At 36.8% G+C, this 72089-nt stretch overlaps 3 protein-coding genes across 3 annotated transcripts in view; 2 read left to right on the top strand and 1 right to left on the bottom strand.

Moving 5' to 3' along the window:
- Positions 1-509, top strand: part of LOC140140741 (galectin-3-binding protein-like) — a 4121-nt gene extending 3612 nt beyond the window's left edge. Inside the window, exon 5 of the mRNA XM_072162487.1 lies at positions 262-509. Coding sequence (XP_072018588.1) covers positions 262-281 — 20 coding nt within the window. The 3' untranslated portion in view covers positions 282-509. The remainder of the gene's footprint in view (positions 1-261) is intronic.
- A 20922-nt stretch (positions 510-21431) lies between these two features.
- LOC140140617 (uncharacterized) lies at positions 21432-58883 on the bottom strand. The gene is made up of 7 exons (XM_072162375.1): positions 58848-58883; positions 57568-57601; positions 54740-54800; positions 47600-47673; positions 32375-32461; positions 26810-26872; positions 21432-21944 (listed from the first exon to the last, which is right to left on the bottom strand). Exons 1-7 carry the CDS (start codon positions 58881-58883, stop codon positions 21784-21786), a joined length of 516 nt encoding a protein of 171 aa, XP_072018476.1. The 3' UTR covers positions 21432-21783.
- An 11551-nt stretch (positions 58884-70434) lies between these two features.
- Positions 70435-71670, top strand: LOC140140616 (uncharacterized). Its single transcript, XM_072162374.1, has one exon. It carries the CDS (start codon positions 70435-70437, stop codon positions 71668-71670), a length of 1236 nt encoding a protein of 411 aa, XP_072018475.1.
- The last annotated feature ends 419 nt before the right edge of the window (positions 71671-72089 follow it).

Genomic DNA, 72089 nt, shown 5'->3' with positions numbered 1-72089 from the left:
CAACTCATTCGTCAACATCGGCGCACTTGCTCGTTTTGTGACTCCATTTGAACAGAGGTTTTGACATTTGACCTATATGGTTCTAACTCAAGAAGTTTTCTGCATCAATTTATCTAAAGCAAGTTTAAAGTTAGAGGATCTTACATGCATGCGGATTAGCCTCAGCCAATAGGTTCATGTGTGGCAACATTATTTTGTTTTAGACGGGTGTTTTCTTGGTGTCTTTCACATCTGAACTCTTTATTCCGTTGCAAATCATAGGCTGTCCTGCATTTGCTTAACTTACCGATGGTATAGTGAGTCCAGAAAAAGATGTATACGATAGCGGGGATGTAGCCACGGTTTATTGTGGTCAAGGATTTGATGTGATTGGAGACCGAACGTTAGTATGTGAAAATACTGGTTCTTGGCGTGGGCAAATCCCTAGATGCTCACCTCGCGCACAAGGAGGTATGTTTTCCCCGTTTTTTATATCGTTAAGGGCTCGGTGCCCACCTTTACATAGTATTTTTGTGACACCTGAGAGCACATCAGACACGCCAAATTTAAGTACATATCGTCGGGTGCATCACATACTGGTCTATCTTGAATTTTTGACATTTTTGAGAAAATTGGTATATAGTTCTTTTTTACGGAGCTCTTCCAATACAACAAATTACAGACCTCAATTTGTCCTAGATAATTAGTTATAAAATGTTAAATATAAACTATCTATGATTGTTTCAAAATACGTATTTTCACATACTGATCTATCTCGAAAAAACACGCATTTCTAGAGAATCGCAATTGAAAATCTTCGTATTAAGTTTATTTTTCTATAATTTTATTAGACTATGGACTTTCATGAAAGTGGTTTTAAATTAAAGCATATACTTAACAGATTTATTTAAGTGGAATCTTTACTTATATTTACATATGTAATATTGCTTAAAACTATACTTAAGTTGTAGTTCTGTATGTGAAATCGTTAATTTCCCGATATCGTATTAAAAGTGCATTACATACTGGTCTATCTCGAGATAGACCAGTATGTGATGCGTCTAAAGTCACGTCTTTGTCATGATTGTTCGCGAAATCGAGATAGCCCCCAAGATAGACCAGTATGAAACGCACTTTAAATACGATATCGGGAAATTAACTATTTCACATACTGAACTACAACTTTAGTGAAGTTTTAAGCAATATTGCGAACGTAAATATAATTAAAGATTCCACTTAAATAAATCTGTTAAGTATATGCTTTAATTTAAAACCACTTTCATGAAAATCCATAGTCTAATTAAATTATAGAAATAATTGTGTTGACCTTTGACCTTGAATATGGCCGGAGTGCCGGGAATAATTTTTGTTAACATCTTGAATGTGTTATAGGACCTTAAAAGGAAGCTAAAAAGTTGGTATGGCAGAGTCCTGGGGGAATACATATTAAATCCTGGTGTATCCTGGACTAAAGGGCCAAACCACAAATTGTACACTCTTATTGAACCCAGCGTACAAACTAAGTACACCTCGTTAACCCGTTTGCTTATTGCATATGACACAATAATTGCACATTTACTTCTGTCACCTGTAAATCCAAGATGGCGTCCATAAAGTGCCTGTTTGGCATGTTTTGATCATAACTTTTATACGAAAGTTCAGTAATTATTGCAACATGGGTTGTGTTATTTTAAAGTTAACACTACCCTTACCAAACATGAATGCCTATTTGGCATTCTGTAGGTATTCGCCAAGCCCTCGAGTGCCAAGGATAGCGGTACTAGGTGGTCACCAGCACTCAACAGCTAATGAATGCCTATAGAGCTGGTTCACAAGCATTCTGAATGCCTCACTAGAATGCTACCGAATGCCTATTTACTCATTAAGCCCTCATGGTTCTAGGATTAGGTGGTTTGCTATAGGCGGTCGAATCCAACCAAAAGTGTCCACGGGCCAAAAATAAAAATCCGAAATAAAAATGTCTCCACAATGTTTTCTTTTTGCCCATTGATTGATGACATATTGGCCTTATAGGAACCAAAAGTGCCATTACTAATCTTGAAAAATAAATCCAGGACGTGTGATAGTAAATGTGATATCAAAACCCAATGTTACCTACGAATATCACTAGGATGCTTTCATTATCGCAATACTAATCAACCTAAAACAAATGGAATATTCCCATTAACGCCTTTTTCGTGTAATGTAGACCACAGGGTGTCAGGAAAATGCTAGCTCAACCAGAAAATATTTGTTTTTATTTTTATAACGCGATCAATATGATTTTAGTCAATTTATGCTAGTTTATTTTTGAAAACGAAGTTTAGGTCAGTTTCTGTATTTTATTTATCAAATGAGTATGAATTAATTTACACATTGTATAAGAACGAGTAGGATATATGTTTTCAAGAATACTAGGAATTATACGCATACACCTAACTCTTTATACAATGAAAAGGTGAAGAAACCCGGGTATTCGTAGGTAACATGAGCGATTTAACAATATCTATATTGAGTTTAGAGGCTTAAATGTTGCTATTATGGTAATGAATTAATAAAATGGTAGTTTTAGATCTCTTTCAGATGGTACGTCCAAATGAATAAATGCTATTACCTTAGATCAAAAAAATTTTGATGCTTTTAGCAAGATTTTGACCACTTCATTTTGATATACAAGTAGTTAATCAGCAATTTTACATAATAAATAATTGTTGAATGAATCCGTATATAGGTAATAATAGTGTCCTGGGGTACCGCTTTAAGTTTTTGACAATTAATTTCCATTGGTAGGGACACTTCATTACACATGTCATGTATTATGCTGTATTCGTAAGTAACATTTCAGTATTTGTAGGTAAGAATTAGACTTTTGGTGGATATCGCAATCAAATCTTCATTTTATAAAGCACTTTGAATGTATTATTTTCTTTATGTGCGTTTATTGATACTTGGGACCTTATCATGTATATTTAATGTCGGTTCACAGTGGTTGAAAGAGGATTGAAGTAAGAAACAAAGGCACTAAAGTGACTTTAATTTGCTTAATTGCACACAAATCGCTTAAAACCGTTATTGCAGACTTGTGAAGTCCATCTTGGTGTCAGTTACGTCTTGTGGCCTTTCGTTTGAGGGCAACTATAATTAGCTTTGTACTAGGGTCCACCACTGTGCTGTCTAGATCATGAGACAATGAGAAAAGTCGTTTTTGTCCATGAAATTCGTAGGTAAACTTAGCGAAAACGTCAAAAGTTACCTTCGAATAAACCAATTTGGACACGAATTACTCAAACCAGAAGGTCGGTAAACGTTTAAAATGAAACACACATGACAGCTGACAAATCCAAGTACTTATCCCCTTCTAATCTTCTTCGAATCTGATTTTTCTTTCAAATGAGCAGACCTTCGTCTATTTCAGTACATATTTTTTAACAATTAAGCCGTATTCAGTTTTGCATGGTGGGCATGTATGTGAATTCGCAACTTTCATTGACACCTGATTTGATAGCAAACATACAGGCCTTCGTTATGTACCAATATGGGCATTGTCATGAATGGCGGTGTTTCACAATACTGTGATGATGTCAAATTGTATTCGTAGGTAACATTCGGTTACCGAAATTTACCTACGAATACTTGCTTTTATTGTTGACATCTCAGAAATATTTAAACGCAGGCTATTGAAACTTGATAGAAATAAAGAGTGTATTACTCTGCACCTATTGCTTAACCATTGTTTACTATTCTCTCAGTTTGTGGAAATGACACAGCTTTTAACATGTATTCGGAGGTAATGCATATTTTTTACCAAACCTACCTTTGTGTCATTTAGAATTTCTGGCAGCTAAACACAATAATAAAGATGTCCGAATGCATGCATTTCAGTATTGGACATATCAAAGCTTGTATCAATTGCGCATTTATTAGTGATTTCCATTTTTAAAGATATAGTTAGTGCTATGAAAAATTGTATTCGTAGGTAATGAAAAAAAATACCACTCAAAAAATTATCACAAAAAATTCATAATTATGCACAAATATGTGAAAAATTGAACAGGTAATCTTTGAATATACACCTTTCAGGAAATCAATTTAGATTCAATCCAATGACTTATTTTCATAACTGATTTAGATGTTTTTAAAAATACTTTAAGAAATATTTTGAAAAAATGGGTAAAAATAGCATGTTTTGGGGTCTCTGTGTCTAAGTTTTTCACAGAAGGGGTCTTATTATATATGGCGCGAAGCGTATGATCAAGGCGAATAAACACAATACAAAAACAAATGCCAATTGATTAATACTTTTAAGTTATGGCCCTGAACATGCCGTGTACACTTTTCATTGGATTCGACCAGGCACTCAGTGGCATTCGGATAAGTCATAGGCATTCGGTTAAAAAAATCCTTAAGTAATAGGCATTCCACTGAAAAATTCTAAGTATTAGGCATTCGGTTAAAACAATTCTTAAGTAATAGGCATTCCACTGAAAAATATCTAAGTATTAGGCATTCGGTTAAAAAATTTCTAAGTAATAGGCATTCCATTCAATTAGGCATTCTGCTAATAGCCTTGACTAGCATTCCTTAGTGGTTGACCCAAGGGTCAAACAGGTGCATGATGGGAATATATTTCTAACTGCCATTTTGAACTGGTGTGAATGCAGAGATGATTGAATCTTAATCCTTTCATGTTTCCAGCTTTATTATAGGCTTTATTTTTCACTCTTTACATTTGGGATGTTACATGACAATGCATATTATGTGGACAACATCATACATGTATGGGATCCATGTAGTTATCTTTGTGTGCAATAATATGCCACAATATGGATGGTGTAAGTATAGGTAAGCTTAAATATGACTAGATGTAACTTTGAATATAGGTTTTTATGCAGGCAGTTTCTTGAAATATGGAATGGTCTAGTGTTAGGAAGGAGGAGCTAGTTAGCATATTGGGGCATTATTATTAACATTAATAATAATAGTGTATATTAATTTTATACCACGCACAAATCCACTAAAAAAGCACTCATATGGCGCAAAATTAGGGGAAATTGTCTTTTTTTTTTCACTTTTGACTTCATTTTATTATGAAGGGAATAGTTTGGACCTCCACAGTTGTTGATAAGAATTATTTAATTTGTTTCCAGGAGTCAATTTGGAGAATTACATCAAAGAATAAAAAAGATCAAATAACAACCATACCAGCTTTCATGGTGTTTGCATATGGTTTGTGTGTTAATTGAGACAATAATAATGGTATCCTTTGACAGTCGGAGGGCCATCGTGCGCGTTTTCCGTTAAAGGTCAAATTATTAACGTACGCGACCTTTGCAAAAATGACCGTCGCACTCTTGGGTATGCTTTTTTACCTTTCCCGCGGAAAGTTTCGATTTTAAATGTATCGTATTATGTGTAGCCAATCATCTTGGGCAATTTACAAATAAGCTTGTATTGAAAATATCTTCACAATTCTCTACTTGATTCCCATTTTGTCTACTTTTGTTGTTAGAATTCGTGATTTTTGCGTTTGCTTTATCTTCATATTTATTTTCGTTGCTAAGGACTTCTAACCCGGATATTTTCTGTCTTAACGCTTTAATCATTCTAATTTTTAGCCAGACAAGTAATTTCAACCTTTATCTATCGATTAGTCTTTGTCCCAAATATGGAACTTAAAAATTTAAGTTGTTATAATGGTTTAAATTGGTTACCCAGATTCGGCCCATGCAGGAAAATTAAGTAAACAACTTCATAACAATACCGCGTGACTTGACACCATGAACGAGTACACGCGCGCGACTTTGTTGCGCCCAAGCGCGCCATTCATCTGCGTTCAGTGAAATACGCGCGCGCAGTTTAACACTGCTCGCATGAACTTTCTCAATGTTGTTGTCGCATGGCCTACTGAATACTGGTATTTTTCCGTCTTGTAAAATACCCTTTTCATCCCGGCAGGTTTTTGTCTTAACCAACCAAAAATCTTGATTTTTTAATATGAGGATAATAAGCCATGTTTCTAATCATATGCAAATTCCTGATTTATGAACTCACACCAGTTTTAAAATATAGTAGTTTTTGTTACTCTTTTATCTCAATTCATGACAAAAATGTGTGTTTATGTGCCCATATCATATTCCTTGCAAAGCTACGGTATTTTTTGTGAACATATATGGAATGTTGAAAGCCTTTCTTATAGTTATTTATAAAATATATAGCTATTAGGAGTTGTAGAGAGAATTTTGGAAGCTTTTAAAACTGCAACCCAAACCAAGCAAATTTGAATTTTCGTTGTGTGCGTATTCATAGCGTACAGTTTAATAATAGCGCGTCAAAGTTGAATGGCCCTCCAACTGTTGATTCTGATATATTCGTTCAAGGGCTCATACAACCGTGTGATTAGAGGGCTAAAGCAACTACCTTTATGTGATGGAAATTCATTGAAGCATAGTTTGCATTTGAACTAGGCCCAAGCCTCAAATTTACTCACTTTTTTTCCATAGACAAAATACGCAGTGATTTATCCATCAGATGTGATTTAGCCACCAGATGTTACATCTTTACGTTCACTCAATTGAAGTCAATACTGAATTCTAAGCTGATTTTAAAATTACATTGTTCAACCAGAAGAACTTGGAGTCACATCTCCGCTAGTGTCTACACTAAAAATATCATAGACTCGACAAAGACAGACGCTGTACTGAACTAAAATGCCTCCGTGTCTGTCACAATGGATAAAAATGGAGTATATTCTGGGCTTACCATGTGCGATTTTCTGCAGTGCATTATATTCCTATTCGTCACTCTCGTATAATTGCTTAGCTAGCATAGCTATATAATTATATAGTGGTTCAAGTGCTTCACCTGTAAGTGGTTGGAATACCTATAAGCGGTTGGAATGCCTATAGGCGGTTGGAATGCTTCTGAGGCGATTGGAAATTTCATTGGCGGTTGGAGTGCTTCATAGGCGGTTGGAATGCCACTAAGTGGTTCGAGGGCCTAGCTCATTTACATATTTCGCCTCTGAGGAGGGCTTATGAACCACTTACGAACCACTTATAGCGGTTGAGGGCTAAATAAGTGGTTCGAGTGCTAACCTGTAGGCGGTTGGAATGCTTCCTAGCGGTTGGAATGCTTCCTAGCGGTTGGAATGCTTCCTAGGTGGTTGGAATGCTTCCCAGGCGGTTCGAATGCTTCCTAGGTGGTTTAAATGCTAGGCGGTTTGAATGCCTCCTTGGTGGTTCGAATGCCTCCTTAGTGGTTCGAGTGCTTAGCTCATTTACATATTTCGCCTCTGAGGAGGGCTTATGAACCACTTATGAACCGCTATAAGCGGTTGAGGGCTAGCAAATAGGCGGTTGAGTGCTAACAACCGCCTATTAACTCAATGTTATAGTATTGGAGGCATTCACCATTTAGGCATTCATTACCGGTTCTTTACCATTCAATGGAATGCCTAGTGAGTGCTAGCTGAATGCTAGTTTTTTAGGTAAGGGTAAGCATAACATAATGATGTTAAATTTTAGTGGAGCGTGTCTGGAGGATGATTTGAACTTAGGCCGAATAAAATAAAAACATGTTTCCGGTCCGGGTTTTAAAAAAAAAGAGGAAGAGGAGCTTGAGGCCCTTTTTATTTTATTGTTTTGGTAGGTACGCCCCCCTCTAGTGATCACAGAACCATCCAGAAGTATTTCTTTCATATTAGCAAGGCTATAGAAAACATCTCAACTTCCAAGACATCACCAAGCGGGAGGGGAAGAGAAACATGTTTTATTTTTATTCGGCCTTATGATCTTCCGTGCAAGCATCCTATACACGTTTGGCGAATAGAGGAGTAGTCACGAACACAAAAATGTTCATATCATCAAGCAAGAAAAAGCGCCTAAATCAAAAATGGGTGGTGTGGTGATATCTGATTTAGGCGATTACGTTTGGCAACTGACTCACGTCGTTCGGGCTGGCAACCCGTTCCAAGATGGCAGCGCCCTGTGTGAATAAAATGTTGATTATTGCTACGTAGATTGCAAGTGTTATGAATCACTTATTTGCCTCCGAGCCCCAGCATAAGAACCCAGCAAACACAAAAACGTTTTTAAAACGTTTTAAATAAGTTATATTTTGGCTTTTGATTTGGGTAAAAACGTTTTAATAACATTAAAATATCGGGTTATATAAAGGTCATGATAACGTTTTAAAACATTTTGTATGAAAACACACTACAACAATATTTTTAAATGTTTTCAAAAATGTTATTGTAAACTATTTTTGCAAACATTTTTGCCAAATATTGTGTCAATACTTAAATAACATTATGTTAAAATATTTGAACCCAGCAAACACAAAATGCTCTTAAAATGTTTTTTTAAAACCTTTTAATAACATTTAAATGTCGGGTTATATAAAGGTCATGAAAACGTTTTTAAAACGTTATTGAAAATATTTTGGGCAAAATTTTTCGCAAGATATTTTTTCAACCCCAAAATAACATTCTGTTTAGAATGTTTTGTATCAAGTTTTCAAGAATGTTTTTGGAATGTTATTAAAACGTTTTTATACCCTTTATATAACCCGACATTTAAACGTTTTCTGTAAAACATTTTTGTTTGCTGAGCAGTACATTATCAAAAAATGTTTTTTAAGGTTATGAAAATGTTTTATACTCTTAATATACCCTTTATATAACCCGACATTTAAACGTTTTCTGACAACCTTTTATAACCTTTTGCGAATGATGTCGAAAACGTTTAGTGTTTGCTGGGAATAAGACATGGTGTCAGCAAGTGGTGTAGCAATTACATGGAAAGCCACAGCCTTATCGGGAGCCGTGTTTTGCAGAAAACAGCCGATTCCTGTTAGCCTGTGTGGCAGCGAATGACTGCAGAATTTGGCACACGAGTGTCGGTAAACAGTGTATACATACATGTACAGGTACAGTAACAATAAAACAAAAGTAAAAACAGATTCAATGTATACTGAACTTAGTTTTATGGTGCATGATAAGCACGAATTGTAAGCTTTACAACTTACTTACTTCAGCAAGTGAAGTGGCAGTTACAGTCTAGCTAGTCACAGTCCCCAGATCTAGTAGTAGTATACTATGCGTACGAACATGAGCAACAGCATGACATGTTCAGTCTTAATTTAAAGTGATATCATGGTGGCAGCATATTACCTCCATGGTGAAATCAAGAATTTCGGCAAATCAAGTGTGTATTATATTGCAAGGTTATTTAAATATCTGCATAGCACGACGCCAATCTGCGCGTAAAAAGGCATACATACATGCAGTTACATACAATTTCTTTGCCAACATATATACATGCATAACAGGCGCTTTCTTGATTTAGAGCATAAATCAAGGCTTTTTTGACACTAAAATGTGCTTCGCGATAATAATAGCATATCCGTCAATTAATCTTGAGGTTCAACGAACTCAAGGCGCTACAGCGATACTAACACTTAACAGCGTATTCGGCAATTAATCTTGAGGTTCAACGAACTCAAGGCGCTACAGCGATACTAACACTTAACAGCGTATTCGGCAATTAATCTTGAGGTTCAACGAACTCAAGGCGCTTCGGCGATACTAATTACTAATAGCGTATTCGGCAATTAATCTTGAGGTTCAACGAACTCAAGGCGATTCGGCGATACTAATTACTAATAGCGTATACGGCGATTATCTTGAGGTTCAACGAACTCAAGGCGCTTCGGCGACAAGTGCAAATAAATCATGGCTGAGTTCCAGTTGCCATGTCCGCCGCATATGATATGCAAAGGCAACACGGAGGAAAACTGGAAAACATTTAAAGATGCCTATAATGATTATGCTATTGCTACAGAATTAGACAAAAAGAATACAACCGTACAAGCAGCCACACTAAAAACGCTGATGGGACCGGCTTGTAAGAGAATCCTTCTTGGGCTGAAATTGTCCGATGACAAGATGGCAAATGCCAAAGAAATCTTGAAAGCTTTGGAAGATAATTTTGTTGTCAAACACAATGTACTTCATGATAGATACTGTTTTTATAGAGCAGTACAGCAACAGCATGAAAATACAGAGCAATTTGTGGATCGGCTACGACATCTGGCCATTAACTGTAAGTTTAAAGATGAAGAGGATAATCAGAGACATGCTAATACTGGGATGTAAAAATGATTCAGCCAGAGCTAGACTATTCCGAAAAGAAGAAGAGTGCTCACTTAAGATAGCCATAGATGCACTTAAGATAAGTGAGGCAACAACCCAGCAGTTAAAAAGCATGGCGAGCAGTATTAAACAGCAAATACATTATGCAAGAAGGCCAAATATACAAAACAGGACCAGCAGAATCCTAGATACAACAAAGACAAAAGGCAAGAGCATCAGAATTGCATGTACTGTGGAAAAGAGCACAAAGCAAGCATAGAAGCATGTCCAGCGTATGCAAAAACCTGTACCAAATGCAAGAAGAAGCACCATTTCAGTAATGTCTATTTATCACAGAAAACAGTTAACAGGATCGACCAAGGTGAAGACACAGATGAGTCTACCACAAGTTATGACGAAGTTAACAAGATAACAGTTGTGGAAGTAAATAAGTTGGAAAAGAGCATCATAGCAACAATGATGATAGAGAAGCAGAAAGAAATTCAGTTTGAAATAGACACTGGAGCTTCATGCAATATTCTCAGCAAGGGTCATTTGAAGAACATTAAATACAAATTGGAGAAGACAGAAACCATCCTGAGGATGTACGATGGAAATCTTGTACGCCCGATTGGCAAAGCAAAACTGAAGGTGATAAACACGAAGAACCAGAGAAAATGTCTGGTAGTGTTTGAAATTGTGAGCTCTGACAAATATGTACCGATTTGGGGACGCAAAACTTCAGAAGCCATGGGCCTGATAGAAATTTTATATGACAACATTGCACAAGTGCAGACTGCAGCAGCACAAATACGGCCTCTGACAATACAGCAACTAGAAGCAGAATATCCAGATGTATTTGATGGTACTGGCAAGTATCATATAGAGATTGATAAAACAGTCAAACCAGTAGTCCATGCAGCACGGCGGGTACCAGTTGCAGTCAAAGAACAACTCAAGACAGATCTTGATGACATGGTACAGCGCAAGATAATCATTCAAGAAACTGAGCCTACAGATTGGGTTTCAAGCATGGTAGCAGTCAGGAAACCATCAGGAAAATTGCGCATCTGCATAGACCCAAAAGACTTGAATCGGGCCATAAAGAGAGGCCATCATCATATGACTACAATAGAAGAAATTCTTCCTGAACTCGATCAAGCAAAAGTATTCAGCGTACTTGAAACAAGAAATGGGTTTTGGCATGTTGAACTAGATGAAGCTAGTTCAAAGTTAACATGTTTCAATACTCCTTATGGCAGATATCGCTGGCTGCGCATGCCATTTGGGCTGAAAAGCGCACCAGAAGAGTACACAAGACGCCAACAGCAAGCACTTGCAGGGCTGAAAGGAGTAGAGTCCATAGCAGATGATATGTTGATATTTGGAGTTGGAGAGACAAAAGAAGAAGCAGTACAAAATCACAATGATCATCTCAGGGAACTCATGAAGCGATGCCAAGAAGTTGGCTTGAAGATCAACAAAGATAAGGCCAAGCTTGGAATGGAAGAAGTGCCATTCATTGGCCATATAATATCCAAAGATGGATTGAAACCTGATCCTGAGAAGATTAGAGCAGTTGGAGAGATGCCTCTACCAACTGATGTTAAAGGAATACAGCGTCTACTGGGATTTGTAAGGTAATAGAAACAAATTAGTTCGATCTTTCTATCGACCATCGATGCTTGGTCGATCCTCATTATTTATAAAATCAATTAATTTACTATTGTTAATTGTGATGAAATAGTAATTTGTGCATGTAGGGATATTTATCAACATAAATTTAGCGTTAATTCTTATCAATTAGTTGATAGTTCATTAATAACAAGCATCGAAGCAGCATCGACGGTCGATCCAAAGATCTTTGTTTCTGGTGCCTAAACTATCTCAGTAAGTTCCTGCCACACTTGAGTGATCTATGTGAGCCATTAAGAAAACACACTGTGAAGAATGTACTATGGGAGAGGACAAATCACCACACCAAAGCTGTAGACCAGATCAAGAAAGCTGTGACAGCCCATCCAGTTCTACGCTACTTTGACAGTAAGAAAGACGTCACTTTGCAAGTTGACGCCTCGGAGACAGGTCTAGGTGCAGCCTTGCTTCAAGAAGGCCAGCCAATAGCATATGCTAGCAGAGCTCTGACGGACACTGAGACAAGATACGCTCAAATTGAAAAGGAGCTCCTAGCAGCATGGTATGGATTGAAAAGATGTCATGCTTACACCTATGGCAGAAAGGTATGGATCCAGAGTGACCACAAACCTCTCGAGATCATACAGAAGAAACTGCTTCACAAAGCACCTAAACGTCAACAGTGTATGTTTTTGAAGATGTTAACCTATGACTATGAAATTCAATACACACCTGGAAGCAAACTAGTATTAGCAGACACCTTAACCAGAGCATACCTTCCAGAGTATGATACCAATATACAGCAAGAACTAGAATTGGAAGCAGTTAATCTTCTTGAAGAGGCAGACCTTGAAGAGAGTCTGATAGATGTTGTCCGAAGAGAGACAATAGCAGACCAAATCATGCAGCAGTTACACAACATGATAGTTCGTGGGTGGCCTGAAGACACGCAACATGTTCCACAGCAATTAAAGACTTACTGGGCCATCCGAGAAGAACTAACTGTGCAGAAAGATCTAATCTACAAGGGAGAAAGACGTGTAGTACCTCCAGCAGCACGCAGGAGAATGGTTGAGAATATTCATGCTTCCCATCAAGGCATACAAGCATGCCTGTCAAGAGCACTCGAAAGCATGTATTGGCCAGGGATGACAGCACAGATCAAAGACTATGTTGAAAAATGTGATGTGTGTAGAAGATACTCTGATCAGCAACAGAAGGAAACACTACATCCACATGATGTCCCAGGCAGACCATGGGCAAAAGTCGGAATGGACATTTTCCACCTTGATGATCGCAACTATTTGGTCACAGTAAGCTATTTTTCCAACTACTGGGAGATTATATATACCTGACATGAGATCAGAGACAGTAATTTCCAAAGTCAAATTTTATGCAACACTCTAGCATTGTGATTTGGATTAAGTGCATGGTGTGACATGATTTGCATTTGTTTTCAACACCAGTGTTGCCAGTAGCTTTGCCTTTTCATGTGCTGTTATAAAGTAATTTTCATACGTGGGAGCAGTGTTGCCAGAAAAATTGCATGATTTTCAGTTTTTTAATTTAAAATATTATAAAAAAGGGCTTTTATCCACCTAGAGATGATGATGCATTTGTATGATATTAGTATGAAGACATTACCAACTGTAGTGCATGATTATCAAGTATTTCTGCCTAAATGTTGCCAGAAACCTCACTTTTTTGACGTTTGAGATTTTATTTACAATGCCGGGAAAATTCTGATTTTAACAGACAACTAACTCTCTTGTTAATTTTATGCAACACTCTAGTATTGTGATTTGGACTACTTGCATGGTGTGACATGATTTGCATTGGTTTCAACACCAGTGTTGCCAGTAGCTTTGTCTTTTCAGGCGCTGTTATAAAGAAACAGCGAAACCAGTTTTGCTAGTAACATTGTCTATTCTATGAAGTATAGCGTGAAGTATAGCGAGTCCTGGACTGCTATTATTCACATGTCAACAACAGTATTGCTAGAAAACCCACTTTTGTGTTATTGAGGTTAAATTTACTGTTTAAATTAAGTGTAGTATACTTTACTTTGCTCGCTGTGATTTCAACACCAGTGTTGCTAGTAACCTTTTCAGTTTATTTGGGACGGCGAACCTGATGAGTTCGAATTTCAACCAGCCTAATCATGAAGCTCCCGTGGCCAAGCGGTTAAGGCGTAGGTTTCGTAACCCTGAAGTCCTGGATTCAATTCCCAGGCGGGATCATTTTTTTCTTCTTGTCTCCTTTATTATTTGAGAAGGCGAACCTGGTGAATAACCATATTTATTTATATAATTCCTGCCACTGTTTTTTCCGTGTAATATTTGTAAACTTGTAAAAACAAAGAGTCTGATCAAGCAAACTGTTTCAAAACTTAAGGACATATGCATATACCTCAACATCGACACCTAAATGTCCGCATATCAAGAAAATTTAAAGCTTTGTTGAAGGTTGTTCCTGTTTAGTTACAAACAATGTTTTGAACAATTTCAAAACATGTAATGTTTTTAAGCACTATGTCTGTAAATGTCGGTTTGCAATCTTGTATCTTCCGTAATGTGAGTCATCAAATGAGATGAAAAAGGGTACTCTGCTGCATCATATCTAGTGTATGAACTGCAACAGACATAGCTAACCATGTCACCTCTTTAGATTCTTCTGTAGCTTTCTCGATTGTTTCAAAATAGCTGGAAATGTTACTAGCAACACAGGTGTTGAAATTACAGTGAGCAAAGTAAGGTATACTACACTTAATTTAAACAACAAATTTAACCTCAATAATACAAAAGTGAGTTTTCTGGCAATACTGATGTTGACATGTTAATAATAGCAGACCAGGACCCGCTATACTTTACGATTTGAAAAAAATTGGGTATACTATGTATACCAGTGCTGTTAACCTCCTTTTCTGTAAGTTTGTCAGTAAGGCTGCGATCACATAGAAGTATACGGTATATGGTATTCGCTATACGAAATGCACTCACTCGATCAGGCTGAGTTCATGTAGGAGTTTACTATGTGAACTCAGCCTGATCAAATAAGCGTATTTTGTATAGCGATTAGCGAGTATAGGCATGATAGGTCAGTTTACCAATTTTCTTCGTCTATAATCAAATGCTTGTAACTGTACTTCTGGAGGTCACATTGCATTCAATGAGGTGTCATAATGTGTAGAATTAGATAGTGCATCTATTGAAAAAAATGAATTTACCCACATATGGTTTAGTTTTTAAAATTAGGACGCTGCACTAAAATCGAACACGCACGATTCCCACTATACTACTATACGGCCTTTTCGAATAGTCTGAATAGTGCCCTCATATGTGACCCGGTACTATGAAATTACCTTGCTCGATTTAAGCTATACGCGTGCACCTGCAAAACGTGCACCGTATACCCGAATAGTATACTTCTATGTGATCGTAGCCGTATGTAGCCCGGTACTCTGAAATTGCCTTGCTCGATTTAAGCTATACGCGTGCACCTGCAAATCGTGCACCGTATACCCGAATAGTATACTTCTATGTGAACGCAGCCTAAGAGTGTCATTGTCCTGTAAACTGACTTGAATAGACAATGTTACTAGCAACACTGGTTTCGCTGTTTCTTTATAACAGCACCTGAAAAGGCAAAGCTACTGGCAACACTGGTGTTGAAACCAATGCAAGTCATGTCACACTGTGCACTTAATCCAAATCGCAATACTGGAGTGTTGCATAAAATTAACAAGAGAGTTGTCTGTTAAAAATCAGTATTTTCCATCATCAATAAAATCTCAAACGTCAAAAAAGTGAGGTTTCTGGCAACACTTAGGCAGAAATACTTGATACTCATGCAATACAGTTGGTAATGTCTTCATACTAATATCATAAAAATGCATCATTATCCCCAACACTGCTCCCACGTATGAAAATTACTTTATAAAAGCACCCGAAAAGGCAACGCTACTGGCAACACTGGTGTTGAAACCAATGCAAATCATGTCACACCATGCACTTAATCCAAATAACAATACTAGAGTGTTGCATAAAATTAACAAGATAGTTGTCTGTTAAAATCAGCACTTTCCATTGTAAATAAAATCTCAAACGTCAAAAAAGTGAGGTTTCTGGCAACAATTAGGCAGAAATACTTGATACTCATGCACTACAGTTGGTAATGTCTTCATACTAATATCATAAAAATGCATCGTTATCCCCTAGGTGGATAAAAGCCCTTATTTTTCATAATATGTTAAATTAAAAAACTGAAAATTGTGGCATTTTCCTGGCAACACTGCTCCCACGTTTGAAATTTACCAAAACTTTTTTTTCATGATATTACTAGACCAACATCTTATCTACCTACCCTGAACAGATAATTGTGAAAAAAGTGTTACTTTGGGGGTTACATCAATTTTCCCGACACAAGTTTTCGCATTGCCGAAAATAATGAAAAACACCCCTATTTTACATAATAGTTTCACCCATTTCTGAAAATGATTTGTTTGTACTTACATGATTTTTATAGAGAGGAAGGATGTCTTATTCACTATATAAAAAGAAGGGTACTGAACGTTATTTCCTTCATCCTGAAATCTGACCTGATACTTCTACATTTTGCTACATGGGAAAATGCTGAAAATTGGGCAAATTTACATTTTGGCGGTTGCTATGGCAACCAAAGGTGCAGAGGCGACATGAATGTCATTCCAAGGTGCATCCATGCACAAGGTTTGAAGAAGTCTGCCAATATTTTTTTGACAATATCTGATTTTTACTGCATCGTGTTCTTAAAATGTCAGTCTGTAAGACTACTACGCCGAAAAGTAGACCCACGTTAAGAAGGATATAATTGATCTGCTTGGTCTATATTTTGCGTGTTAAAGAAATTAGACAAAGTTTAGGACTTCCAAATAAAAAAATATGTAATGGCGCGAGAGGTTGCGGGTTCGAACCCTGGTGGTGCCTAGTACGATCTCGTGGACAATATGAGTTTTCCCCTGGACAAGGAACTTACTGATAATTTGTCTCGTTGTAACCCGTACGAAACTCAGGGAGCTGGTCCTGGTTGCGAAGGTTATTTGTGGAATGTCTAGGGTGTGCGCTCTTGAAGCAGCAAGTCCCTGACTTGTTGTTTAATGGTTTGTGGAATGATGTGGGGCGGTATAGTGGTCAGCGATAACATGTAAAGTGTTCCGAGGCTTGTGTATCAGCGTATGGGCGTTGTGCCTGTGCGTTGCGCACTATAAATCATTGCGGGTTTTTTAATACTTCTGGTGAGATGTCACAAGAAAATTCTCCAAATAAAATATATTGATATCAATCTGCGATGTTATAAGGCCCGCCGATTACGAGCTGATCAAACTATAGTAATGTTAATGAATAGGAATAAAGAAGTTCAAGGTAATCATGAGTCGGTCTGTTGCTGTCTACTTTAGGTAAATCGATATTAAAATCGCCCATATGAATTTTTTGTCCGAAGTTAATTTTTTGTGTCAGTTCCTGCAGAACTGACACCTTCTAGTACAGGTTTGACGATCACGTGACAATTCGAATTATCATATCGAAATATCACGTGCTCTGTAAAAATATCAATATCGATATCGATATTATTCGTCAATTCAGCCCCAAACCAATTCGCTAACATGCCAATTTGAACCCTGTATATTGATGTACAAAAAAGTTGGCCAAATTTAACTATTTCGTGATTTTCTCCATAACCGTTGTTTTTACACCAAATATGTATATTTAGATGAATTGATGTCTTGCATTCGGTCACAAACCAATTCGTTGTACTTTGTGCAATAACCCTCTATCTTTTAAACCAAATATCCTAAAGAGTCGTGTGATATGTCGAACTTTTCCTCTGGTCATAAAGAACAAAACAAGTCATCGTTCGCGTATCTGTACGTAGCCGCAGTTTGTGGCCCTCACAACACGGGCTTCCGGTGAGCTGCTGGTCCTAGGAAATGGAATATTACTGATAAATATACAGGGTGTCCCAAAAAGGGGCCCCTCATTGCGCCCTCTTTTTCTCCTATTTCTGAAAAATTGATCAAGTATATTTTGGTATATAAAGAAACCTTAAATCGATAGCTTCAATAAACCAAAACAATCATTTCAATCGGCTCACAACTTTTGAATATATGCCCTTTTGAATAAAAGTACCCGTTTTTCACTCTGTCCACGGATAGCAAACAGAGTGGTTGGGATGGCTCATGCTGTAGAAGTGCCTGCACGATAACCAGACCTCACATCACCTTTTTTTTTCCTTTGTGGCAAAATCTAAGATCTTCGCAAACGTATTATTGACGACGCAAAAGGATGGTATGCAATGCAATTAATGCAATGAGGACCGGGGCTGAAACCTGTATTCGCCAAGGAGGCAACCAGGTAGAGGGCAGAGCAGCACAGTAAACTCAGTTCAGAAGAACCAAAGACAAACCAAACAGCCTTTTAGGGCTACCTTTTATCCTAAAAAGAGAAATGACTTATGTTGTAAATAAAAAAAGAAATCAAGAAAGAACAAAGTAAGAAAGTCAAAAACATAATAAAACAAAAAGGCATAAATAACCAAGAAAAAATAAGTAATTGCAAGTAAAGCAAAAGAAGTCCCATTCGGCATCTATTTTACCCACAAATTAATGACACTATTAACAAAATCCATTGTCCATAAACCCACCGGTAAAGCCCATTCCACAAATTAAATTATTTTATAAAGTTATCATTGAGGAATGTTTGATATTCATGCATGGTATGTGCACTCCTTTTCAATCTTTGAAGTAGCCAAACCTTCTCCGTGGACAGAGTGAAAAACGGGTACATTTCTTTAAAAGAGCATATCTTCAAAAGTTGTGAACCGATTGATAAAATTGTTTTGGTTTATTAAAGCTAACAACTCCCTGTATAAAGATGGCAAAATCAGTAAACCAGTTTAAGTTACAAATAAAGAAAAGTCTAATAAAAAAATTACATATAATATTTAGGCATTATTTAATGACCTCAAACACCCCCCCCCCCCATCTCCACTCCAACTATCAATTTCTTGTGTTAACTGTGGAATGTCTATATGAAATGTTATAAATATTTATATTGGTTCTTTCTTTGCATGTTCTTCTCCTCTTTCTTTTTTCTTTAATTTGTTAATTTTGTGTAAATGTTGTAACTTAAGGCAGTGTAAGGGGGTGCTCACTTCAGGCCTTTGGGCCAATGATTTTTCAGTTTAAAGCTTATGATATATTTTCTAAACACGAAATAAAACAAAATTGACCGCGAGCCGACTTTACAGCTGTTTCGCGATGGCCGGTCACATATATTCATTAACATATCAAATCGTTTATCCCTTGTGGTCAATATCGAATTGGTTTGTGGCTGACTTAGCTCGGGGCCAAATGCATGAATTGGCATATGGCCAAGTCAACTGTGGACGAATTGGTTTGGCCGAATCGACCTGCTTCCATGCTGATAGCAGGAAGTAGCGAAAAATTACGTACTTTTACAAGGCAAAAAGCAACTTTTCTAGGCATTGTTGACATGGTGCCTTCGCCCAAGAAAGTTTCCTACTATAAAGACCTAACTTTTGAGATGGTTTATATGTTTGAAGGTGCAAAATTAACAATAAGCTTAAAATAAGGCGCCGGGTTTAGCAAGTCTTGATCAACCACTTTGACAGATGACGTCAGACACAATCTCTGTCTTGATAATATTGACATGGACTATATTATGTGTCTTTTTATCTTTTCAGTTTCCGTAAGTCTATTGTTCAGATACGAAAACGCAAGTAATTCAGTAAGTTTACTGTAATCTAACTTCATTGTTAACTTTGAAGTACCAATCAGCTTATTTCAATAGAAGCAGATGCCTATGTCAATAAAAGCGGGAGAGACAAGACCGATGTTTTTAATGGTCTAGCGCCCTCTCGTCTTTGCATTGCTAAATTGATCTATATTAATTTGACAAAATGTATGCCAATCCGAATGATAATGTCCACTTTTTTTCTGTAAAAACGTTGAAAATAAGCCCTTAAATCACAAAAGGTCCGCTTATGAGCCTGTCGCGTCCCAATGCACTTGTGCAGGGCTACAGTGTCGCACTTCCCTCGTATCAATGTTTATCTCCCTATTTTGCTTCCTAACCAAAGGCTAGAATAAAAGATTGGTCACACCTGGGAGACTACCACTTCAGAATAACAATGACTTACAAAAACTATTACGGATACGGAAACAGAAACTGAAAAGATAAAACGACGGCATATATAGAGCACGTAGTGTGATGGACTGGAAACTTGACGCATCGATCTGAGGATAGCTTTCAAACATAAATCTTGATAGTAATACGCTGTTTTACTTAGCCTATATCTGGTGGCAGCAGCATTTTTCTACAGTCACGTCAGGCGGTGATGGAAGCGATATCGCCAATTTTGAGGTCGCCATTGGATTAACACATAATCATGAAATCGTCAAGAACAATTCTACATTTGTTTTGTGGTGTCAAAGCAAAATTATCTTACTCTAAAACCGTCGGGGTACGACAAAGTACCCCACTGCAAGTATGTTAATTTTCCATTTGTAATTGCTAGCCGTGTATTTTGAATGGGGCTGTCTATCTTCGCCAATCTCGAACGTCACGTGTTGCGCTTCCTACGCCGCCTGGTCACGTGATAATGGCACCGGCGGATAATACACGGGGGGAACCGACGGTGTCCACATTTTTTTTCTTCAGTTTTTTTGTATTTTATCAGTACTTGGAGAGCTGGTGGGGGAGAGAAAGCATTAAAATACATTCAGGAAAAAATACAACTCGAACCAAAGATGAAGGCTCCATTTCAAAATCAAAATTACAAAAAAAAAAAAATAATAAAAAAAAGCACCAGACACTGAGCCGGTTCAAAGACTGTGGGTCTTGGATGAAGGAAGATGACGAAACAAGAGTCCTGACCCAATCCGAATCCTATTTTGACCTTTACACAAATAAACCACCACCCAGCAAACACAAAACGTTTTCGACATCATTCGCAAAAGGTTATAAAAGGTTGTCAGAAAACGTTTAAATGTCGGGTTATATAAAGGGTATATTAAGAGTATAAAACGTTTTCATAACCTTAAAAACATTTTTGATAATCTACTGCTCAGCAAACAAAAATGTTTTACAGAAAACGTTTAAATGTCGGGTTATATAAAGGGTATAATAACGTTTTAATAACATTCTAAACACATTCTTGAAAACTTGATACAAAACATTTTAAACAGAATGTTATTTTGGGGTTGAAAAAATATTTTGCGAAACATGTTTGCCCAAAATATTTTCAATAACGTTTTAAAAACGTTTTCATGAACTTTATATAACCCGACATTTAAATGTTATTAAAAGGTTTTGAAAAAAAAAACATTTTAAGAACATTTCTGTGTTTGCTGGGTTCAAATATTTTAACATAATGTTATTTAAGTATTGACACAATATTTGGCAAAAATGTTTGCAAAAAATAGTTTACAATAACATTTTTGAAAACATTTAAAAATATTGTTGTAGTGTGTTTTCATACAAAACGTTTTAAAATGTTATCATGACCTTTATATAACCCGACATTTTAATGTTATTAAAACGTTTTTACCTAAACCAAAAGCCAAAATAGAACTTTTAAAACGTTTTTGTGTTTGCTGGGGCAGCCCCCTTCTTCGTCACATACAATATTTTTATAAAAACATCCAGTGTTAATTAAACAAAAATCTTTTTGTATTGCGCTGGTATAGGAGTTGCAAGGGCCTGATACTTTGCTGATATCGAATGATGAAATTCGCCATCTTCCTCCTGTGAAAAAAATTGAAGAATAGAAGGCTGACGTTGCGCAAAAACACGCAGTCCTATGTAAGTGTATAATTAGGCCTATTTAATGATAAAATGAACAACCACTAAATATTCTTGTCAGTGCTGCAGTGCAAAACTTCTCTTTAACATTACATTAAAATAATAGTTACATTGTAAATTGGAACTGACACCAATTTTTTTCAGGAATTCTTGTTTAAATGGTCAATGGCTGTTATGAAATCATTGATTGTCGTGTGGGATCTGCAGGACACTCTGATAACATTCTTCAACCACAAGAGTAACCAACTCAGCAAGCGCTCCTGTCAATCTGACATATGCACTAGTATCGTATTTATGGAAACACACAGCGTCATCGGGAAGGGCTGTATCACAATCTGGAACTGAAAATAAATATTAAGGGAAATATTAAATTTAAGCATGAAGCCAATCAACAAACCAATCAATCAATTTAATAAATTATCAATCAAACCAATAGTCGGGCTCTCATTCACGCGCGGATGGGAAATAGTGTTCACTTTATGTTTGATACGGTTTCTAGACTGAAATTTTGCGTAGAACACGCTCCCGTAGTCCACTTTAATTAAAAATGTGCTCAAAGTGCCTTTTCCGGGGGGTGCCCCTACAATGGGGGTCAAAATTACTAAAAATGTATTCTAAGGCCAATGGTGGTGATTTTGGTGTCTAAATATATGTTTATGGACATGAGAAGGTCATTTAGACAATTTACGAAATCCAAAATGGCTTCCTTATGTTCTAAAATTCAAAATGGCGGCCAAAATGGTGAATTTTAGCCAAACTTATTTGAACGGCTTTTTCAGGCCGATGGTGGTGATTTGAGTGTCTATGAATATGCCTGTGGACATGAAAACGTTATTTACATAGTTTATCAAAATCCAAAATGACTGCCTTATACAAAAAAATTCAAAATGGCCGCCAAAATGCCGAAAATTATTCTAACTTATTTGAACGGCGCTCTCGGGGGCCGATGGTCATGATTTGGGTGTAGGTATATGTTTGAGGACATAAAACATTAATTTATATTGTTTAAAAAATCCAAAATGGCTGCCCTATGCCCCAAAATTCAAAATGGCGGTCAAAATATCGAATATTAGTCTATATCATTTGAACGGCATTCTCAGGCCGATGGTGGCGATTTTGGTGTCCAGTTATATGTTTGGGGACATGACAAAGTCATTCAGCTAGTTTACAGAATTTTAAAAAAATTGCTCTATGGTCCAAAATTCAAAATGGGGGCTAAAATAGTGAATTTTAGTAAAAATTACTTCTTAGGCTGCTGGTAGCGATATTGGTGTCTAGGTATATGTTTGTGACATATTGGCCCCTATAGTGTACATGACAAAGTCATTTAGATAGTTGATGAAATCTAGAATGGCTGCCCTATGCTAAAAAAAAAAATCAAGTGGTGGCCAAAATTGCAAATTTTATATTGATTTTATCTAATTATCATATAGACACCCGAGCCCTTGGGACATAATTTTTGTTTTAAATCTAAAGTCACCGTGTCACAATATAATCACTTATAAATGGAACATAGATGCCCAAAATATTCAACATTAACCAAATGTTAATACTAATACACACTATAAGGATCACATTTGATGTCCATTGATCTATTATGATTTAAAAAGGTAGTCCAGAGACGATTGAAAATGTTGTATATCCCGTAAAATGTAAACTATTTCTATCTCTAAACCTGGGCACTTGAAGACCTTTGGGGCCATAATATGAAACATCATATAATAACCATTACAACGTAGAACTGAGCAGGGGGTTGTACCACCCCAAAGGTTTTTCATCCGCCATAAAAAAAAACACGCGTATTTACGTCCAAACGACTTAAGCTAATCGTAGATCCATCCATCCATTGCGCTCATTTTAGTGATAACATTTTTGCCCAAGCACCTTACCCGGGAGTAGGACCGACCATCACAGATGGCCATGGGGTGGGGGAGACGATGCCCATCATGATTTTCATTTCACTCTTGTAAAATTATTCCAAGATATATTGACTTTTTACTTGTTAGTTAGGTTGAAATAGCCATTTCCATTTATATTTATGGGAAAATTCGGTGAAAATCGCACTTAAGATTTAAAATAAATTATTGTAGATTTTTTTGGCCGAATCTATTTTGCCTATACTTCTGTAGATAGCCAAAATTTCCCAATTTTACAAGGGTGTGCTCACATTATTACGTCATAGCGATATTATGTGATGAATGTGGACTTTTTTTGGATTCACTGGAGAGAGTGGATATATAGTTATATTTTGGTACCAAATATAACGGCATATGACGTTTGTAATTGAAAATGGGGGGTTGCAACAGACCCCTTTGTAGTCCGTGTATATGGCTCAGTAGTTCTAGGGTTCTAGGGGGGTGTTGCCCCTAATTTTCAATTGTATTTGGTACCAATGTATAGCTATGGGTCTTGTCTATCCAGTGATACCAAAAGAAGTACAAACATTCCCCACATAATATCTTTATGACGTCATAATGTGAGCACATCCTTGCAAAGTTGAATATATGAATGCACAACCCACCGAAGTCCATACTTTGGCCAAACTGAGTTAAGCATGGAAAATTGTTGCTTATACATAGGCCTATCCTATGTATAAAAGTTTAACCCAAATCAACCCTCTACGTGGGTCTAGTATTAGCAGGTGAAATCCAAAATGGCCTATACCCGGCATGTATAATATATATATGATACACATTTGTTTTTTAGTTTTCTCAAAATCACTTTCGATGGACTTGGGTGGGTTTTGTATTCGTGTATTCAATTCTGGGTATGTACTAAAGTATAGGCAAAATTGACCTTCTTTCAAAAATTCTACGAACATGCGATTTTCACCGAATTGTCTCCTAAATATAAAAGAAAATGACTATTTCAACTAAACTAACAAGTAAAAAGCCAATATATCTTGGAATAATTTTGCAAGAGTGAAATGAAACTGTATATACTGTAGAGACCTATGGTGGGCCTCACCCCCCTCTATGGTTAATCATCTTTGGTGATCGGTCATACCACGGGTAAGGTGCTGGGGTAAAAATTGTATCACTTAAGATAGCGCACAGGATGGATCTACAATTAATTTAAGTCTTTTGGGCGTAAAGACGCGTGTTTTTTTTATGAAAAACCTTAGGGGTGGTACAACCCCCTACGTAGTTCTAGGGTTAATTACTTTCCTTAATTGCGTTATAATGATTATTATATTTCATATTATGGCCGATTTTCAAATACCCCGGTTTAAAGAAATCGTTTACCTTTTACGGGATATACAACAGTTGGCCACCTTTTTAAATCATAATAGATCAATGGACATCAAATGTGATTATTTGGTTAATGAATTTGAACTTGAATTTTTTTTAGCATAGGGCAGCCATTTAAGATTTCATCATCTAAATGACTTGGTCATGTACACTATAGGGCCTATATGTCAGAAACATATACCTAGACACCAATATCGCTACCATCGGCCTAAGAATGATCTTTCAAGTAATTTTTACTAAAATTCACTATTTTAGCCGCCATTTTGAATTTTGGACCATAGGGCAACTTTTTTGGATTTTGTAAACTAGCTGAATGACTTTGTCTTGTCCCCAAACATATAACTGGACACCAAAATCACCACCATCGGCCTGAGAATGCCGTTCAAATGATATAGACTAATATTCGACATTTTGACCGCCATTTTGAATTTTGGGGCATAGGGCAGCCATTTTGGATTTTTATAAGCAATATAAATGACTGTTTTATGTCCGCAAACATATACCTACACCCAAATCACGACCATCGGTCAGAGCGCCGTTCAAATAAGTTAGAATAATTTTCGGCATTTTGGCAGCCATTTTGATTTATTTTGTATAAGGCAGCCATTTTGGATTTTGACAAACTATGTAAATAACTTTTTCATGTCCAAAGACATATTCATAGACACTCAAATCACCACCATCGGCCTGGAAAAGCCGTTCAAATAAGTTTGGCTAAAATTCACCATTTTGGCCGCCATTTTGAATTTGGGACCATAAGGAAACCATTTTGGATTTCGTAAACTGTCTAAATGACTTTCTCATGTCCATAAACATATACGGTATTTAGACACCAAAATCACCACCATTGGCCTTAGAATACATTTTTAGTATTTTTGACCCCCATTGTAGGGGCACCCCCCGGAAAAAGCACTGTGGGCACATTTTTAATTAAAGTGGACTACGGGAGCGTGTTCTACGCAGTCTAAAAACCGTATCAAACATAAAGTGAACACTATTTCCCATCCGCGCGTGAATGAGAGCCCGACTACAAGAGCTGTAGGCATTCTTATATTGTTTGTAAAATGTTTGTGAAATATAATAAAGAATTAAAATTAAAGAAATATTATGTGTGAATATATCTTAGTTTTGACTATTTCTACTATTGACAACTATAAATCAGAAAATTCAGCAATAGATGTCTTCATAATCACTAGGTCTATACATGACATGACATTGACAGCGATTTGACCAAGTAAAATACTATCAAACCTCATTAGTCACCTTTGTTTCATAACCATGAAGGTATAGGACATTTTTTGTTTTTGATATAGCCCCCGAATGAAATTTATTTAATTATGTTTGTACTCACTCAGGTAGCATTGTGTGTGAATTTTACATCCGGACTAGAGGCTATTCTTTTTTTATGGGCATTTTAGTGTCTAAAATGGCCCAAAACGAGGGTTTTTCAATATTGCCGTCCATTTCTAATCGTCACCCCCATAGGCTTTACATGTAAAATAAAAAGGCTCGTAAAAATTTAATAGCCTCTAGTTCGGATGTAAAATTCACACAAAATGCTTTTTGAGTGATTACAAAGATAATTAAATACTTTTCATTTGGGGGCTATGTGGAATTTTTTTTTTATGTATTCCTTGTACAGTGACATTTCACAATAAAATGTCCATTGGAAACAAAGGTGATAGTATACATGTTATCTAGTAATAATATTACTATTCACATTGTTAGATTGTCAGACATTGACGACCAATCAGTCTTGGGAGGGATGTGTGTGTGCGTGTTTTTCCATCTAAAAGCTTTTTCTTTTTTGATCTAAACATAACGAAACATGCACGTTTAAAAGAATATAAAAAGAAAAAAAAAATCGGTCAAGAACTGGTTTCGTTCAAAACATGGAAAAATACCTTTTTGACCGTTTTTAAGAGCTAATGAGTGCTCATATCAGTGCAGCTTACTTGTTAAGTTTTCGTTCTCATACCATTTAAGAATCATCGTGAATATGTGTGGTCTACCATGGCCTGAAAAACAAGTAACAAATAAGAGCCAATAATGTATTAAATTAAATGCAGGAGTGATTTACATTTTAACCAAAATCATTTCAATCTTTGCGCATTTAAAACGGTCTCTTTCTTACATAATGAACCATTGTGACTGAACGCAATGACGTGTGACGCTATAATTTGGTCCATATGGGTAAAACAAATACGGCTACACATAGCTTTTGCATTTTTTCAAATATTTTTCGGTTTATTTTAAAAGTATTTAGGTGGAACTTATAAGTTGTGGACCCTATATTTCCAATAGTGTGACCTGCAATCGCTAGCCGCGTCATTGATGACCGCCTGAAAGTTTATGGGGCCAAGTGCCCCCCTTATTTTGCCAGGGGGGAATGGTCCATACAATCCCCCCAGGTTGACGCTTGTATGTGGTTTTCTGACAAAATTAATCTTATATTTGACCATTTTAGCCCCAAAAGTGCAAATTTTAGCGCGCTACGTGCAAATTTATTCCACTTTTGCACCATATTTCATCAGTTAAGCTTCAACTGAATTTTGTTCAATATGAATTGAACAAATCGTGATAATGTCTTGGTTAACATGACCCAGGTGGTCTAAATTATTTCTTCAGTTTACATGTATAAACAAATATGAATTGCATAAATCGTGATAATGTCTTGGTTAACATGACCCAGGTGGTCTGAATTATTCTTCAGTTTACATGTATAAACAAATATGAATTGCATAAAGCGTGATAATGTCTTGGTTAACATGACCCAGGTGGTCAAAATCATTCTTCAGTTTACATGTATAAACTAATATGAATTGCCAAATCGTGATAATGTCTTGGTTAACATGACCCAGGTGGTCTAAATTATTTCTTCAGTTTACATGTATAAACAAATATGAATTGCATAAAGCGTGATAATGTCTTGGTTAACATGACCCAGGTGGTCTAAATTATTTCTTCAGTTTACATGTATAAACAAATATGAATTGCATAAACCCTGATAATGTCTTGGTTAACATGACCCAGGTGGTCAAAATCATTCTTCAGTTTACATGTATAAACTAATATGAATTGCCAAATCGTGATAATGTCTTGGTTAACATGACCCAGGTGGTCTAAATTATTTCTTCAGTTTACATGTATAAACAAATATGAATTGCATAAACCGTGATAATGTCTTGGTTAACATGACCCAGGTGGTCAAAATCATTCTTCAGTTTACATGTATAAACTAATATGAATTGCCAAATCGTGATAATGTCTTGGTTAACATGACCCAGGTGATCTAAACTATTTCTTCAGTTTACATGTATAAACCAATATGAATTGCCTAAATTGAGATAATGTCTTGGTTAACATGACCCAGATGGTCAAAATTATTCTTCAGTTTACATGTATATACCAATATGAATTGACAAGTCGTGACAAATCTGTTGAAACCGGCCTAGGAGGTCACTATTAAATTTGTGTATTTGATGTCTCTGGAGAAAATGTTCTGCACTGGACTTTTCCATTACATTTTTTCTTCATCTGATATATATTTTTATTTTGTTGGTGTATTGAGTTGTGTGTTGGTGTGTGTGGGGTATGTCGTGTGTTTGCTCAACTTGTCATAGACATGTAAAAAGTAATCAAAGGAAATTAAAATGTACTGTATGTAATAAGTATAACCACAAAAAGTGTAGTAATCTTACAAATAAGGAATTCAAAGGAAACTTGAATACCAAATATTGGCATTGTAAATCATGCAATGAAGAGGTAAACCTACCTTTTAATCATATATGTATTGAGAATGAATATCTTTTAGAATTATATCGTTTCTTTGAAAATAGAACTGTTTTAGATACTAATTTCAAAAATAAATATGAAAATTGTTCTTTTGATCCAACTGTATTTCTAACTGATGTAAATGATATGAGTGATTCTTCTTATTTCACTGAGATTGATATTAACAATTTACAGAAAAAAACAAAGACTGGTATGTCAATTCTGAATTTAAATATAAGAAGTTCAAACAAAAATTTTGATTCATTTAGAGATTTTCTTCACTGCTCCAACATGGAGTTTGATTTAATTGGACTTGATGAAACTTGGATGAAAGATATACCCCATGATTATTTTAAACTACAAGGCTATGATTTGGAATTCAAAAACAGAATACAAAAAAGGGTGGCGGTGTGTGTCTATATATCAGAAATGACATAAAATATCGTGTGCGAGATGATCTGGCTCAAATTCACCATCCTGAAAACGTCGAAAGTCTGTTTATTGAAATTGAGAAAACTGGTTCCAAAAATATTATAATTGGTGTAATGTATCGACCGCCGGATCAAGATCTGAAAGTTTTTAACAAGTTTATAGACACATTAATGACTCATGCTACAAAGAATCAAAAGCTTGTTTATCTCATGGGCGATTTCAATATCAATCTGTTGAATGAGGATATTCATTCACACACTAATGATTTTGTCGATATTTTAACTTCTCATTCATTGTATCCGAGTATAAATAAACCGACTAGAATCACATCAAAATCAGCAACGCTTATTGATAACATTTTTACGAATTCAAAATTTGATCAAACTTCTGGTATTATTATTACTGACATAAGTGATCATTTACCCATTTTTATTACCACTGATCTTAATGTATACAGACCTAAGAAAGAAAATGATGAAATCGAAATACGTGATCATACACATGAGAATATGGATTATTTTAAAAGGGAATTAGATAAGGTCAATTGGACTTCTGTTTGTAATTCTGATGATGTAAATGAGACATACTCAAAATTCATATCTAAATATAATGAAATTTATGATATATGCATTCCAAAGAAAAGGAAAAGAGTACACACAAAAGTGAAGAAACCAGAATCGCCCTGGATTTCATTTGCCTTGTTAAAAAGTATTAGAAGAAAAAATGTTTTATACAAAAAATCTTTAAAAAAGCCCACAGAAAACAATATTGAAAAATATAAAAAGTATAGAAATAAGTTAAAGTCTCTTTTGCGGTTGGCTAAACAAAACTATTATTGTGAAATTCTTGATCGTGAGAGAAATAATACTAAAATACATGGAAAGTCCTAAATTCAATTATTCGTAATAAAACCAATAAATGTTCTGAAAAGTTTGTATCAAAAAGTAGTTCCTATACATGCCCATCAGCGATTGCTACTGAATTTAATAAATATTTTGCGAATATAGGTCCTTCTTTAGCATCTACAATTAAGCAATCAGGAAATGACTATTCATCATATCTCAAGGAGGCAAATGATAAGACTTGTTTTTTTAAACCTACTAATGAAGATGAAATTGTAAAAATTATCACCAAACTTGGAAGTGGTAAAAGTCCTGGTTATGATGGTATGAAATCTGATATAGTAAAGCAAGTTGCAAATGAAATAGCTTATCCACTCATGCTTATTTTTAACCAATCAATTTACTCAGGTGTTGTACCCGACGAATTAAAGATCGCAAAAGTTGTGCCAATATATAAAAAAGATAATCCCGAAGTTTTTGGTAACTATAGACCTGTATCGGTTCTACCATGCCTGTCAAAAATTCTTGAACGTATAATATACAATAGGTCATATGATTTCTTAGAAAAATATAATATTCTGTATAAAAAACAATATGGTTTCAGAACTAATCATTCAACATATATGGCGGTGTTAGATTTTTTAAATGATGTTACTAAGGCCAGTGATGAAGGCATGAAGACCTTAGGTATCTTCATGGATTTATCAAAAGCATTCGACACGATTGATCATGATATTTTATTGCATAAATTGTATCACTATGGTTTTAGGGGAGTATCTAATGACTGGTTTCGAAATTATCTTTCTAATAGAAAACAATATGTTCTATATAACTACAGCAAATCTCCTCATGAAATCGTTTCTTGCGGTGTTCCGCAAGGGTCAATACTAGGTCCTCTTTTATTCATTTTGTATATGAATGACATCAGCAACACATCACAGATCTTAAATACAATTTTGTTTGCTGATGATACCACGGTATTTTATTCTCATAAAGATGTATCTGTATTATGTAAACGTGTAAACACAGAAATTCAAGAGGTTTCAAATTGGTTCAAAGCAAATAAATTGTCATTAAATGCAAAGAAAACAAATTTAATGTATCTTGGTACCCGTGCACAGACTAGTAGTGTAATAAATAACAAAGAATTTGATATCATCTTGGATGGGTGTAAATTAAGTAGAGTTAGTGAAGCAAAATTTCTAGGAATTATTATAGATGAACATTTGACTTGGAAAAAACATGTTCAAAATATTGGTAAAATTTGTACCAGAAATATTGGTGTACTAAACAAAGTTAAATTATTCCTGCCAAGAGACGCCATGTATAAATTATATTGTACTCTAATATTACCTTATCTCAATTACGGTTTATTACTGTGGGGAAATGCAAATAAAGAACACATGAATAAAATGTACCGCCTCCAAAAACGTGCCATGAGAGTAATCTCCAATAGTGATTATCTTAGTCACACTGAACCAATTTTCAAAATGTTTAAGGTATTAAATATTTTCGATATGTTCAATAAGGAAGTTGCTATATTTATGTTTAAGTATAATAACAAAATGTTACCTAGATCTTTTGAAAATTTCTTCCAGACTCACAAAGAAAATCATAACTATAATACAAGGAATAGGAATGATTATAAAATACCTATCCACAAAATCAACAGTATCTTAACGGTTGGACCAAAAATATGGAATGCATTGCCAAAAAATGTTAAAATGTCAGCAACCTTAGGCCATTTTAAGTCAAACTTGAAATCTGTTTTTTGATATTTACAAGTAAAATTCATTGATATGGTAACATTTGGTTAATACTACTGAATTTTATATAAATAAATGTTTTACACATATAAATTTATTTTTATGTGCATACCTTTTATTACATGCCTATGACATTTTTGTGGTGGAGTGTGCCTGGTGTGAGTGTGAGGTGAGAAATCAAGTGTATTATCTTTTTTCCTTTCAGGCTTGGTATATTGTATTTTTTCATTTTGTGTATCTGTGTTTATATATTTAGGCTCTTTAAGTGTTTCAGGGGGCACAACATTTTACAGGCTTTTGCTTCTAGTTGTGTCTCCTCCATCATTTTATCATGTTTGTTATTTGTATGTTTTAATTTTTGATGGAAATAAATTTGATTGATTGATTGATTTAAAAAAAATGATTGATTGAAAATGGCAAGATCTTTCGCCCGCTTCGCTCGCATTTGACCAATAAACTTATTCTGTCGCCAAAAAGTGCTGTTGACTACACTTCAAGATGTTTTTTCCAACCCCAACACCCCCAAAAAAAAACCATCAATCGCAACATCAAAATTTAGGATATCTTGGCATGGCTGTGTTCTTTATTTGGCCAACATGGAGGCTCTGCACAGATAAACGTGTATGCTTCATATCCCACTATGGTACATTAAAGTTTGTCCCAGTAAATATTAAATAAATTCCCTTTAATATTATATGTTAATTACCTAGTTTATACGTGTCATCTGTTTGTGGTACTGGAAAGTGAACGGTAATTACACCAATGTAGAAAGGGTCGGCTACGCATGAAAAATCTTAAGAGAAAATTAATAATTTCCATTAGTTGCGAAAATATTATAAATAGATTAAAATAACAATGAAAATGTTACAGTAGTGAAAATATTTCAACATAATATATATGAATGATCCAATATTGTTTTCTTATATTTATGAACCACATACATTCACGAAAAAAGCAGAATATAATGTATCATGTCACTATATATGTGGCCTACATTTTCCATGTTCTTAAAAACTTTTTATTTTGATACAGTAAGCAAAATAGTAAGGTACCAGTTATGATCACCCCATGTATATCCTTAACAAAGACAAATATGTGATAATTGGAACAAGCAGCCAATATCTGAATCTTTTAGCTCGAATCTAATACCTCATTTGTTGAAATCGTACAAGAAATAAAGACACGACGATCCAAAAAAATCCAAGAAAGATGTAAATTCAAAAGTTGCAGTGATTAGTACTTTAAAACTAGCGTCGTGTTTTCATTGATTAGAACAAAATGCAACTTTTGATTTCGTTTCTTCCTTAGATTTTAGATCACCGTTTCTTTAATTATCAACCAATTTCAACAAATAAGGTCTTAGAGAGCTAAAATGTACAGGTACTGGCTGCTTGTTTTAATTTTGGCATATTTGTCTTTGTTTAGGATAATACAGGTGTGAACATAACTGGTACCATAAGTCTTTTGCTTACTGTATGCTATATATATAAATTGCATATGTGTTATAAAAAAAGGCACAAAGTGAAGAGATATATTCAATATATTCAATATATTCAACCATGTTATGCACTCAGTACGCCACTGACCAGCTTCTTTTGTTATGCATAGTCGCGCTAAAAGTCGATCGATACATGTTGAAATCACCACAATTCAGAGATACACCTTTTTACTATGAAGTTCATTTTCTCGGCCAATTAATATCAAGCAATTTTTTTTTCTTCAGTAATTTCAATTAAAAACATAGTCCTTGGATATACCTTTATAAAATTTTGTTGTTAAAATTAGGCATGAAATTGTCGTCCGTGAGCTTTTTTCGGAATTGATGTTTTTTGCGTTTCAAACTAATATAGTTCTGCCAAAATGTCCTTATTTCTAATATAACCAGCAGAAATAATCGATATTTCTATTGTGGCTTTGAAACTCATCCATCCATGGGTACATTCGCGAGTTGAGAAATTCTAACAAAACTATGGCATATAGCCCTATATGATGTGCTTAAGAAAGTTGGGAAATATCTTTCGAATTATCCCCTGAAATGACGAAATCTTAGTGTTGAGGCCTCTTCACCACGGAGTACCTTTAAACACAATGTATTATTTGAACATGTAGAAGGAATATTAACTCTATCATATCGTCATGAATTCGGCAGAGTGACGAATCGAGTATTGTTTTTGAGCAACTTGAGTTACTGTATGCTTGTGATCATGTTTCAGGCGATCTTTCATTTCCACCAAAAATTAATGATAAATCTTACTTCCCGACGTAGATATTGAAATTGTGATTTGGACGAATCGCGCTTAAGTGCGATTAATGAATTTGACCAAAAGACGAATCGTATACTTAGCTGTACAAATCAGGTTGATCTATTGTATAGTGTAGCTGTAAATTCCGAATTTTCTATATTACATGTCGTATACTGAAATTTTTGATACCAATAGGTAGCTATAGGTATCTGCTATCCAGTGATGCCAAAATAGGTACAAACATTCCCCACACGATATCGCTATGGCGTAATTATGTCAGAGCGCCGTCGCAAAATTGGGAAATCACAGAAAATTATACACAAAATATAGGCCAATATTGTTATATCTACTCTAAAATCCTTGATTTCAACCGGAGTTTTCACTAAATATTACGGGGATGACTAATTATAACTTATATACCAAGTTTAGAATCTATAGCCTTAGGACAACCAGCAATTTTTACATAAAATCCCTAAATCAAGGATGAGTGCTATAGTTTACACGTAGTTGAATGCGGATTCGTCCCCGTATGTAACTCTTTGCGCAGCGATTGACACTTTTTGGATTTAGCATAAAGCCGAATAGCTGTAAATACCTGTTTTGAGGAATATATCGATTGTTTCAGAACATGCAAGTATTGCAAATAATTAGTGCACATTCACTTCTGTAATATACATTTCAAATGAGTGCTCATGAATGTTCTCATATTTTAGAAGGGCCGATGGAATGGTCCATGCAATATTTTCAAACGCCGTTTACTCAGAACAGCGATTTTTGCGGATTCGTCACTCTGTCGTATTCATAACGATATTATCATATGACCTGCTTGGTAACATGTTATTTGAGATCTTCTAAAGTCGTGTTTACACAGTCGGACTTAAATCACTTATTACCGGACTTAAATTATGTCGGTAATAGTATCGGATATAAGTGGCAGTGTGAATAAGCGTCGGATATAACTATATCCGACGTAATGTGCTTTAAGTCCGACAATTTAAAGCCGAAGATGGGCAGGGTTAAGAGCTGTTAAGACCGATCGAAACGTTACGTCCGGTAATAGTAATTACGTGTGGACAGCACTTTTTGGCTGTCGAATATAACTGTGAGTATATCACTCGCGCAAAATTTTAAGGAGAGCAATTTTCTGCGTGATATCATCATGGCTGCAGCTGCAAATGTTAATATAAATAAACACAACAGAGGGGTCAATTGGAATGACAAGGAAACATTGGCCCTCCTCAAAATCTAGAGAGACCCGGAAATTATTCCTGGGATAAAATGAAGCTTTGGAAGGAGATAGCCACGCTATAGCATGACAAGGGATTCCCCGTACGGTCGGGGGAGCAGACACATGTTAAGATTAAGGCACTGAAAACTCTCCATTGCACCCACCATGATCAGATGAAAATGAAAAGTTCAGGCGCAGGAGCAATTGACCATCCTTATTTGGATGACCTACACGAGTTTCTAGGGGGGAGTGGAAATGTAAACCCTCCAGAGGGTTCAGTGGGGCAGTATAATGGCCCTGGATGAAGATGGAGATGAAATTTATTAAGCTATAAGCATGATAACAGAAAGGCATGCAATTGAATTTTATAAGATGATTAAGGGGGTCCCAAATATACGGGGTGTCAAAAAAAATTTCATGACCAAAATGTAGGGAGTCACACGATGATTACAGATAGTGTGTTTATTGTATTCAAAAAGACTGATGCCTGTTTGGTGTAAACGGTGGGGTGGGGGTGGGGTCATAAAATTTTTGCTTCCGAAATAGGGGAGGTCGCAATTTTTAGAGAAGCCGACTTTTTGTAAATTTGGGATCCTCCTCCGACAAAAATGATAGCATGATAAGGGCAGTCATTATTATTTTTCATTATTTTTGTCATTGTTTCATGGATGTCCACCATGTAGGGCCTACATGTTTAAAAATGCGATATAGAGCTAAGTCTACTGTAACATGGGACTACTTTGTCAAACTAACATAATAATAATAATAATAATAATACTATTGGTCTCAATTTTGGAACTTTAGAATTTGCATTTTTCTTACATGACATACTTACCGTATTGTCTATACGTACTTTTTCCTAAAGAGGGGTGTTTATTGGAATTGAATTTTCAGTGAAAAAAAACTTTATAATCGGGTTAAATTTTCTCATGGTGCTCCTGTAGGATGGATTTATGACCAGTAATAGGCTTATCGGATATAAACACATCGGACACTGCGATATTGCCGACTAATGTAGACGCGCTAAGGGATTAGCGGAAAATATTTAATTCGATCGGACATAAGCCCAGATAAAATATTACCGGTAATAAGTGCATGCGTGAACACAACTTAAAATCTTTGTTATATCTTTGTGACTATAATTCATTTCTGCATATGGAGACCCATTGTATTTTTTTTTTTTTGCGTGTTGTTTGCATTTTGTGAAGAAATGAGAATAAAAATGGTCAAAGTAGTATGCAAAATGACTGGGCAAATCTTCTATTGGTGGCATCGGTATCAATGCAGCTTACATACTTATAACTTTAGGTAGAAGCCAAAAGGTGGTACATCGCTGCTGTTTTAAATTCACTTCATTTTGGAAAGCTTACCATCAACGGATTTCGTTAAAATTTTGGATAAGTGTTGCTAACGCATTAGAGAGATAAGGTTGATATGTAAAATTGGAATAAGTGGTTCTCGATGACTTCATATGAACTTGGTGATTTTTAGTGCTCCACACCTAAAAAGTTTTCACAACCAAACTACAGTTATGTTGAAAAAATTATATTTCTCTTCACCTATACCACCAGATTAGTTTTTCATAAGCTTCAGTTTTGTGATTTTGGTACCAATTTTACCTTCGTTTGTCCAATCCATTTCAACTAGACAATCTAAAATTTTACTCACCATTTACATCCATTCCCAAGAAATGTTATTCTATCCATTATAGCATTATATATCCAGTAGAAGACAAACTAGACAAAATATCAAACTTGATGCCTCATTATGCTATGTTGATATATCACATGTTGTTTAAAAATGGATGCCTTAATTTGACCTCAACCAGGTGACATATATCCTGACCTACAATGACCTATAACCTTATAGAAACTTCTTTTCCAAGCATCACATGATAGAGGCTACATAGTATTAAATTTGCTATACCATTCATTGTGGAAGAGATATTTTAGCATGCCTGGTTGAGCACAGTCTGAAGATGGGATAACAATAGATATAATTTATTCTATTCAAGTGCTCTCCTTGAATAGAATAAATTATGTTTTGTTATGAGGCACACATCTGAGTTACTATAATCTCATAGTAACAGGTAAACAAAAAAGTATACAGGGCAAAAATTATATACTAAAATGGTTTAAAAGTACTTTGTAGGTAGAGATATTTCATAAGTTCAGGACATGAGGTGATGAACATATTTATGTACTTCGTAAATTTGCAGAAAAAAAAAAGAACAGGGGCGTCATGTCAAGGGTTCGTTATATCCCGTATGTTTGATTGGCCCTCCTGACACCAAACGAGGCACCCAATTGGCTCCCCCATGAAAACATCGTGTGACATCACGAGGGCGAACCCATTTCAGCAGCAGGGATAATTTTGTGTTTCATTTGACGAGCAAATTAAACTGTATTATGTTATTTTGTAAAGTAAAAACGTTGACCTCAGAAAAAGCTAAGAAAAAATATACAGTACCAAGCATTATAGTTTTCGTCTGTCATTTACCAAAAAAAATGAAAACTATTGCTTTTTATTTGACCGAGAAAATTAATTATGAAGTGAAAATGTGTAACTAACATTTTTGAATATTTAAACACCGAAGTTTATCGTTTCAAGCGCCTAATTTAGTGATAATAACAACAGCCACCGATTGACTACCGTTCTGCGTGTTATGTCTATTATTCAAATTTGCAGAACATTTGGACGCCACTATTGTAATCTACGGTGTACCATGAGGGACATGAAAACTTCAATCAGGTTTTTGCAAACTTCAATCAGTTTTTGCAAACTTCAATCAGTTTTTGCAAACTTCAATCAGTTTTTGCAAACTTCAATCAGTTTTTGCAAACTTCAATCAGTTTTTGCAAACTTCAATCAGTTTCTGCAAACTTCAATCAGTTTCTGCAAGCTTCAATCAGTTTCTGCAAGTTTCAATCAGTTTTTGCAAACTTCAAACACTTTTCGCTAACTTCGATTGTTTTTGGTAACTTCAACTAGTTTGTGCAAACTTCAACCAGATAACCATATAGATTTTATGATAACTTTTGGTAGCAGATTATGAGGAACATTAGTAGTGAGTCACTGTTTCAGTTTGCCTGATTTACATAATTCTAAATATAGGTACTAAGAGTAGTATATGCACAACTTGCTCTCTCTCTCTCTCTCTCTCTCTCTTTCTCTGGTGCCCTGAATATGAATTGTAAACTGTGATGTAAGACTGTGAGGAGTCTGCCTCAAGCAGCCTTGACCTAGCTGCTATCATTGCTGTGTATGTATAGGCTGCAGAGTCTATGCTGAGACATTGAATAATGTCGGTGGCCACCAAGCATGTCTCATGGGTCCTATCAGTTTTTGTAAACTTCAATCAGTTTTTGCAAACTTCAGTCAGTTTTTGCAAACTTCAATCACTTTTTGCAAACTTCAAACCCTTTTTTCGTTAACTTCAAACCCTGTTTATGCTAACTTCAAGCCCTGTTTTTGCTAACTTTAAACCCTGTTTTTGTTAACTTCAAACCCTGTTTTTGTTAACTTCAAACCCTTTAGAAGACAAACAGTACGGTGCACCATGAGGGACATGCAAAATTCTGTAATTATAAAACCCTAGTACACTTTTTGGCGGGAATTTTCGTTGACATGATACTATATAGGTACGTGGTGCCAGAGCAGAGTGCCAGAGTGGCGGCGTCATGAATTTTTTTCGGGGGGGGGTTGGCGTGGCGAAATCAACAAATATTGCGCAAAATTGCAGCAAAAAGTGCAAATTTTAGTAATTTCGGTTTTTTACTGGGGAACAGGGGGCAAGAGTTTTGTCTGGGGGAATTCCCCCCATGGCACCGCAACTGAGTAGCGCGCATAGGGGAATGGGTCAGGGCGTATTTGGTATAGCCATGCCCCCACACCCCAAATGAAAGCAGGCAGAGTTTCTGTCCTGACGGTGCTCCCTAGACCCCGGCCCCAGACCCGTAACCGTCGCATTTTGAAAAAGTGGATTTTCCCCAACAATTTTGACCTTTTTTTGAACAAAACGTGCATAAAAAAAAACTCCGATCGGAGACTGTTTGGGTAAAACGGGAGGCCTTTTGGGGGCATTTGGGGTGCGTCCGCCCAGCTCCCTGGTTATGGGCCTTCCCCCACATCACCCTTCCCCCTTCCAACACCACTGGACCCTAGATCCGGCCACAGTGGCAAGAACCAGAAAGGGGCATTTACACTCAGAAGCCATGTCCCCTGATGCCCCCACCAAATTAAGTAACTTCAATGTAGCTTATGTAGTTTCCACCCCATCCATGTCAGTACTCGTGCTCCTGCATACCCCCCATGAAAATGTCTGGTTACGCCATTGAGACCCCCCCACGGCACTCACATACCATTATGTGTTGTCATCCTCAAGCATCCCCTTAGCCTAAACACCGCCCTTAATTGTGTGAAAAAAAATGAACCCTTACTGACCTTCACTGATCAACTCAAAATATGTACACCCTTTTCACTGATACAATAAAGTAGACTTAAATACTCGGGCTCCCGTACAGGCTTTATACCAGTTGGAAAACGGCTTCTGACAAAACATGAAAATCACTACCCTTAAATGCCGACTTGTAGGCGTAAGTGGCTAAAAAGGGTACCATTTTTTTGCAAAAAGCTTGAAATTGATACCCTTATCACGGCCCGCGCGGGTTAGCAAAAACAATCGAAGTTAGCAAAAACTGATTGAAGTTACCAAAAACAATTGAAGTTAGCGAAAAGTGTTTGAAGTTAGCGAAAACAATTGAAGTTAGCAAAAACTGATTGAAGTTAGCAAAAACAATTGAAGTTTGCGAAAAGTGTTTGAAGTTTGCAAAAACTGATTGAAGTTTGCAAAAACTGGTTGAAGTTTGCAAAAACTGGTTGAAGTTTGCAAAAACTGATTGAAGTTTGCAAAAAGTGATTGAAGTTTGCAAAAAGTGATTGAAGTTTGCAAAAACTGATTGAAGTTTGCAAAAACCTGATTGAAGTTTTCATGTCCCTCATGGTACACCGTAGTAATCCATGTGAACATGGATCTTTCATAATGAGCATTTACTGATCTAGTCAAGAATTTGTACAAGATTAGCGAATATTTGTTTGTTTTGAAAGTGGGTATCCATTGAACATTTCCTGGCAGGTATATCAATAGAAAACACGCTAATTTGGCCTTCTTCCATGAAAATAGCACATGAAAGGTGGGTGACATAATGATTAACAACCATGAGTAAGAGTCATACCTGGACAGTCACGCTCTTTAAACGCACCAGTGGCTTACTAAAGGGAATTAATTACATTCGGTCATTTCAAATGTTTAGTTTTAGTTTTGCTTTTGCTTTTGGTCACGTGGTTTCCTATTATCCTGCCTAACCTCTTGACTCACAAGATATCGAATTCTTTGTTTCTACCTTTTGTTAAAACTGAACATTTGTATCAGGCAGATTCGGTTTTCGTTTCAGTTTCTTATAAGTGGTGTCAAGAAGAAAATTATTTGGTTTGAAGTTACCTGATCTAAATATATACGTCTAGCCCTTTTCTATTCATAGATTATCCATTGTATTTCTTTTGTTCAACGTTCTTCGCCCCGAGAGTAACGGAGGTGGCTAGCTGCCTAGAGACCATTATCAACACAATAGCTCAAGATAACTGTCTCGAGCAGAAGGAATACCAAGACATTCTAGAAAGACTATAGCAAGGATCACAACATACATGTAGAATCTGAGTTAGTTACTAGTGTTATGGAGCCCCGTTCCCGATTTCATTATAATCGGATTGAGACACCATGACCTCGTTAACCTAACCTTTTAAACTATTTATGAGTCGGCGCATTGACGACTAAGCCAGCTTGGCAAAGACTGCCCCGCCCTTGTTGGGTTAGTTGGCTGGTTGACAACACGTCTTTAATTAGTGAGTACATTTTATACATAATCAATTTGATTTGTAGTAACTTGAAATAGAATTAAATATATTGCAAAGAAATTAATGTATTGGTTTCAGCTAGTTATTTTGTGTTTGATCTCGGTTTCCTCTTTTGGCGTTTAACGTCATAATACTAGTCTCGGGTAGAATTACGACTGGAACAAATGCATTTCCAGCTCGATTCATATGCAAATGTTATACGGCAAGAGAATATTATAGAGGGGTACTGCAGCCCTAATAACAGTAATATTTTATTTTATTCCAAATTTCAAATAATATTTTATATAACACCTCTGGTGCTCAATTAATAAACATTGTTACATTTATGCAAATTAGAATTTAATTAGCATAACGAAGTAATACTCATAAATAAAAAGTAACTGTTTCGTTGTAAACTCAGTACATGTATATAAACTTGCCATTAGTTTTTAGAAGGAAATCTGTCTTTATCCTTGCCCAACCCAAAAACGCTCAACGGTCCATGCAAATTAGCTACTAGGCAAGAACCCTCGGGGTACTACCCAACCAGGGGAGCTTGGCAACTAACCCGCGGTACTCATTACAAGCAGAGAGTTGATATTCTTGAGAGGGCACTCTTTTCACGTGGTTTCTTTTCCAACGCTAAAAGATCACGAATTTTGGTGGCTTGCAAGTGAAAAGGGTAAGCACTATCGATTGATTACGTAACTGCTATGAATAATTTATTAGGTTTTTCAATGCAATCGCCTCGACCCATTAATACATACTATCTGTATTATCAAAGTACTTAGAATAGCAAACCGATGAATTCACTGAACTACGCCGTACTGATGGAGTTTTAATGGCGTTTAATGGCGTTTCTCCTCTCCATACAGAGATTAACAAATACAATAGATGAAGGTCAACACGTAGGACCTCCTATGTGACATGTTATATGTGATGTACACAAACCTGAATAGCATAAAGATCAGTATTTATTTTTACGTTGCTAAATATTACTAATTATATATTATGAGAAATATTGATATTATGACAATACGGTATATACATTGTATACAAAACGACTAATAGATCCTACTATCATGGCGTCAGGTCAATGTTCATCATATCCCGTATGTTTCTTAAAATTCATTCATATTTGAGACAAATTGCTGTGCCCACTTTACAGGTGCACAGGTGGATCCGTGTTTTTTTTTTTAATTTTCATTTCTTTTTAATGAAAGAATTAAGGTTTTTCCACTTCACGGGGTCCACAAGGGTGATACTAATTTTAATGCTATATTTTCAAAATGAATACGTGTTCCCGGTTGGCTCTATAGCGAATTTACAGAAAAAGTTATTTCTATTACAATGCATCGTCGGACTCTAGCTGAGAGCGTAGCCTAAGTCATTATAGACTCCAAGAATGGCTCTCCATACATAAATGAACAAACACGAAGGAGGGTAGTCTCCTCCGTGGCCAGTTTGATTTCGATGGAGCGAAACCAAATTGGCTGCGGAGGAGACGGGCCATTTTGCTATACAAATGAGTCAGTGTCGTAGCCCTGATTACAAGTCAAGAGGCTGGGGTTGCAACTCACTTTTCCTGATGTGACCTACCCATAACGGGGAGTACCAATGAACACTGCGTTACTATATTTGTCAAATATCTGGTTAATCATATTTTTTTAAGATATAAATTTCATGGTGTTGAAACAGATCGTAGTCCAAACGTTGACAACTCTTTGCCATTTGTAATATTCATGAAACGTACAGGGTGAATACACTCCAGCGGATTAACTATGCAAGTGAATAACCTACCAATCCACTTGAAATACAGATGATGTCAATTGAGATCAATTCTGTATTGATTTGATAATTCTGGCGTTTGATGAGGTGTTTGTGTTTTTAATTCAAGAAACTAAATGGTGCCATTTAATTTCTTTTTAAGCTATTATATCTACATATTTTGGTGCAAACAATTTAATTTTGCTCAACGTATATGTAAGATAAACGGTTCAAAACAAACCATTACCAGAAATAATGGGCGTGTTGTTCATGAATGGTTCAATGTTAGTTGGTTTGAGGTTTCGACCCCTATCGGGGTCTCAACCTCAAACCAACTAACATCTCACCAGTCATGAACAAATCGCCCATTATTTCTGATAATGGTCTGTTTCTCACCCTTTATCTAATATAGTATAGTATATTTTATTCACGCACAAATCGTGGCCATCAGGCCAAATTACAAGTGGTTTACAATATTAAAAACAATTAAACATTAAAAAATAGAGTATCAATATTAACAAGGAAAAATACAGCAACTGCTGTTGATAGAAAATAAAATATTGCACTTATTCAAGACATCATTCAAAAACATAATAAATACACACCATTAAAAGGCTAAAATTGCCTCAATATTTCCATATTTAAAAAGTCAGAATATGCAAGACATTTCAGGGCATTTAGTTATTCAATAAATTGATCAAGTATGGAATAGCGCTGTTTTTGAAGCGATCGGTCCTTGCATAAAGTTGAGAGATTTGATCTGCATTGCGAAGGACCCTGCCATGACTCTCCAGTCTGGTAGGAGGGATGAGATCTTTTGTTCGAATAGAAGCAGAAAGCCCTTCGGCCAACTTACGACAATGGTCCTCCCTCCTATCAGCTAGAGAGTCTAGCTGGCACAGATTAAGAGCGTTATCATAACTATCATACAATTTGCCCAGAACTATTTTGCAAGCTCTTTTTTGCAGCTGCTCCAAAGTATGATCTTGAGATGTGGTGAGTGAGGAATGCCATACTACATCCGCGTATTCAAGTAATGGTCGTACATATCCTTTGTAAACTGAACACCATTCCTGGGTATTAAAACCAAACCTTTTTAAAATCCTAAGCATATACAACCGACGATTGATTTTGGACACAATTTCAGCAATGTTTCTATCCCATTTGAGGTTGTCCTGCATCCAAATACCCAAATTTTTTTTGCCTCAGAAACAAGGTTGAGAGGAATGTCATTGATTTTGATAACATTATTGGGTGGACTCCTCTTAAAGCAGACCTGCAGGGCTTGACATTTCAAAGGGTTAAGTTTCAGATTATTATTGGCAGACCATTCACTGAATTCATCCAAAACATCTTGAATTTGGCTGAATTGGGGATGGATACAGTTCTCAACAATTGTTAAATCGTCAACATATTTCCAACATTTTGTTTTGGGCACATTACTTGATACAGCATCATTGATTATAATCTGAAAGCCTATTGGGCCTAGTTTTGCACCTTGTGGGAGACCTCCATTTACAGTTTTGTAATCAGAAAGAACATGTTTATAACGAACACACTGTTGTCTGTTGCTGACAAAGTCAGACAACCATGGCACAATAGACTCACGGACCCCCATATGGATAAATTTCTCCATAAGCAGAGTATGGTCGATCAAGTCAATTGCTTTTGAGAAATCCGTGAGTACCACTGTGCCAACGTTGCTGGCCTTGTCAGCGCCTTGATGAAGAAAGTGAAGCATGCTAATTAAATAATGTGAGGTTGACACACCTTTGACATTACCAATTGTTGGTGGTCAATTTTATGACTTACATCTTCTAAAACCCTACCCAATTTTTGCAAAGCAGTCAGTAAGTGAGCCAGGACGTAGCTTCTCAATGCTTGGTGGGTTTGTTTTTGGTATTGGAACTACAATGGCCTTCTTCCATTGAGAATGGACTACTCCCTCAATGTGGGAGGTGTTCAAAACCTCTGTTAAGAGAACACTTAGCTCATAGGGAAATTCTTTAACCAACCTTGGAGGGAAGCCATCCGGCCCACATGCTTTACTCCGATTTACCTTGCTGAGCTCAGCATACACGTCCCAAGGATATAATTGAGGTGGTGAGTTGTAAGCAGGTAAATAAGAAGAAGCTTTGTGTTATCCAGAGGATTGATGTTGGAAGACACATTCACAAACAATTCATTGATGCTGTTAGCAATACTGACATGATCAGAATTCTGAATACCGGGGGACATGTATGTTGTGCTCAGACTTTGTATCATTAGTCATGACTTTAATTTGTTGGTGCCATTTACGTGGGTCCTTATGTTGTAAATTCCTGACAGAGTTAGCGTGATAGTTGATTTTAGCTTTAGCAATTTCACATTGAACTTTATTGCGAAGTTGACACCATTGAGTTTTGACTTCAGCCAGAAAGGCTGCTTGGCGTTCCCGAATCATTTTTTTTTTAATTCGGGGGGTAATCCACATTTTATCATTATCATGGTTCTTTACTGCGACATGTGGGAAGAATGACTCCATTGCACTGTTAAGATGTTCATAAAAGGCATCCACCTTTTCCTGCGTATTATTGGCTTCAAACACATTAGACCAGTTTTGATCTTGAATCCAGGTGCCAAACTCCCTGATTTGGGAATCTTTAAATGTGCGAACAACTCTGACAGCATTTTTATGCTTGCGAGTGATGGAAGGATTGGATTTCCAAGCAATGCATATGTGGTCACTCTTACCCACAGGTGACATAGGTAATGGATCTGAATAAAATTTACTAAAGTCAGTCATAATCAAGTCCAGTATAGCTTGTTCACGAGTAGGAAAATTTATAATTTGTTTTCGATTGTACGATCTTGTTATCAGATTAATGTTCATTCTATTGAAATCACCTAAGATGGCAAAACTAATGTCCGGATATTTAACATGTAACAAGTCCATTGATTCAAGTAGGTGTTGCCAAAGAAGATGTTGATTGGGGGAGTCGGTGGTGATGTACACTGCACTAATACATACAAAAGAAATGTTTAAATTTCACAGTGCAATATTCACGAGGAGAGAAATCGAGCATGGCAATCTATATTGAAAGACGTGGTTTACAAAATTGAATAAGCCAGGGCTATTTTAGCTGTGAAGATATATAGACCATCGAAATATTTGCATTCGACATTACAAAAGGGCGACTCATAATCAAATAATCTCCATGCATCGTTTATGTTTCATACAAACAAACAAAGCCAAAACCCCAACCCATCCTTCAACATACGCGCATGTATATGATTTCTAGGGCTAGAACTCGGAGTGTAATATGCCACCTTCGACAGAGAGCATCAACTGTCGTCCGCGGGGATAGATTTCCGATATCAATCATGATAATAATTATGTTAGCACAATAGGCTATTGTATACTTCTGGTTATATACCCTTTACTGTGTCCTCCCAGCATAATAGTTTTATGATTGCAGACCAGATCTGCTCTACTTTTTAATCCCTTGATTTTTGTCCGCGGGGATAGATTTCCGATATCAATCATGATAATAATTATGTTAGCACAATAGGCTATTGTATACTTCTGGTTATATACCCTTTACTGTGTCCTCCCAGCATAATAGTTTTATGATTGCAGACCAGATCTGCTCTACTTTTTAATCCCTTGATTTTTGGTTTCTGAACAAAAGAGAAACCCAAACTAAAGATTTGAAATGAGGGAATGGATTACAGAAACTTTACTAATTACAATTACAACTTTTACGACCTAGTGAATGGGAGATCTCTTCAAGCTAGCTGTATAAGACTGCGATCACATAGAAGTATACTGTATACGGTATTCGTTATTTGCTATACGAAATACGCTCATTCTATCAGGCTGAGTTCACATAGTATACTCCTATGTGAACTCAGCCTGATAGAATGAGCGTATATCGTATAGCGAATACCAAATACCGTATACAGTATACTTCTATGTGATCGCAGCCTAAGAATATCAGTTTGCACGTCATCATTTTCATTGGGCCTGCCTGTTTTACATTTGTAACTTGTAGCACACGCGGATAAAATAACACCTTCTTGTGTTTGTAACGCCTTGTACTGCATTCACGGGAAGTATGTGATGTGTTTTCACAGTACGATTGTGTATGATTGATCTACGCTGTGTTATAAATACATCGACAGCACAATTGTTAACGCAGCAAATGAGACATTTGCATTTGGGCGTTTAATCGTTTCGCATTTCATAACAATACTCCCAGTGTCAGTTTCCCAGTCCCCTATTGGGCTACTCCAGTTGAAATCCATACACCCCCATATGGACTGAGCCATGATCTTCATCTTCAACATAGGGAGTGTGAATTTCAAGTGGGTTTACCTGAATGGTTGTCTCCATTTAAAAAATACAATCCCTCGTTGTGAACGGTAAAGGCCATGTCTTCCATGGATTTCAATTGGAATACAATAGCCTATTGTTACTTCTAATGTCTGGCCGGTTAGTCCTATTGACTAGCTCGAGAATGTAATTAACCGTCCTATGTGGAGATCAACCTAGTCGTAATCGTTTCTGTTTCTTGAAGCGCAAGTTATTTCTTTTCATTGGTTTAGACCGAAACCAACATCAATACAATATACAGTTGAGATGCTCGGCAGGGCAACAGACTTGAATGAGATTAGATACGAATAGGTAAAACAACTCATTGTCAAATACAGATCTATGTAAACGTGGGTGGTTGTCTATTTTAGGAAATTCCATATAAAAAAGTGCGTGATCGATTTTAGATTTCCAAGAAAATAAGGTTTCTTTACCTATCTTACTTACCAGGATTCCGCGGGCATCCGTCGCATGGTTGCCAATAATAACTATCACCACCATTTGTCGTACATATGAGTTCACTGAAAACAAATATTTATTTACTTTTACGTAGCAGGAGACAAAACGTGATTTAAGCTTATACAATGATAATCCTTCCACACATTCCATAGCACAGAGTTGGGACTTTAACGCATGCATTGACCTTCGGATTTGGGATTAAAGGTCATTTGGGGTCACTTTCGGTCATTTACGAAATACCTTCAAAATGCTACTTTTCGCACAAATTAAGTAGCACAGTGTTAGGACTTAGAAACATGCATTGACCTTAGCTGTTGCACACACGATGAATTCCGATTTGGGGATAAAGGTCATAGAGGTTACTTCCGATCTAACGATATAACTTCAAAATGTAAAAATGTTCTCGCACAAATTAAGTATTACAGAGTTAGAACTTACAAACATGCATTGACCTTTAAATTGATTTCGCATTTCAACTAAAATCAAGAGTGCCATATTTTTCCATTTGTTGGGACGGCAGAGCGAGAAATTCATCGTGATTTCCGTTAACACTACGTTGTCTTACACAAGCCACTACGCATGATATTTACGCTCTCGTCTGGGTACTTTTCTAGTGCCACTTTTAGGTACTGCTTGATACTCAGCTGCAACGGACGTTTTATGTCAAAATGGGTTAACTGAGAGTTTGTCCAAATTTTTGCTTCTTGCTTCTTGTGTGTTATAATCATAACGATTTGTCACTGCACGCGATTTACATTGATGTAATTAACTTCAATATTTGGGCCAAAAAGTGAAATTTCCTCTTTCAATCGCACTATATTTTGGTAACATAATAGAAATAAAAACTGCTGCTTATCCTTTACACCCAACAAATGTGTTCTTGGAAGTAAAAATTGGTGGTTTCAGTGCTCCTTACCCATTATTTAGTTTTGTACTGCCTCAAAAACATTATGTGGGTGTAAAGGATACATCATTATCCTTTGTTTCTATAATCTTCATTTATTTGTTTATCCATACAACAAGTATTCATTGCCAGTCATCTATGAAAACTACTTTAAAATTATAAGTTAATTTGATATTATAGCAGAGACTTTGATTTCTTGGTTTTGCACATGAATACAAAATTGGAAGTCAGACTAGTTATCCCCACTTTGATGTTAAACAGGTTTTTAGTATTTAGCTATTGATAATAAAATGTCAAATAAAGATGTGCTTTTTGGGATGTTGTTGCTGTTCCGTTGCTGTTTTTTTTTTTTTTTTGTCTTCATATTATGTTTATTCAGATTTCAACAACTCTTCCAAAACTGTTGTACAGGAGCCAACCGTTGTTAATCCGTGATGAATCCACACTTTGCCATGAGCGTACGCGAACGCAGGTTGGAAGTGCGTATACACGATACGCGTTAGCGCGGAAAATTGGCCATGTCTGGAACTTGTGTGCGCTACATGTTGTTTTCTTTATTTTGGAGGTAGCGGCTAAACATTATCCTTTTATTCTTTACCTCTTTTGCTGCTATCAACATGGGTTCTAACCCCCATGTACATGCCCTCTGAAGTACAAGGTTGCCTAATATCTCAGTCCTTGAAGCTTCTGCAAGCATACTTTTGAAGTCTATACCCATGTTTGCAGGGTCAAGGAATCCAATAAAATTACTAAGAACAGCACAGGACACAAAGTTCCAAGATGGCTGCCACTGAATTTTAAAATGGCTGCCATTTAAATCAATGTTGCCTATATCTCAGTCGTTGAAGCTCTAAGGAGCATGTCTCTGATGCATATGCCGTGTTGTCGGGATCAAGGATTCCAGCCAATACATTGAGGTTTTGAAATCCGCTTGCGTTCACATTGGCCAGCGGTGGGTGAGGCGGTGAGGGCGCTTTTTCAAAATGGCATCACTAATGACACAATAAATAATCAACGACATGTCTACTACCTAAACACAAGAAGTATCAAAGCCTAAGTAGTACTACTACTCCTGATAAACATGTCGCTGCTCAGTGCCACAAGTGGGTAAGTGCAATAGCTGTCATGTGAACATTTGGCAATAATGTATATTGTATTCATATACACATGGCAGCTACACATGACAGCTATTGCATTTATTCACTTGGGCACTGAACAGTTGATGTCCCAACTCCAAGATCAACAACTAACCCAATCATATTCAGTTACTCTATTTGTAAAAGGATTAATTACAGGAGATTCTTCAGACGAAAAAAAAAATGAAACGATAGCTAAGAGTAGCTTGATGATGTAGCTCCCAGTTGCTGATTGGTGCTGGGTTTACTGTACTGGTGATACTGGTGTTGATGCAGTAGCTCCCAATTGCTGGTTGTTGTTAAGGTATTCAGATATTGGTGTTGATAAAGTAGCTACCAATTGATGATTGGTACTGGGGTATATATCTACTGCTGGTATTGGTGATGATTAAGTAGCTACCAATTACTGATTGTTGCTAGGTTTAGCTATCTACTGTTGATATTGGCGTTGATGAAGTAACTTCCTATTGCTGATTGGTGTTGATGAAGCAGCTTTCAATTGAAGTAAATGTCCATTGGCGCTAAGGTAGCCATCTACTGCTAATATTGGTGTTGAAGAAGTAGCTACCAATTGCTGCTTGTTGCTGTGTTAGCCATGTACTGCTGATATTGGTGTTGATGAAGTAGCTTAGTTTTGCTGATTGTGTTGATGAAGTAGCTTTCAATTATTCATTTGCGCTAAGGTAGCTACCTATAATACTGCTGATATTGGTGTTGATAAATAAGCTTTCAATTGTTCATTGGCTCTAATGTAGCCATCTAATGCTGATATTGTTCTTGAATAAGTAGCTTCATATTGCTGATTGCTGCTGGGTTAGCTATCTACTGTTGATATTTGTGTTGATGAAGTAGCTTCCAATTGCTGATTGTTGTTGATGAAGTAGCTTTCAGCCTTATTGCTCATTGGCTCTAAGCTAGCTATCCACTACTGATATTGGTGTTGATGAAGTAGCATGCAATTGCTGATTGTTGCTAAGCTAGCTTTCAACTGCTGATATCCGTTTTGATGAAGACATATTGCTGATTGGCACTGACCAGTTGCGGGATGGTGTTGCTAGAGGCCGTAGATTTAGAGCAACATTTCTTTGGAATGTTCTTGATAACGAAATTGTAGCCCCGCCAAATTGTGACGCAGGCCGCCTCTCCTGTTGAGTGAAGGCTGTTCTTTATTGACACTTTCTTGCTCGCTTCCTTGACTCCCCTTTCGTACCACCTGCGCTCCCTGTCTAAAATCACAACGTCCTTGTTCAGGCACTTGTTGTCGAAGGTTTGATTCGTGCTGTCCAAATGCGTATACACTGCAGAGTCCCCACAACTGGTGCTGGCACGTCTGTACTGGTACATATGCTTTGCCAAGGTCTGTTTTGTTTCTCCGATGTACAAGTCATGGCAACTGTTGACCTTGCGTTTATTGGCATAGACAATATTGCTCTGCTTGTCTTTGGGTGGCCTGTCTTTTGGGTGAACCAGCTTTTGTCTCAAAGTGGTTGACGATCCTACAAAGTTTTTCTAACAGATTTGACACGTATGGGATGGTAATGTTCTTCAGCGCAACAGGGGAGGCGGCCTGCGTCACAATTTGGCGGGGCCTACAATACCGTTATCAAGAACATTCCAAAGAAGTTTGCTCTAAATTTAAGGCCTCTGGTAACACCATCCCGCAACTGGTCAGTGACCAATTGCCAACAGACCAACAGACGGCCAGAAGATGCACCTAGGATAAGGTGGGAAGCCTCTCAAAACCGTAAGTCCAGTTGAATAGTTTAAAGAATCTAATTTTATTTAATTATACCTGGATAAATGACAACCTTTACAAACGTACTGCTGATATTGTTGTTAATGAAGTAGCTTCCAATTACTGATAATTGCTGGGATAGCCATCTACTGCTGATATTGATGTTGATGAAGTAGCTTGCAATAATTGCTGATTGGTGCTGGGTTAGCTATCTACTGCTGAGCTGATATTGATGTTGATGAAGTAGCTTACAATTGCTGAGTGGTGCTGGGTTAGCCATCTACTGCTGATATTGGTGTTGATGAAGTAGATACATATTGCTGATTGGTGTTGAAAAAGAAGCTTTCAATTGTCCATTGATGGTAAGGTAGCTATCTACACCTGCTATTGGTGATGATGAATTAGCTACCAATTGCTGATTGTACTGGGTTAGCTATCTACTGCTGGTATTGGTTTTGATGAATTAACTTCATATTGCTCATCTGGTACATGGCAGATCAGGCTGATCCAAATATTCCACAACCCAATGCTAGGATATGACAACCAATGCTGGGATATGACAACCAATGCTGGGATATACCACAACCCAAGGCTGGGATATTGAGGATGGGAAGCTGGTGTACCATGACTGAGAATAACTTAATGCTACAGGTGTTGATAGACATACTGGTGCAGGAAGAGGAACCTAAAGACCACGAAGACGGAGAGGAGGAAGAAGAAGAGGGCTATGAAACTGTCAATTTCAGAGATGTAACTGTTATTGGGAATAGCAACATGAACACCGACACCCTTTTCTCTGAGGAGATTTTGAAATTGGTTTGATTTATTGACCATAAACCAAGGGTACCAAGGTATACACTTTCAAGGGTATCCATCCGAAAAATCAGCCTCACGTGAATCTCAGAAATTAATAAATCGGCAATAATTGGGTTTTCCTCAGAGAGTCATTTTAAAATTTATGTCGCCATCTTGCAATTATTGATCCAGGGATATTTATAATGGATACCTTGACACTGAAAACATAGGTACAGACATTAAAGCCATGCTTCTAGGCGCTTCAAGAACGGAGATATAGGCAATTTTAATTTTCAGTGTCAGTCATTTTGAAGTTTTGGCAGCCATCTTGGAAATTTAGATCCTTTTGCCATTGAACGTGATACTGTTGGAATCCTTGACCCTGAAAACATAGGTGTATACATCAGAATTATGCTGTTAGGAGCTTCAGTGACCAAGTGATTGTGATTTTTGTGATTATGGCGGCCATTTTGAAAAAAAAAAGCGCCAAGCGGATTTCAAAACCTCAATGCATTAGGGTCCCAAAAATACCTGCCTCCATAAATCCCCCTAGAGCCCACAGTCTATATGTGACCCATCACACCGAAACACGGCAGTTGTCGGAAACCCACATCTAAAGATAATAAAGAAAATGTGTCCCGCAAAATAAAGACAATAATAAGGATTTTAAATTCTATTTGTCACATAAAATCACCATTCTACATACATGTACAACATCAATGGAAGAGGTGTCATTTTAAAGCTTAAAAGCAGTCCTTTAGTCTGGTAAAGAAACCTACAAGTTCATTTTTGATGACAACTGCCGTGTTTCGATGTGATGGGTCACATATGTGAGTGGACGCGGCGAATCAGCCGTAAACTCGGCAAATTGTATTCTGAGTTAAAGTGTAAAATGTATGTGAAGGTCGTATTCATAGGTGTATCAATTCGTTGCGACAAGTATCTTATCAAACGCTGTTAAAATCAATCAATAATACTACTGCTGAAGAGGATAATAAGCTACCTATTTCTATAGAATAGGTCTTGTCTTTGTTTGCTTTGGCTAAATCATGTTCAAGTGGTAGATAACAAAGCATTGCATTTTGTCTAGGTATGTATAATCAACAATGAACAATGAGAGGATATTTCTGTACCTCGTTGACTTGGGGATGATTTGAAATGACCGCCAATTATCACTGTTGGATATTTATTACCAGAAATGTAGAAAAAGAGACACATGTCGAAGGAACAGAGTTCAACAAATCATAGCCCCGCTTTTGGATATCGTTTGAAGTCAAATGATATCCCATTTTAAAGCTTATGGTATATATTTTCTAAACACGAAATAAAACAAAATTGACCGGGCCGACTTTACGGCTGATTCGCCGTGTCCAGTCACATATGTGCAGAAAACCTCTTACATAGGAAATTTAGTAAATTTAAGAGGTCATTGCACTTTAAATGTTCTTGCCCAAAAACGACTTTACCCACACACATTGTTTTGGTAATCTTTTTGTGAACATAACAAGTGAACATAACGGGTCAGTTTTTGAGTAAGAATGTTTGAGTAATACACCCACACTTTTCAGGAAATTATAAGTTTTATGTCAGGTCAATTTGCAAAATATATGTAAAAATGCTAAAATTTGAGGTTTGGCTCAAAATTAGGGTCGAAAAATTGCTAAATCTCATTGATATTAGTTTTGTTAGATAGATAATTTTAATATCTTTCATTATACACCAAAAATATGAAAATCGAGGCTGTAGTTAATAAATGACAGGCATAAAACGAATTATACAGGAAAACGGGTCAAATTTGATGTCAATGACCTCTGATGTCACGCTCCACCGCTCACGACTCTCAAGACTTCACTTTTCAGATGTCCCATGGGATGTTCAATCCAACTATTATAACAAGACACCTAGTCATTTTTGTCAAAGAAATTCTTGCTATCTCTTGGACCAACCCCTCCCTAATACTGGTTCTCTGCTATGTTTTTTTCTGGCTAATAAAAATTGTTGACGGTATCTGGTTTTAGACTGGAAGTAACCCCTTAATGACCTCTGGCCCCAAATTTAAAAATGTCACATTTACTCTTTGTAACAACAATTCATGTGTGAATATACCGTAACTGTGGTATGTTTTCCTTGGCTAATAAAATTGTTGCAATTATTTGCTTTTAGACCAGAAGTGATCCCTTAATAAATTTTGACCCCAAATCCGTGAACACCCTATGGATACTACGGACCGGAATTAACCCTTTAATGACATTTGACCCCAAATGTGTTAACACCAGATAGATATTGACTAATCAAAATGCTTATGTGCAAATGGAATTACAATAATATGTAGTTAAGACAGAATTTGATTTTTTTTAAATTTCAGACCGGAAATGACCCCCTTAGTGACCACTGATCCCAAATCTCAGAACACCCCATAGACACTGGCTGATGTCGATGCATATGTTCAGGTGGCGTCACTATGATATGTTATTTTTAGAAGAAGAAATCCCATTTTTGGTTGGAGAAGAAGCAGATTGACAGAAGATAAAATAGATAAATGGATATGGTTAACTTACCATGTGATATTGAATATCTCAGTGGCGCCTGGTTCGTCACATGCACGATATGCATTAGGTCCTGTTGACAAAGTTATTCAATATCTTCACTTATCTTTAGCTTTAATCTTCACTTTTATCAAAATTTCAATTGCACCTGGCATGGCGACGTTTATAAATTATTAAATCCGTCATCTTCGCTTTCTCTTCCAAAATAATTTTAATTTACAGTCCAGTTGCTACACTCTTATCTTCGCGATATAGAAATCCTTAACCAATCTTACACAACCGTTGTTTACGTGGCCGTCTCTTTTAATAATTGGTTAAAAACCTTAAACTTTGCCACTGTTTAAAATCTTATATAGATTATTGCTTAAATCTTAACCCAATAACTGCTTTAACGCTTTAAACAATTGCACGTTTAAGACTTTATCCCACTAATTGTTTAAAGATTTTAAACGTTTATTGTTTAAAATACGCTCGTCTTAAACAATAATTGCTTTATAAATGGGTCAATTTCTTTTATTTTATACTGAAACATAATTCATGATAGATTTGAAGTCATCAGATCTTGGTCAACTGTGAGATTCGTTCCAAAATACAATTCATGCATAAAGTATTTGTTTTCGTTTCTTTTTTATCAGTTCAACCCGCTATGTAGCCAGGCAACGAGTAAAAAAAAAAAAATCTTGTAAACCTTTTTCTCTCGCATGCATTATAATATGAATGGCCAAGTGGTCCAAAAAACGCGTAAGATAAACGTGTAAGGTTACACGTGTAAGATTGCATGGTAGGAATAGGGTTTTTATAGGGCTAGGCTCGTGGAGAGGGATAGAGATACGGCTAGGTCCGAGGATTAGATATGGGTTTAAAATAGAGTTAAAGATCAAGTTAGGGCTCCGGCTTGAGTTAGGATAGAGTGAGGTCATACAGGATGCTATGGGCCTCTACAGTGTAGAGGCCCATAGACAACGTGTACACAAAGACTAGGTTTTATTTTACACGTGACTATATAGGCCTTACATGCGCCATAAAGCTTAAGCAAAATGCCTAGCCTAGGCCTATATTGTATTTACACGTATAGGCCTATGTACGATATTTAGGGCAAGGAATTCACCAACAAAATGTGAATGTGGGTCTAATTAACAAAGTGGCATGTCTATTATGATCATCATCATCATTAAGCTTTCTATATGTATACGCAGGCAAGCGAAGGTTGTTGAATTTAGAAGCCCTGAAATCACAGAAACCAGCCGTAAACCCAATACTAATGCCACAAGCCCCCCCTCCTCAACCCGTTACTACCTCAACGGGTTCTAAAAACATACCTTAGTAGTCGAAGAAGATGCACGTTTTCTTGCCAGGGCAAATACAGTTAAATATTGAGAAATGTAAGCACAAAATAGCTAGAAAAGTCTCCATGACGAATATCAGATCCATAGAATTCAGTGTTTCTATAGGTTAAATACCACTAATTATGAATTACACGGGTTTCAATGGGAAAATGGCTAATTTCGGGTGGAATTTTCTCATATTCACAACTCTCACAGTTCAATGCCACTAATATCAGGTGAAACTATATGATTTAGATGACAAATGATCAAAAATTCAACATAGGTTGACCTGAGACTTTTCTTGTTTTAACGCACTGAACCGTAAACACCTTAAAATGACAGTGCGCCCTCGAAGCTGAAAGTTACAATATGGTAGGGCGAATATTTACTAAAAACCGAAGCCGTGCGTATGAATTTTGGTACTATTACAACAAAAATGTCATATAATGAGAGAAAATGTACCATTTTGAAGCATCACACTCTAAAAAGTACTTTTTTGGCTATATAACTTGATCAATTTCAGCGATTTTAATGCAGTCTTTTTGAATGCCATGAAAACAAATAGTTACTCGTCGTATTTCAATGTATCGCCCACGCCTATTAGTGGTATTTAAACAAAAACCCATAAATACCCATCCTTTATGTCTCAACGATGTCTATGAATAACTTATCAAATTAATCTCGAGTTTGGTGCAAGCTGATTGACTCAAACCTATCTATTTGAATTAAGTTTCAGGAGGCAGTACGCGGCACGACCAGCATACACGTGTGTCCACCATTTGCCTTTGTCGTTTTAAACAATAATTGGTTAAATTCCGCGGCGCGAGATGTATCGTTAATTACAGTCTTAAAGAGCCATTCAGCATGTTCTGGTATATTTTTAAGTTTCAATGTAAAAAAAAAAAAAAATGTATAATGACCGACCATATATAGTAGGCCTACAAACTAGAAACGACTTTTGCCCAATGTAAACGGGGTATTTTGATGAGAAATCCAAACTTTCACAAATCATGCTGTTTTGTCAAAATAAATGTTGTTGCAATTTTCATTTGTTATTTCAAGTTGATTACACCACATACTGAGATCAAAATATTAACATTCTAAAAATGTCTGTTTACCATGCCCACAAACTCTGTAAATGTCCCTTTAAACAAGTGGGATTTTTCCGTAACGAACGCTTAAAGGCTTTAACTTTTGAAAAGTTAACGGATCTTAAACTTTTCTGTCTAAACCTGTTAAACCAAGTTGTTTAAAAGAACATGTGTGCCTTTAAACAGATATTGTTTAAAATCGTAAACTATTTTTCTTAAACAGCGCAATCTTAACTTCTTAGATAAGAGTGTAGTGACACGCTAATGTAGTATGACCAGCTAACTTGGCCACTTTTTGTATGTCAGCTTAATTTACCAATTCACTAAAAAAGCCATTCCCAATTACATGTAAAATAATTGATGAAAAATAGATGAAATGTGACAAATGAAATGAAATAGTAATAAATAAAGCCGCCAATATTACCTGCGCCACCTTCACTTCTATTCTCAAGGAGATCCTGTAAAAATGTAAACCAAGCGAAAATGCTGATTAAAATGAATTAATTAACTACGAAAAGAGATATTAATCGTCATCATCATTACCACCGCATCAACATCATAATCATCATCATTATTTTAATGTAGATTGTTCTCGCCAAGATATATACAAATTAGGTTAATAAGGAAAAATCTTTGATATTTATCATGCGCTATGCCACATAGCCAACAAATCCTCTCACATTTCAGAGGCTAATCTATGCATTAACAACAGTTATCTAATTAGGTACGCTGATGGGTTGGCGCCTAGATAGCTATTAACCTCAAGCTTGAAGCTCTTCAAATTATGATTTGAAGCTACATGTCCTGCAGATCATTTCAAATGCCTGCATAGTATGGAAAAAATGATCTTCTATGGAAGACCAAGTAGGACCTTGGAATGTTCACGGCAAGGTCGAGCGACCTGATAGGCACCTGAGGCGAGGGTCAACTGTATGAAGCTATGGGTGAAGCAAACATAAGAGATATTCAGTTTGGTGCGCGACGACATTGCTATTGTCTTTGTGCCCTCAATTGACAGGTAAGCGTCATCAATGTCGGTGTCCTTTTGTATTTGTTTTTTAATTAAGGGATCTGGAATGAGCGTTTTGACGGTATTTTTGTGGGACATGAGAGCACATCAGACATATCGAATTGCATTCTGAATACGAAGAATGTCTTTCTGAAAATAATTTTCACTTTTGAAATTCACGATATAATACAAATTTTATGACAAATTATTAAAATTTGATATTTTTCACATTTTTATATATAACAGTTCTCGAAGTAAATTTTATAAATCTAATGATATTTTCTTAAAGTGTATGTATCTGGGAGGAAAAGCCGAGGATCAATTGAACATATTTACCTTTCATATTGAAGATATGGATTGTTTCCCCAAAAGACCTAATTTTTTTGGGTGTTTTTGGAAAAAAATCCATATCTTCAATACGAAAGGTCAAAATTTTCAATTGATCGTCGGCTTTTCATCCCACCTACATACACTTTAAGTATAAATCATCAGATTGATACAGTTTACTTCGAGTATTGTTAAATATCAAAAATATCAATTTTTAATCATTTGTCATAAAATGTGTATTACATTGCGAATTTCAAAAAATCAAACTTATTTGATATCAGAAGGACATTCTTCGTATTTTGAATGTAATTTTGATATGTCTGATGTGCTCTAATGTCCCACAATAAATACTGTCCAAACGTTCATACCCCATCTCTTAACTGTTTTATTGGGTATTTCGGCATTCATGGACGCAGCTCTCTATGGGCGCAGAACCCTAATCAGCCTAAAACTAGATGTAGATATTTGCGAGTCAAGCACGATTTTTCGAGCTGGGTATCGATTTCCTGGATTCTTGTTGGAAAATCATTGTACTCTATACTTCGTAAAGCAGTGTTTGGGGCTATATAATTGATTGTCTTACCATGTCCCTCTTTTCTTCATCACCTGAAAAAGAAAATATGAAAATAAGTTTTAATAGCTCTAATCAATAACAGAGTAAACAATGTCAGGTTTGTATTGTTTATACAGAACGTAAACGTAGAAACTGCTTTCATCTCCATGCAACAAAATAATGTAACACGGTCATTGAACGGTTGCAAACGTCGTAATACCATAGATTTTAACACACACAAATGATACGGAAATAATAAATAAAATAAAAAAGAAGAACGAAAATTACCCGAGGGACTTCCACTTCTCGCTTCAAGAAGATCTATTAAAAGGCGGGGCTCTAGCTTCTCCAAGTTATTCTGTAGAAATATGAACAAACCGCAAATGCTGATTACATAACACAATTATTTAAAAATCATCATCACAATCATCATCATCTTCAGTAGACTATGCCATAGTCGAATTTTATTAAAAATATGTTATTATTAGTCATGATGAACCCATTTCGTTGAACTCAAAATTATACTGATGTTTATTAAAATTAAAGTATTCAATAGTAAAAATGGTCATAAAGAGTTAAACATATCAGACGATTAGTGACAATAAAAGTAATTGAATGCAACATTATCTTGCATAATTATAACGGCTCACTTCAATATTGAACAATTCTGATTTTGGAATCTACCAGTTTATTGATAGCGAACCCCGAAATTTCGACTATGAACTTTGAATTGTAAGCAGAACTTTACCCCCTGGACTTTGCTCTCTAAAAACACACTGTCAAGCATACTTGTTTATCAGTCCATTAACCACAAGTACGCGCTAGATGTTTGATGAGAGATTAACTTTCGCGTCAACACAAAAGCGCCGCAAATACAACAGACAGTTGTTTACGGTGTAGTTAATGGTAACGGCGCGGGCCCTGACGAACCATAGCGTAGGACTAAACCATAGCGAGGTATGTGCGACCAATCACAAGGCAGATCCATTATGTCAGTAGTCAGTAGTCCACTTATGAAGCTAACAAACAGAGGGAGTAGGGTGACTGATCAGATGTGAAAATCTATCAATTGTGCACACATTAATTAAATCAGAGTTTGAAGCTTAAATACAATATCCAGAGTATGCACAATGTGCAAGTGGACTACGGGGTAGTCTACATCTTCAGCAACAACAACATCAACGCCTTTGGGTGATTAATCATAACAGGAGAGCCTGATAATCTAGATTATTTGTTAATGCTCTGCATGCTGGCCTTTATAAGTTCTGAGATATTTTCTCAAAACATCTAAGAACAACTGATTAAAGACTGGGCATGTTTGTACTCATGTTAATGCATTTTTCATGCTGATTCCAAATATGGCCATGACAATGTACAATTCTGAAATGTTTTAATTTTAGAAGAACATTTGTAACTTGTCGTCTGTAGTCTTCTGGCTATACTACGGTAAAAAGTAAGACAAAATACACTTTATAGTGGAAGCAGCAAATCACGGAATCGTCCAATTTGTAACACGGAATTGAAATTTTGTAACACGGATAAATCGTGGCTTTACACTAGACCATTGAAACTGAAACATTAGCACTAGAAAACTATGAAACAGCAAGGCAAAAGACTAAAAAAGGGCTACTATTATAATAGTCCGTATACAATACATTCCTTGAGTCAGTAAAGTAAAATCAAATTTTCAGATTTTCTCAAAAACTGTTAATTTTTGCAGGAATTTGTTATGCTAGTTAGATTTCTTGCATCATCCTTTCTGAAAATCTTAACTGTTATATACTTCTCATTATTACATTTAGAGATACAATATCTAAATTACTGACTAGAAAAAGGTATCCAGACTAAGGAAGAACATTGCATTGTATGAGTTTAAATAAGAAATCACCCTAGGTAGTGACATATTTACATGTAATTAGGGGTTCATTCATATATTTTCATGACTAAACGGTTGTTTATGCCCGAGGGGCCGCTTGCGGCCCGAGGGCATAAACAACCGTTTAGTCATGAAAATATATGAATGAACCCCGTTCATACATACCAGAACATTTTGTGATTCTTATTTCATCAAAATAATGACAAAAGATAACAAGGAACATCATAAAAAAAACGATGAATTTCCTTCGTTTTCTTTACCCCGAGATCGCACATCCGGGCCACCGGGCATAAACGCTGTTTATGCCCGGCTCTCGACCAATCACGCACGCCGTTATTTAGCGCGTATGTATGAACTGTAATTATAATTCTATAAATGAAATGTGTAAACAACAACTTAAGCGCATAACATTATGTTATCGCAACCTTGTATAATAATGGTTGAAATGTAAAACAAGCCTACACCTGACACCCCATTCAAATACATGTAGCTAATTTCTCTTACATAGAGATATTATATTTATTACAGTCCTATTTTGACTTCAATACACGGCTTTTGGACTAACCACTAGCAGGCTATTATAGCTCACCAATGCTGCAAAGAAAAATAATAATTTTTACGACTTTTACGATTTTATTAATGAGTAAATCGTTGAAAAGGTCTTTAAATGCTATATAATAACAACTACATAGGCCAACAGTAACTTAACATCGATGTACTGTTGTATTTGCACCCAAAACAATCCAAAACATTTTGAAAACCGCTAACAATCAAAGATTCAAACAAAAACCATTGAGTAATATTAATCTTACCAATGCAGCTCCATATGCCCCAATGGCAAGGCAAGCTAACAGCAAAGATACAAACACACGCATGATGGGTTTGTAGAAAACTTAATCAACTGGTTTGATCCCAATTGCGAATACTACACTGTGTGTCTCACTTTTATCGGTAAAGTTGGTGTAATCTGGTACCGTGTTACGTTTAGCGAGCCAATCCGGCGTGTGGGCGGGTCCTCGTGTCTTGTTTACAGCACGTATCAATAACATGTACACCAATCAATACCATGTGTGGACGGTGGTATCTGTAAACTTAGTCAAAAACTTAGCACATGTAGACCCGTAGGCAGGGGAGGGGAAGTAGATCCCGGGAGGTGTGGTAGCACCACATCCACCGCCATCCAACCCCCATTTGGTGTACTTTTTTACACTTTTATTGTGTACAATTTTTTTGGGAAAAGTTTGTTGGAAAAATATTTAGCAAATTGACAATTTTTCATTAATATAAAAAGGTGCCCACCAGTAAATTCAACCTACCGATTCCCAAAACTGCCCACCCTGTACGTTATTTGCTTAATTTATCTAACAAAATTGGGCACCATAATATTACCATACACATTTGATTTAGGCCCATTCAGTGATTTACTCATCCGGGCGATCATAAAAATCATCAAAATTCAGATTTTGGTACCTTTATTATTGGCATAGATGTGCTGATATAGAATGTGAGTGGTTCAGCCGAATGGGGCTTCAACTTCGTCATTACTGCTGTTTTCTTCGTTTTTTGCCAAATTTGTCATTTCAAAAATACCAAATGACAATTTGAATGACTTCCTTCAGTTTTAAGCAATTTATAAACAATTTAAAATTTGTTACACTTGCGCCGGGATCACTGAATGGGACTTTAAAGTTCCGTTATAACGTCGAGCAGGAATATATATTAAAGAGCAGGAAGCTAAAATTACATTCTGAGCAGTTTCCTTACAAAACATGTAAACGTGGGAAAGTTCCCTTGTGCAAACATTGATAGCGGTCCTGACAAAAGGTTCCCACAAGAGTTGTTCATCACAATATGAAACAAAATATTATTGATAAGGCTGAAAGTCAAGATGTGTTACCTGTTCAGACGAGCAGAAATAATGTACAAACACACTGGAAAGTAGTGTGTGTAACTTAGAATAGGTGTGAATTATGGTGACGATATTTGGTTGATACAATTTCAGTGATGAATTTCCCTTCAAGAATTGCTATGGCGCTATTTTCTTTCATTAATCAATTATATATTAAAATACATCGCTCCGCGGTCTTTCTCTCATCGATCCTGACTGACGACGAATCTTTGCACTCGACGGTCAGCTATCGAAGGAGAAACATCGACTAGTGTACTGGAATTCATAACTTATACGTGAGACTTTGTTTATATCTGACATGCGGAATTAAAGATTATAGTAGTGAAGCTATAGAGTGTATGCAATAAACCAACCGGAATGGTATAACAATTGTTGGAGGACAGTTCTAAGATGACAGAGGGACAGCTCTCTAGATCGATTCCACAACCATTCATACCTATCATCTGCTTTATTGCATTATCATGCGAATTGCCCCGTGGTACCTTATGGAGGACAGAATTTTATTAAAATGAGGATGACTTTGTCATGAGTGACGTAATAGTGAATACCCTCTATATTTTGTTATCTGTCTTTCAGCGAGTTATTTCCCGTGACACTTTGAGTTCCATCGGCCATCTATTGTGATAAGAAATCTTTCACCAAATTAATGATCGATGGAACTCGTGTACGTTTCATTTACAGCGGAATGCAATTCAATATATCTGCTCTCATATCCCATCAAAAATACTGTGCAAACGTTGCTAACCGATTCCTGAAAGTCATAATGTACGGTCTTTTAAAATGGGTTTGGTAATTTTGCAGTATTATTAAATTGTACTTTTAAGCAAGCCATGTTTTCCTTTAAACACTTTTCGAAAGCATATCCCTGGGAACCAAGAGAGAACAGTGCCAGTACACTGATTGGTGATCCCATGTTAAATAAGAAATAAATAAGCAAATAAATAAATAAATAAATGAACGTTCGCCTAATGGCCTTAAGGGCTCCCTTGACATAACATGAATTTTAGACACAGACTTAAAGTGCCATCCAATAAAAATCCAACCAGCAAATAAGGGCATATGTACCCTTAATTCTTGTTGGGATCTCCCCACCGCCTTTTCCCCCCCCTCTCTCTCTCTCTCCCTCCCCCCCTCTCCTCTCTCTCTCTCCCCCTCTCTCTCTCTCTCTCTGTTTTGTTCACCCTCTCTATATAATATATATTTACCTTCTTCTCTCATTCCGTCTCTCTTCTGTCCTTTCCTCTGTGCTATCTCTCTCTCTCATCCCACTTTCTGCCCCAAATTATAGGAGTTAAAAGCATCTTATGTTATTAATGCATTAGATTCAATTCAGTGGGTTTATCTAGTACATAGGGGCTGTAGGTCTCACCTATTTGTAATTATTTTCATTGTGGTCGCCCGAGACATTCATTCAGGTTCTCTTCTGGGCTTTTAGTCAGGTAATGTTTTGGGAGCTGAGTCTACTATGAACTAAAGTATTTATGTTTTCACTAAATGTTCGCAGAGTTGTCAATGAACAAAGGACTACAAAAACAAACAAAATAAATGTCTTTTTTTGTCCATTAGAGTAGAATATAACTGGGGTTGAAGCTCAATTTTCGCGAATGCCGCACATCTACTTTGACAGAGCTATGTCTATGAACGGTCCTTCATTGGGTTCATGGACAAATTCGATGAATTCGCGAATTCCGCACGTCCACTTTGACAGAGCTATGTCTATGAACGGTCCTTCATTGGGTTCATGGACAAATTCGCGAATTCGCGAATTATGAGCAAAAAAAAAAAAAATTCGCGAATTCGCGAATTATGAGCAAAAAAAAAATGCTTAAAGAAAAAATATTTACTATAAATAAAGTATGCCGACCGTAAAAGAATTACGCTCCATAGCCAAAGATGCTGGCCTGAGGGGTTATTACCGATTGAATAAAGAGAATTTGACGAATTTGTTGCGAGAAACAGGCAATCTACCGATACTTCAACACCCCCAATCTCAAAGACCCATACCAGCCCCCCGATCTCAAAGACCAACACCAGCCCCTAGGCTTTCATTGGAAGCTAGGGAAATAAAAAATAAATGCAAGTGGTTGACGGTGCAGTCTACTAAATTGTGTGGAAGAAATTGTGTGGAAGAATATTGTGGACCTCATCGCGCAACATTGCGTAAAGGACACAATCCACCACCTATTGCGTGCATACTTTAACTGTAACGCCCATCCAGAATTTATACTCCTCTAAGGCTTGCATACTGCTTCAGTGTTATATCTTACATTGTCCTTGAATTACTTGTTCCCGTTTAAGTTGATATACCTGCCTCATATCCTTTTGTACTCCTAACTGTAACGCCCAACCAGCACTTGAAGTCTATGGTAGAACCATCAAGCATGTCACTTCAAGTACTTGGGTTTAAAGATTGGCTCTAGTGCTGGGGATCGAAAGAGAAGAAAAGCACTAGCCTATGCAGCTTTCTGGAAACTGGAACGCCTCTGAGAAGCCCATCCCTGCCAATCGAAACAAAAATCAAGCTGTTTGAGACAACTTGTGTTACTGTCTTTCTGTACAGGTGTGAGTCATGGGTAATCACCAAGGACATGGAAAACAAGATCAACGCCTTTGCAACATCTTGCTACAGAGTCATGTTAAACATCAAGCGTGTGGATCGGATTCCAAATGAAACCATATACAATATGACCAACACCACTCCAGTGGTTGCCAGAGTCACGATTCATCAACTCAAATTTCTCGGCCATATACTGCGTCTTGAAGATGACCTTTATATTCCACCACACGGGAAGAGGAAACCGGGACGGCCGCGCGCACTGTACTTACAGTATGTCCAGGGATGCTGCAGTCTAACAAAATTGTTTCGCTTGCCCAAGATAGCAATAATTGGAGAAACCCTGTAGTTCGCAGCCGACTAAATGATGACTCTTCTAAGGTTTCCATACTTATATCTTACATTGTCATATTATTGCTTGTTCCCATCAAGTCGGTATACCCGCCTCGTATCCTTTTTTGTAGCCTGCATACTACTAGTTTTATATCTTACATTGTATTACTTGTTCCCATCAAGTTGGTATACCTGCCTCATATCCTTTAAAAAAAAATATTGGTGGCGCCCTTGACGGCTGCACTCTACTTTTATGCTGTGCATTTTATCATCAAAGTTCATCTTTTATGAAATTATAAACTTTCGTCTGTATATAACATCTGTTTTGTGAGTAATCAAAGACTCTTTCTTGGTGATTTTTAATCGTTTTCGATTTCTCGTCATTCAATAAGAAGTACGTTTTGGACATTTGCGCTACTCGATACGTTTACATTGTTGTTATGAATCAGAATTCGGCAGTTGTGTAGTTACTACTTGTGTATTTTTAGGATGCCTCGCTTGACCTACTCCAAGGACATGTTGATGAACATCGGCAGAGGTGTGATAAACACTTTTGTCCAGCGGCCATTCATACCCGAAGTTTGGAAACAACTGAAAGAATGGAACATTAGTCGTGTTCACACAGTCGGACTTAAATCACTTATTACCGGTCTTAAATTACGTCGGTAATAGTATCGGATATAAGTGGCAGTGTGAATTAGCGTCGGATATAAAAAAAAATTACTATATCCGACGTAATGTGCTTTAAATCCGACAATTTGTTCACACAGTCGGACTTAAATTCCGTCGGTAATAGTATCGGATATAAGTGGCAGTGTGAATGAGCGTCGGATATAAAAAAATTACTATATCCGACGTAATGTGCTTTAAATCCGAAAATTTAAGGCTGAAGATATCCAGGGTTAAGAGCTGTTAAGACCGATCGAAACGTTACGTCCGGTAATAGTAATTACGTGTGGACATGCAGCACTATTGGGCTGTCGGATATAACTGGGAGTATATCACTCGCGCAAAATTTTAAGCAGAGTCATAGGCGTAGATCCCTGGGGATGGGGAGGATAAATCCCCAATATTTTGCCAGGGGGTGGTCCATTCAATCACCCCCCGCATGTTGACGCCTGATAATGGGTTTCTGACCAAATTAACCTCATATTTGCCCATTTTTGCCCCAAAGTGCAAATTCGCGCGCTTCGCGCGCATTTATTCTACTTTTACACCATTATTTCATCAGTTTAGCTTCAAAATAGCAAAATTTTTCTCGCGCTTCGCGCACAATTGAACCAGAAACTTATTCTGTCGCCAAAAGGTGCTGGATTGACTATACTTGATTTTTTTTCCCAACTCCATCCCCCCCCCCAATGTCAAACAAAAAGAAATCTACGCCACTGAGTAGAGTAATTTACTGCGTGATGTCATCATGGCTGCAGCTGCAAATGTTAACATAAATAAACGCAATAGAGGGGTCAATTGGAATGACAAGGGAACATTGGCTATCCTCAAAATTTGGAGAGACACGGAAAGTATTTCTGGGATAAAAAAAAAAAAGCTTTGGGAGGAGATAGCCACGCTATTACATGACAAGGGGGATTCCCCATACGGTTGGGGGAGCAGGTACATGCGAAGATAAAGGCACTGAAAACTCTCCATCGCACCCTCCATGATCGGGTAAAAAGTTCAGGCGCAGGAGCAATTGACCATCCTTATTGGGATGACCTACAAGAGTTTCTAGGGGGTGGTAGCAAATGTAAACCCTCCAGAGGGCTCAGTGGGGGGGGGCAGTATGGCCCTGGAAGTAGATGGAGATGACATTTATTAAGCCATAAGCATGATAACAGAAAGGCATGTAATTGGATTTTATAAGATGATTAGGGAGTGTCATAAAATATTTTTGATGACCAAAATGTAGGGAGTCACAACACAACATGACTACAGATAGTGTGTTTATTTTATTCCAAAAGACTGATGCCTGTTTGGGGGGTGCAAACGGTGGGGGCCAAATCTTTGCTGACGAAATAGGGGAGGTCGCAATTTTATTGAAGCCGACTTTTTATAAATTTGGGACACCCCCCCCCCCCCAAGAAAAAGATAGCATGATGATGGGAGTCATTGTTATTTTTTTATTTTTGTCATTTTTCAAAGATGTCCACCATGTAGGGCCTACATGTATAAAATGCGATATAGAGCTAAGTCTACTGTAAAATGGGACTACTTTGTCAAACTAAAATAATAATAATAATAATAATAATAATAATAATAATAATAATAATAATAATAATAATAATAATAATAATAATAATAATAAAAATAATAGAACCTACATAAATACAAAATTGGTCTGAATTTTGGAACTTTTAAATTTGCATTTTTCTTACATGACATACCTACCGCATGGTCTGTAATTTTTTCTAAAGAGGGGCGTTTATTGAAAGTGAAAAAAATTTAAAATCGGGATAAATTTTATGACCGGTAATAGGGATTTATGACCGGTAATAGGCTATATCGGACATAACACGTCGAGCATACGCTGGCGAAGTTACGCAATTTATCGGATTAATTACCATAGCAATAGGTGAAAACAATTTTGAACATATAGATTGAATACAATACTGGTCTTTTCAAAGATACTAATCGTACAGGTGCAAGTAATCATCATGATTCACCTATTGCTATGGTAGTTAATCCGATTATTACGTAACTTCGACAGCGTATAGCGCTATTGCCGACAAATGTGGACGCGCTAAGGGATTAGCGGATATATTTAATTCGATCGGACATAAGCCTAGATAAAATATTACCGGTAATAAGTGCATGTGTGAACACAGCTATAGTTAAACCCAACGCTCTGCAGGGTCTATTGTTCTATTGTTTCCGATTAGAGCGCTGACATATTGGAAAATGTTGCCAATCAATATTCATAAGAGTGTACATTCAACGTCCAGTTTGCGAAATTGGGTGAGTTGTGTTTGGTAGGTGTGAAATACATCTGACTGGGCGTTTTAATTACGTAACGAATAAAGGCATTGACATCGTCGAATGGCTGCCCAGTGCTGTTATGTGTTTAGTTATTATATAGGCCTAATAATTATCATTAAATGTATTCATCATTCCTTTCTTTTCCCTTCTCTGTACTTATTCTTTCCTAGGCCTACACTTTATCACTCCCTCGCTCTCATTGTCCCCTCTCTCCCTCCCTCTCTCATTCCCATCATTTTCCTTATATTTCTATTTATCTACTTGTCTTTATTATATCTTTTTATTTCTCCTTCCTCCAGCCCTCTCATTCTCCATAACCCTCATCCCTCTTCCTCTCTCCTCCCTCCCAAGACTTCTCACAGAGGTGAATCTGCCCCTCCCCAACCCCCTCCCCTCTTTGGGTACACCACTATTTCTATACCAATCTCCTTTAAAATAAAATTTAATGGAAATTTCTTAAAAACAACCTTTATAGGCCTATACTTTATACTTACATGTATACGTATTAGCGATTACCATTATAGTGTAATATAGATATATGGACTGGACATGGCAGCCTTCATACATTGTAATGTGTAATCGATCACCAAGAGCATTCAATTTATAAAAATGAAACGCCTATCGTCAGGTGGGTGGTAAAGATGATTGCATCGACAGCTAAAGCCTCCTTATAGTCTTCAGACCCACTCAAGCACACATTTGGGATACTTGAGTAGAATGGTACCACTTTACACATGACTGCCCTTGCACATGACTGTAGTGTGATCACATAGAGCGTGTTTATAGTGAGACAATCTTTCCGTTATTTAACTAATCTACCGCGTAGTCTAGATTTGCAATGGTTAGTAAAACATAAACAAATATAGACTGCGTGGCAGTCCAGCTAAATACCGGATAATCTGGCTCACTATAAACACGCTCTTAATGATACTCGCCTGTTGTGTAGAGCGTTAATATGATGCCGGATCAGTGACCAATTTAATGGCGGAACCCCTTTATTCGAAACAATGGTACCACTTTTATGAATAGCCTGTCGCAACTTCTAATCGGCATCAAACGAACAAAAGATTATATAATCTAGTGCGACTCTATTTCTATTTAAAAGCTCTTTGGTTAAACCAACAAAGAGAGGCTACTGCGGTGGAAGGTTACGTAGAACTTTTACTATTCCAACACACACCACCATTCATCATCGTCTCGATCCATTGCACAATCTTGCTCATCATCAAACAGTATCTGAACATAACTTGACGCGTGTTCCAATCTCAAGTGGATTTTTCCCGCCGAAAGTGGTAGACTCCCCGAAGTCTTGCCTAGCAACATATAACGCTACTTCGCTATGTAATAAGACAACATCAATTGCAGACTTTGTCGTAAACAACGGATTTCATCTTCTTGGAATAACAGAAAGTTGGTTAAATGGTGATCATCGTGATGATCATCCAATTGCTGATCTCCAAAATTCTCTGCCTCACTTTCAAGTTCATCACCTGCCCCGTAAGGGCAGTCGAGGCGGTGGAATTTGTCTTCTGGCTCATAAAGGACTTGATAAAAAAGAAAATCAAGTGAGTCATTATCCATCCTTTGAATATATGGACTTCTTCATAACCAACACCGGTCAAGTTTCGCCGCCATTGAGACTTCTGATTATCTATCGACCACCACCTTCGAAAGTAAATAAACTTACACCGAACATGTTTTTCAACGATTTTTCTTCGCTCTTAGAGTTGATGACAATTGAGCCGTCAAGGGTAGTGATGGTTGGTGATATGAATTTTCATTTCGACGTCAGTGATGACAGAAATGCAAACATCATGAAAGACTTGCTCGACTCTGCTGATTTTGAACAGCTTGTCACAGAGCCGACACACTGTGATGGGCATACACTTGACGTTATTATCACCAGGAAAGCGGAAGACGTGGTTTCCAACATTAAGGTAGTCCGTGATGTACCCCCTCGTCATTACGCAGTCAAGTGTGATATTGACATTTCACGTCCGCGATCGGTGAAGCAAGTTGTGAAATTTCGTGAATTAAGAAAGATAGACATTTTGAAGTTTCAGGATGATATCCGAAACTCTCCTCTGTCCACAGATCCAGCTGATGATCTTTCCAGCCTTGTTTCAAATTATGAAAAGACGCTTGGAGATTTGTTGAATAAACATGCGCCATTGAAATCGAAGTCAATGGTACTACGACCTAACGCACCGTGGTATGACGAGAATCTTCGCTCCGCAAAGCAAGAAAAACGTCGTCATGAACGCAGATGGTTGAAAACCAAACTAGAATGTGATCGTGAAGTATTTATTGAGAGCTGCAAAGCTTACACCCGACAACTAGAACAAGCGAAGCGTGATCACCATCGTAACAAGATCTCCGAATGTGATGATCGGCAATTATTTCGACTTGTCAATGACATGACACGTCCTACTTCTGCGCCAATTTTACCACCACATGATGACGCAAAAAAGCTGGCCAACAAATTTGGAACATTCTTCCAAAACAAGATCAAGAATCTCAGGAGTGCACTTGACAACTCGGACTCGCTCAACATTTCTGCTGAAATACGCGACCAATGTGTTAGTGAGTTCACCGCATTTAGAGCTGTAACTAAGGAGGATGTTGGTAGCATCATATCAAGCTCGGTAATCAAATCGTGTCCTTTGGACCCGATCCCATCATCGCTGCTGAAAGACTGCTTGGAGTCTCTTCTCCCAAGTATCACTCGCGTGGTCAATATGTCGCTTATTTCAGGCGAAATGCCACAAGAACTCAAAGTCGCGAGAGTTGTTCCACTGCTCAAGAAATCCGGTCTAGCTTCAGAAGAACTAAATAATTATAGACCTATATCAAATCTTAAATTCATGTTCAAGACAATTGAAAAAGTTGCTGCTTCTCAGTTAAATTCATATCTTGATGAAAACAATTTGCATGCTCCAATGCAGTCAGCATACCGCAAACATCACAGCACTGAAACGGCGCGTTCAGAATGACCTGCTTTGTGCAGTTGATCAGCGTCAGGAAGCCGCTCTCATTTTACTTGATTTTTCGGCTGCGTTCGATTTGATTGATCACGACATCTTGCTGCATCGACTGCGTCAACGCTATGGTATTGAAGGCACTGCGTTGAAATATATGTCATCCTATCTGAAGGGCCGTTCTCAGTGCATACATGTTTGCGGTGTCACCTCTGATGAATTCTTTCTTCATGAGGGCGTACCTCAGGGATCCGTATTGGGTCCACTCATATTTACCATGTATACTGCCCCATTAGGTGACATCATTTCATCCTATGGGTTGAATCATATGATTTATGCTGATGACACACAGTTGTATATAGTTCTTGATCCATCCAAGCGTAGTGAGAGTATTGATATAATTGAACGGTGTGTTTCAGATATCAAGGCATGGG

The sequence above is a fragment of the Amphiura filiformis genome, chromosome 19 (assembly GCF_039555335.1).
Source record: "Amphiura filiformis chromosome 19, Afil_fr2py, whole genome shotgun sequence".
Taxonomy (NCBI): domain Eukaryota; kingdom Metazoa; phylum Echinodermata; class Ophiuroidea; order Amphilepidida; family Amphiuridae; genus Amphiura; species Amphiura filiformis.
This window is presented reverse-complemented; position numbering and strand designations above follow the sequence as displayed.

Bases quoted from the DNA above. Each gene is read 5' to 3' on its own strand.
- LOC140140617 (XM_072162375.1), bottom strand. From the start codon at position 58,883: ATGCCGAAATACCCAATAAAACAGTTAAGAGATGGG. The intron at 54,801-57,567 runs GTAATATTGGCG...CTTTGTCAACAG, and splicing joins TAGAAGTGAAGGTGGCGCAG to GACCTAATGCATATCGTGCA. The intron at 32,462-47,599 runs GTAAGTAAGATA...TTTTCTCTTAAG, and splicing joins CGGATGCCCGCGGAATCCTG to ATTTTTCATGCGTAGCCGAC.
- LOC140140616 (XM_072162374.1), top strand. From the start codon at position 70,435: ATGGTTGGTGATATGAATTTTCATTTCGACGTCAGTGATGACAGAAAT.